Here is a 72,089-nt window from a genome sequence, read left to right on the forward strand (position 1 = left end):
GAAAAGGACTCTTCCTTGCGGGCAAAACCGACTTTGAGGAGGCTTTTTCTCCAAGTTTCGATCCTGGGGCTCAACATATAAATAGAGGGGTAGGGCTAGCACCCGTAACACATCAAGAATCACCGAGCCGTGTGTCAGCAACCTCGTGCCATCTAGTTTATCCTCCGTCATATTTTCCGTTGTGCTTGGTGAAGCCCTGCGGAGATTGTTCTTCACCACCACCATCACCACGTCGTCGTGCTTCCGGAACTCATCTACTACTTCGCCTCTCTTGCTGGATCGAGAAGGCGAGGACGTCATCGAGCTGAACGTGTGCTGAACACGGAGGTGCCTTACGTTTGATACTTGATCGAGACGGATTGTGAAGGTGTACGACTACATCAACCGCATTGATAAACGCTTCCGCTTAGCGATCTTCAAGGGTATGAAGATGCTCTCCCCTCTCGTAGCTATGCATCTCCATGGTTAGATCTTGCGTGTGCGTAGAAATTTTTTTGTTTTCCATGCAACGTTCCCCAACACAAATCACCTCAAACATAATAAAAGTGACATCGAGGTCTCCAACACTGTTTTCAGATGTGCAGCCGACGTGCCGCTATCGACGCTCCCCTATCGGAGCCAATTACCGATAGTACGGAAGTCTTCGTGGACGTGCCCCTAAGGACCAACACCCTGGAGCCGCAATTTTCGTTGTTAAATTCTTGGATAGATCTGTAGGAATTGACATCAAATCCCACCATCGCGTATGAACGACAAGAAACCCTAACCTCGCCGCCCCAAGGAGACAACGGGAATCTACAGCAGAGCTCTGTCGATTACATCTAGATGAACTAAAACCATTAACCTAAACTACTAGTTGGAGTGACGCCTAGAGGGGAGGGAAATTCATAGGCTCACTAGAGAAGTCAGGAGAGGAGAGTTTTGCCTAGCCACATAGGGAAGGGGAGAAAACTCTCAGAGAGTTTTATGTATCTATAGATATACGTTAACTTGATTAAAGTCGAACAACCAAACTAATATATGCCTCGTTGCAATGCACGAGAAATATTATTTTTCACGTGAAATCTTTGTGCTAATTATATATATTGCTTGTGCGGGATGGAAATGAAGCTAAAGATAACATTCCTGGCCTTGTATGGAAGTATCTTAAGCACATCAAATAGATATTAGTTTGTAACATATATTTTTGATCATTTATCTCTATGCACACATCCTTGAGTTCCATTTCATGTGAAGTAGATTTTAATTATTTTTTGATTGTTCCAGGCTATCTTTTCTATACATATGAAATTTGAAATGCATTGTATTTATTGGCTCTCAATGTACACATCCTCGGGTTACATTGTAGGCGAAGTGGATTTTAAGTACTTTTCGATGGTTCCAGACTATCTTTTATATAGATATGAAATTTGAAATGCTTTATAATTATAGGTGTAATGAAAAAGAATCTATATCTGCGAAATTTAATAGGCATTGTTTTCATTAGTGCACTTGTGAAAAAAATTAAAGTCCGTGGTAACGCATGGACGTTCTACTAGTTATGTTAGAGATGATCAAATAGAATTAGTATGAAGTAGTATTGCTGTGATCTATGTTTGTTTGAAATGAACTTGGCGTGTTTGAAATAATCTAGTCATTGCAATTTTGCATCATCTATTGAGCACTAGTGCCTCATTTTACATTATCTGTTGGAGTTAGACGTTTTTTATTATGCAAACAAGCACTTTTTGATGGGGTATAATTTACTCCAACCAAAATTTAGTTCCCCTGCAAAAAACAAAACCACAATTTAGTGATGTAAAATACATCGTTTGCTCCAAGAAGATTGACGTGTGTGTCAGCGCACACACCTAAGCTGAAGCTATATGTCGCCTATAGCCACGAGGAAGAAAGGCTCGCCTACACGGAATGCTAGTTAGTTCGAGGCCTGGGCTTTTTTATTCAGTTTTCAACAGACAATTGGTTTTCCTGTACGTGCGTCCATCAGTCCGTGTTAAATGGACCTGGAAAAAATCTATCTGTGATAAACCGTCTTTGTACATGTGGTCTTTTTCTGTTTCTTTTTATTTTGTTTGTTTTCTTGGCATTCTTTGTTTTCATCAGTTTTCTTTTGGTTTCCTATTTTACATATGTTTTCTTTTTTCTTTGGTTTCTTTGGATTTTTTTCTTTGGTTTTATTTTTTTATTCTCCTTCTGTGTTATTTGTCAACATGTCTAATTTTTTATGCATTTATACATTTTTCATATACATCAAGAACATATTTTTGTACATGTTTAATATTTTCAAATACATGATAAACATTTTTCGAATATATGATTAAGATTGTTTTTAATAAATATTTTGATGTCTACTTTTTTCACACATTGCACATTTTTCATATACATCTGAAATATTTCTTATACAAGTTTAATATTTTTAGATACATGATTATCTTTTTTCAAGTACTTGCTTTAAACATTTTTTTGAATACGTGTTTTACAATTTTTTGAATACACATTGGACCTTTTTTGTATGATACAAAAAATTTCTTTTCACCAGTCTCCGAGAGGAACCTTCACCCCTGATCCCCAGGTTAGGTTGGGTGGAATGGTAGATTTTTTTGCCACAAGTGTGAACTCAGTCCTTGGTAAGACACGAGGGGGAAGCAAGGTCTTCAATCATTCATTAAGTGCCTGCGGTGAGACCCACAATGAACGAAGGGGGTGGAGGGAGACCGAAGAAGAAATAACTATGCGAACATCTTTTTACACTGGATAAGCATTTTTTAAATGCCACAAATATTTTTTAACACATCAAAAAAATTCTAAATGTAACATACAATTTTCAAATGGTATGAAACATTTTATTAAGTAAACAAACATTTTTTACATTCTATAACATTCTAAAATCATCACACTTTTTATTTAAAGCCATGATCATTTTTCTAGTGTCGCGTACAATTTTTTGAATAGCACAAACATTTTCTAAATATTGAGCGAACATTTTTTTACACTCAATTTTACACACAAAAATGCAATGAATACTTTTAAGAAAAATAAAAAATATTATTTTAATAATATATGTATTTAGTATTTTAAAAATATAAAGAAAAGGGAAAAACACGTGTCCGATGTCAGCTCGACATTACCACGTGGTTCGTAAGCCGGCCCACTACCTGCTTCACTGCACCGATGCGGTCTACTGTCTTGCACGAAGCGAGACATAGACCGCAAGAGCTATGATTCGCCCGTACCGATTCCTATTAGCACAGGTCACTCACTGCCTCTCGTGTCGCCGTAGGTTCGCTCTGCTTCGGCTTTCTTCAGGGGGTTTCTGTTTTGTTTTCTTTTGTTTTTTTATCGGCTTATCTTAGGGGTTTTCCTTCGTTGTTATACTTTGTTTTTTTTATTTTGAATGATTTTCCTTGGTTTTTCTTTCTTTGTTATTCTTAGGTTTTCTTTGGTGTTCTTTGCTTTTCTTTTCGTTTTTTTGTCGATTTTATAGGGTTTTTTTAACACATGTCTACCTTTTCTCGGTACAAATGTACATTTTTAGTGCACAACACGCAAAACATTATTTGACACACGTTAGACATTTTCATATACATGATGTATATTTTTGAAAATACATATTTTAAAGACTTTTTCGAATACACGGCAGCATTTTTCCAATAGATGTTGTGCATTTTTTTAATGGCAATAAAAAGAATTGAAGTATGCAACATTTTTTACATTGCATAAACATTAATAAAAAGATCACTGGCACTTTTGGAAACATGTGAATATTTCTTTAAAATGTCATGTACAGTTACTTAATGGAAATAAACATTCTAAAACCTATGGGAAAAATTACATTGCATAAACATTTTATGAATGCCATGAACATTTGTTTTTTGAAATGATGAATCTTTGTTTAAAATATCAAGTGCATTTTTTAATGGTACGAAACATTTTGTACATTACCCACACATTTGTTTTACATTGTATACATATATTTTTTTAAAATTTTGCTTACGGTTTTTTTAAACTGCACTAACAATTTTTTATACTATCTTAAGTTTTTTGAAATTCATGGTTTTAAATTCTTAAGTAAGTTTTTGTTTTTTAATATGTGCATTAAAATGTAAATGAAAATAGAAAAAACTAAACTCAAATGTCGTCAGCATGACGTCAGACCCACGTCTCTACTGGGCTTGACGACAACCGGCTCCTTGTAGCATGCTCGCGGGCGACATAGACGTGCTGCTATTTCTTTCTTGTTGCGAGTCAGAGTGATCACTCGCTAACGCGGGTAATGAGCCAGGGCCAGCAATGTGATAATGTGCACGCATCGCCTTGATGCATTACTAGATTCCCATGCAAGGTATCCCCTTGAATGAGTGAATCCTTATGTGATCTATACTCGAATGAGGAGGTCAAAACAACTCTCTTTCAAATATTCCCATCAAAAGCTCTAGGGCCAGACAATTTTCCCGCGCGTTTTTATCAGCGTCATTGAGATATCTCTGGCGAGGAGATCACCAAAGTGGTCCTTAGAATTATGAGAAGGGAGGAAAGTGTGGAATGCATCAATGACACAGTGTTGGTTTTAATCCCCAAGGTAATAAACTCAATTCTTCTTGCTCAGTTCAGGCCAATAAGCTTAGGCAATGTGCTTTATAAGGTAGCATCAAAAGTTGTTTCTAACAAACTGAAGTTCAATTTACCTGAAATTATTTCTGAAGAGCAGTCAGCGCTTGTCCAAGGAGAGCTTATTACAGATAATATTATTTGTGCATATGAATGCTTACATTTTACGAAGAGACCAAAATCAAGTCAAATAGCTCCTGTTCACTAGAGCTCTATATTGTGAAGGCATATGACAAGCTAGAATGGCCTTACTTGAAGGCTATCATGGGCAAACTTGGCATTTTCTTTGCAGTGGATTGATACAGTAATGGGAATGGTCACTTCGGTATCCCTTTCAATGGTATTTAATGGATAGGAACTTGATCAATTCAAACCTACCAGAGGTATTCATCAGGGAGATCATGTTTCTCCTTATCTGTTTTTGATTGTGTCGGAGGCCTCTCGTGCCTTTTAAAATCTACTTCACAGTCATTGGTTGTAGGCGGTATCAAGGTGGCTCCTACAGCTCCAGTTGTGAACCATCTTTTATTTGCATATGATAGCATGTTGTTATTCAAGGCCAATGTTGAGGGAGCAAATGTGGTTTCAAACTTGATGGATACATATTGCAGTGCTTCGGGACAACTGATTAATAATAACAAGTTCTCAATCTTCTATATCCCTGAGGTTGTACGCGATAGTGTGAAGAACACCCTGAATGTTCAGAGGGAATCTTTGAGTGATAAGTACATGGGAATGTCAACAGATGTGGGCCACTCTAAGAATAGAACCTTTAGGTACCTCAGGGACCATGTCTGAGAAAAGGTTAGAGGGCAACACAAATATGCAAAATGGGTTATATATGAAGGGCTTTCTCTTGGCCCTTAGGTGGCACTTTACATGAATTTAGTATGTGATTTAGGATGTATGCAGGGAATATGGCTCCAGTCCAAGTTCATCATGTGACCCCTCTTAATAGTCTGGTCATCCTATGACAGAATATAATAGTAAAATATGCATAATTTAATTTTTCAACTTTTTTTCAATTTTATAATGGGGGGTCGCCATCCGTTTTTTCATACAACCTTTCAGACTAAACACCTCTTGGTATACTTTATAAGTAAGGTTAGTCCTCTAATAAAGTGTCATATACACCAACACCTACTTGAAAGATTAGATGTTCTTTCAACATTGCATTCACATGCTGTTTCTGGCATGCATCTTCTCTGAGATCTGAGATGAATTCGTGTAGCTCACACATATGCAAAATCTCATGTATGGACCAAAGCGCAAGCTTCCATATTTAAGTAGCTACTTGCATATTTTATTTTATTTTATTTTGAGTTTTTTTCTTAATTTCCGTTGATATATTTTATAACCAAATATACAAAGATTCAGGCTAGCTTGAAATGACTTTCTAATCTTTATGACAATAACAATAATATTACGACTGGTGGAATGTTTCGACTTTCAAGTGCATAAAGAAAAATTATAGATGGCTTACAAACTATTCACACTTGCTTGAGAAAATTGTTCCCCGTAACACAACATTTCACATTAGATTACTCAAGGCATGTGTTATTATGTCTGATTTCCTCTGGAAAACCATCCATGTTGGAACAACTGTGGAAAGTCATCTTCTTTATAAAACGAAGTCGTATTCGATATTACATATATAGAAAGGTAAATAGTAGCATGATTTTCATAATTGTGAAAACAAAGTTAACAGTATCCTTGACTTGTATCTTCTGTTCTCCTAGCGCGTTAAATACATTGTTCATTTGGGACATTCAGAACACATGACAGATGCTTCAGGTGATCTGATGAGTGTATTTTTTATGCTCATGACACATTTGTTTAAACTGATTTATCTTATAAAATCTGAGACACTCCCTCTGATATTGCTACTAATGACTAATGAATGCTTGAGACTGTGAAATCCTCTCTTTATTTTGTTTCCACGAGAAAAGAAGCCATACATGGATAAAATTCATCATTTATATGAAAAGAAGCAAAATGGAGAAAGAAGAGATCAATTGGGAGATGCACCAGAAGAAACAGAGCGGAAGACGACGTCTGGTAGGAGCACACGCACTCGTACCAGGTGTCGGCCGCACAGTGGTGTCCAACCATACAATAGCCTTGTACCAGATTCGCAAAGGAGCATCTCCAGAAAACCTCCATCTCCGAACAAGAAGCCATTCACAAACCCTATGTCGGTGTCCTTGACTAGGGGGTACTTACCATGTCGACTCCCGGTCAGGTGGCCGGGCTGAGGACCCCCTTTGTAGGTTCCGCACTGGGCCACTTTGGGCAGCCCATTACGCATACAAGGAAGACTCCACAAGACTTGATGCACAAGACAAGGACTCTTCTAAATCCTAGGCCTCTGGTACATTACATAAACTGAGGCAAGGCTAGTCGATGGATGATTAGAATCTTAGACAACAATCTTGTGGTAGATAATTGTAAATTGTACTAAACGCAAGTAGGGCATAGGATATTATCTCTTCGAGAGAACCCGAACCTAGGTAAAATCATGTGTCCTTTATTACCATCGGTCCAAGACACCTAGATTAGGTCCGTACCTCGAGAGCGGTCGGATTTGGCTCCGACACCCTAGCATGCCGCATCAATCCAACTCCAAGTAAGTCATATTTGTAATCGTGTATCGCATCCTACAAGTATCCAGGATTGATGGAACAGACTTTGAATGAACGTCGTGTATGTGTGAAATAAAATTGCATCGTAGTTGGCTCTCGTCTCTCTTGCGTTCTTCGAACCTGCATGTACCCAGGATCACGGAGTTCGAGCCACCAGGAGGTTAGGAGTAGGGAAGAAGTGGAGTGCTATTCTGAACACTAGTGGTAGAAAGGTTTAGTATGGTAGCATGAAGCCAATCCTTGGGGATACATGAGGTGTAGTCATTAAACGCCAATGCTTTTGTCTGATTTATCATAAAATTATCGAAGTAACCCCACGTGACAGATAGGGCCTACGGTTGGACAACTGACTCTTGATGCAGGGCGCGTTCTGATCAAGACATAATTTCAACACATCTCCCACTTCGAGTCGTTGCAAGCGCATCTTAACGGGTGTCTTTCAGAGCACAAAATAAGATCATGATGATCCCGATTACAAACATATGGTGGTAAGAATTAAGTCCTCATACTCATGCTTGTGTTTTATCATAAGTGTTTGAGAATCAAAGGTTGTAAGGATTCGGTCTAAAAATGAAAATTTAATTCTCTCACAAAACCTTGGTAGAAATTCTTGTCATTATTGCACGTCATGGGTTTGATAACTCAGGGTCACACTTTGGGAAAAGAGGCTGAGAACCTTTCTGCTATCCGTTGCCGGATCACTAAAGGGACTCATCATTATCTATTATTGGGTTTCTATATGTTGCTAAGTTATGGTTTTGTTGTAGTACTTTGTAATACAAATTGTGAGCTTAGCATTATAAAATTTATTTACCAACATTGTTGTTGCATTCTGATAATGAAGCCAACCATACTATTGTGAGCATGCTCTTAGTTTTTCAAAGGGTGGTATGGATGATTTAGAAGTGCCTACAACTGATGCTTTTAGAGAATGACAGGAAGAAATCGAATTTTCATCTGCCCAGTTAATAGTTGATCAAGATCATTTGTGAGTTCACTCGCGTTGCAAGTTTTCATGGCCACGATTAGTGTTCAGCCGTTGTTTAACGAGGTACTTTAGACTATCCTAAATAGCAATTCACGAATATTATTGTCTCCTCTTATTTCGTCATGGTAATATCCCCACTCCATCTTCAGGGTTAATAGCTGATCAAGATCATTTATGAGTTCACATGTGTTGCAAGTTTCGCTGACCATGATTAGTTTTCAGACGTTGTTTAAAGGTCCTTTAGACCATCCCGAATAGCAATCCATGACCCCCCCCCCCCTCTGGAGCAGTCATCGACTAGTGTTGCAAGGTATACATATTATTGAAAGAACATCAATTGAATGTTTGCTGGGAATGAAATATAACGAGTTGTGGAGATAATTGACATGTCATTTAATTTATGCAATGTTATCAGAGAGACTGTCATGAATAGCGAAGCCCAAATCCTATTGTCTCTTTTTATTTAGTCATTGTGATAAAATTTCCCCGTTTCTAATATGGACTGATCTTAAGAGCTATAGATAACCAAAACAGTATTACTTGACTTGTTTTACCAGGAATAAAATATAGCGAATAATGGAGAGGGTTGACATGTCGACTAACTTGTGCAATGTAGAGGGTTGACATATCGACTAACTTGTGCAATGTTATCAGATAAACCTCAAATCTTCACTATTGGCAAGCGAACCATGTGTCAATTCTTTAAATGTGAGCATTTAGCAGTTAATGACACTCCATTACGTCATGCATTGACAAATATTAACCATGCTTTAGAGCATCTCCAATAGCTTGTCTATATGGACGTCTATACTAGTTTTCCACAACATGAGGCCAAAACGGGCGTCCAACAGCTCGTGTAAATGGGTGTCCAAACATGCACATCCTCTAAATCCACCTTCACAATGTCCACGCCTGGACGATGTGAAGGCGTAGTTGTCGGTGTCAAAACCGGCGGATCTCGGGTAGGAGGTCCCGAACTGTGCGTCTAAGGTTGATGGTAACAGGAGGCAGGGGACATGATGTTTTACCCAGGTTCGGGCCCTCTTGATGGAGGTAATACCCTACGTCCTGCTTGATTGATATTGATGAGTATGAGGATTACAAGAGTTGATCTACCACGAGGTCGTAATGGCTAAAACCCTAGAAGTCTAGCTTGTATGATTGTGATTGCCTCTACAGACTAAACCCTCCGGTTTATATAGACACCGGAGGGGACTAGGGTTGTACAAAGCCGGTTACAGAGAAAGGAATCTTCATATCCGAACGCCAGGCTTGCCATCCATGCCAAGGAGAGTCCCGTCCGGACACAGGAGAGAGTCTTTTGTCTTGTATCTTCACAGCCCATCAGTCCAGCCCATGTCCAACAGGTCGGACACCCGAGAACCCCTTAATCCAGGACTCCCTCAGTAGCCCCTGAACCAGGCTTCAATGACGAGGTGTCCGGCACGCAGATTGTCTTCGGCATTGCAAGGCGGGTTCCTCCTCCGATCACTTCAAAGTACCCGACTTAAAGAGCTGTATTCGGCCTTCCATTTAATGTCGCTCCCATCGGCTTCTGCGCCTCCACACCTTCTGCTTCCACGTGTCGAGCGAATATGAGAGGTCGGGGTATTTTTTGCACATAATCCCCCGGCCATGCAAGATAGGCCTCTATTTAAAGGGATTGGATCTCAGATCCATTCCACACCCAGTGGAAAATCCTTAGAGTCTTGCCAGGGGAAACCATTCAACATGGCTAGCATCCGTAGTTCTTCCTCCCGCCCTCACGGCTCTGAAAAAGGTGATTGGGAGAGATGTTCTGTATCCCATAAGCAGTTGGTTAAGCTCCAAACACAGGGATTCCTTTCCCCCGCGGATCTGGTCCCTGTTCGAGCAGGATTGACCTCCTTCATAGGCGAAGTTCTGGCAGAAAATTTCCCCAATCCAACCAGGGGTGAATGGGTGTGCTTCGCATCCTACTTGTTGAGAGGCGTCGGGTTTCCAATCCACCCTTTCCTCCGTGGACTCCTGGGGTATTACGGCCTCCAACTGCACAACCTCACACCAGCCTCTATCCTGCACATCGCGGGTTTTGTTGCCCTTTGCGAGCTTTTCCTGGGCTATGAAGCCCACTTTGATTTGTGGAGGAAGCTATTCTGCCTCATCCCTCGCAACCAAGAGGGGTCAATATTCGAGGTGGGCAGCACCAAAGTATGGTGCATAGCCGGGACCGGATACCTGTCCGGTACGCCGAAGAAGGCGCCCGAAGAATGGCCCTCGGAATGGTTCTATATTGAGGACGCCGCTCTCCCCGACCTAGTTCGAATGGGTCTTCCCAAATTTTCAAATGCTCCATTGAAGAAACGGCACAGTTGGCGCCCTCGGAGCCTTGACGAGGAAGATAGCGCGGAAATCCGTCAATTGATGGGCAAGATAAGGACACTTGCCCAATCCGGATTATAAATAATCGAGGTGATGGCGACTTCCATAGTGCGGGGGGTCCAGCCACTCCAATACAGAGGGCTTCCCATGTGGCACTATAATGGGGAATATGACGTGTCACGCTGCGGTCGGAAGGGTCCGGACACCCCCGCCGCTTTGGTCAAAATATTGGCTGAACTATACAAAGGGGAGAAAGAGGAGTTCACTCGTCTTAAACGTCGAGATGGATTTTCCATCTACAATCTTCTGAGCTGGGTGAGCTCTAATCCCACCACTTTACTCAATCCTCTCCCTGAGTCACTTTTTAATGGACATTAACCCATCTATTTGTAACAGGAATGGCGGAAGGTTACCGAGGGGATCCATAGCCCCGCCCCACAGCCAAAGGATCACAACCGGGACCTTGACCCCGGATTCGAAGAGGATCCGGACATATTTGTGGAGCTTGAGGATGGAGTATTCTACCAGGCGAGCTATGACGGCACGGAAGTGGCCATCCTCACCGACTATCCCGGCCTCCTCCCTGCCTCGCATGTAAGTAATCAAGAGACACCTTCTTCGAAAGAGCTTCCCCATTACGCCTCACCCACCGCACTATTTCATGCTCCAAAGGGGAGGCGCCCGACGCCTCAACATGCACCAGAGGCATCTCCTAGGAGAGCGACGCCTGCACCGAGCAAATCTTCGAAGAGGAAGGCGAACGACAACACGGCAGAACCTTCATCAAAGAGGTATGGTTTTTTAATCATGCCCCTGGCAGTCACATCAAACTGTGATATTATCTGCCGTGTCTTATTAGGAAAAGCGTTCACCAGACTATGTCCGGGGATCCTGCCAGCCGCGCCTCCACAAGTCAGGTTCCAGACCCTGCCTGAAAGGTAAGGGCTGATATGAGAGTGATGCCAGATTGTCCTTTGGCAGAGCATTCGGATGATGTATCAGTCACAAACTCTGAAGTGGAAAGAGCCATGAATCATCGACGCCGGTGGGCCGTTCTTCGTGACCCCGACTTTACAGAAGAGGCATTCAACGCCTTCAGGTCGGCTGATGCATACATCCGAGCTGCTCGAGATGGGCTTACTAGAGCCACATACCAACATTTGAAAGATATGTGGGTAAGTACACATTTGTACAAATCTGATAATTATATACCAGTAGCCCCCGAGACTTGAAGCAGTTGATACAACTGATTTAAGGATCATTGTATAACCAGGTGCTCACAGGGAAGAACAACTTGTTGACTCAAGAGCTGGAAAAGTGTCGGACCCAACTAGTTGCTGCTACCGCCGAACTGGAGAAATTCAAGAAGGCATCGCCTGGTAATGTTCCCCTCCATCGAGAAAACATAATCATGTACCAGTAATATTAATACTTTTTGCATTCCCCATGGCAAGATCATCGGATGAACTGAAGGAGGCCTTGAAAGTCGTGCAAGCGGGTGAACAAGAAGCCAAAAGGCAACTGTCCACAGGCGAGCGTGTGCTGACACGGGTCAGGGATGATAAAAATAAGCTGCAGGATTCCAACACCCTGCTGGGCGAAGAATTAAAAGATGTGCGAGCCCGACTGGCCGACTCCATGAAGGAGAATAAGAGACTATGAGGCGGCATATTCGATATGCGTTGCAAACTTGCCTCCATATAATTCGGCGAGGACAGGAACTGACAGATTTATGTCTGCAGGTGTGCTTTCTGGCCGTCCCGAAGAGGAAATGTCCGGATCTAAAGGCGACCTGCTACAAGAGCTGTCCCAAATGCACAAGCAAGCTCGACAAGCAATGCAGAGTGTTGCCAAGACTTTATGGCCATCCGTCTCCCCTCCAGGAAGTATGGCGGAGCTTGTGGAGCTATTCAAAGGAGCACGGTGGCGTATTCGATTATGGAAGATATCAGCCTGTCGAGAAGGTCCACGGAAGGCCTGGGCCATGGTGAAGACACGGTACACCAAGCTTGACCCGAATCATATGGCCCGGGTCGGGCCTAAGGGGTCAGATGGAAAAGAAATGCCAGTTAGTTTGGTATATGACCAAGTAAAGGTAGCCGCCAAATATTCCCAACAGGATTGTAAGCTAGACAGCCTGTTAGACGGCATAGAGGAAGAATTTTTTTAGTCCAAGTGACTACGTACTTCAGTTGACATAATTGTTCCTAGTCGGATTGTAAAACGATTGTCATGGCAGACCTTTTCACTTCGACCTCTGGACCCAAAGGCGCAGAGTGTTTCTGAATACCAGAGCGGCCATATAGACCAGGGTATGTGTGGAAACCAGGCATAGGGGTCATAGTTGCTTGAACAGACAAGTTGTATCCGGCTAGCTATGTTATATTACATTGTAATTGTAAGAAACATCTTCCTGAGAGAATAGTTCCATTAAGGGTTCCTTTCCCTGGGTGAACATGTGTTTAGTGTGCATGCCCGAACTGTGATTGAAAAACTCGTAGTGTATGTGACATCTGGGGGTTCATAGTGTAATGAGTGCAACACGTCTTTAGTCCGCCGACCGAATATTCCCTTAAGAATGCTAGCTTTCGGCTTCACCCAGTCTGAGGTACACGTCCGGATGACCCGGAAGTAACAATCGCAGAGGTGCTCCCTTTATGCCTTAGCCGAACAAACGGGGACGTATGTCATAAGCACAGGAGCCAGGCAACCCAGCTTGGCCAAAACTTAAGTCATAACGATGGATATAATGGCGAAAAAAGGTACATATGAGGAAAAAGACACATGTGTGGTGAGCTTGATGCTCGAGAAATAATAATAAGCTTCTGTACAAGAAGCCCCTAGGTATTATGGGCATACATATTTAAGGATGTGTACGTCATAAGTGTGTGGTTTAGCCGCACAAGAGCTTAAAGCTAGAAAAAAGGTTAATGAGAGGGAAAAATAATGGAAACAAAGGGAGAAGAAGACGAACAAAGAGTCCGGCTCTAGGCATAGAATCTTCAGAGTCTGGTGGCAGTCCACGGGTTCGGCTCTAAGCGGTTGTCCGATGCATCACGCAGGCGGTACGCTCCTCCGGTAAGAACTTCATCTATGATGAAGGGACCCTCCCACTTGGGCTTGAGTTTGTCCCTTTTCTTCTATGGTAAGCGTAGAATGAGTTCGCCAACGTTATAAGTCTTGGCCCGCACTTCTCTACTTTGATATCTGCGAGCCTGCTATTGATAAAGTGCGGAACAGACTTTTGTGACGTCGCGCTCCTCCTCCAGGGCATCTAAGTTGTCCTGCCGATCAAGCTCGGTCTCTCTCTCTCTCTCTCTTCATACATGCGCACTCGAGGTGAGTCATGAATAATATCGTAGGGCAACATAGCCTATCCGCCGTACACCATGAAGAAGGGTGTATATCCGGTAATGCGATTGGGCATGGTCCGCAGCCCCCAGAGTACGGAGTCGAGCTCCTCAACCCAGTGCTCGTGTGATTCTTTCAAAGATCGCACTAGTCTAAGCTTAATGCCGCTCATAATAAGACCATTAGCTCATTCGACTTGACCGTTTGTTTGTAGATGATAGACGGAAGCGTAATCGAGCTTAATGCCCAGGTTAGCACACCAGGCTTTCACTTCATCGGCAGTAAAGTTGGAGCCGTTATCGGTGATGATGTTGTGTGGGATGCCATAACGGTGCACAACTCCGGATATAAAGTCTATCACCGGTCCGGCTTCGGCCGTTCTAACTGGTTTGGCCTCTATCCATTTAGTGAATTTATCTACCATGACCAATAGATATTTTTTTTCTTATGGCTTCCTCCTTTAAGGGGTCTGACCATATCAAGCCCCCAGACCGCAAAAGGCCAAGTAATGGGGATTGTTTGTAGAGCGGTGGGAGGCATATGGCTTTGGTTGGCAAAAAGTTGGCATTCGACACAATGTTGGACAAGGTCATGTGCATCTTCTCGGGCCGTTGGCCAATAGAAACCTGTACGGAAGGCCTTACTTACAAGGGCCCGAGCCACGGCATGGTGACCACCGAGACCGGCGTGAATTTTAGCCAAGAGCTGTCGTCCCTCTTCTTCGGAGATACATCTTTGAAGTACTCCGGTAGCGCTTTTTTTGTAGAGCTCTCCGTCATGGACCTTGTAGGCTTTCGAGCGCCGGACAATGCAGCGAGCCTCATTCTGATCCTTAGGGAGCTCTCGCCTATTAAGGTAGGCCAAGAAGGGTTCGGTCCATGGGGCAATTACTGCCATGATAAGAGTCGATGGTGTAATTTCGGTGGCTGAACCCCTGATGATATCGGTATTGTGTTCGAAATCTGGGGGTATAATCGGGTCTGGACTGGTGTTGCCGCTCTCCCCCTGCCACACCACAGATGGCTTGCAGACTGTTTCCAGGAATATGCTAGGCGGGACGGGGTCGCACTTGGCGCCGATGCAAGCAAGGACATCCTCCGCTTGGTTACTTTCTCGAGCCACATGATGAAACTCGAGCACCTTGAACCGAGCCAACATTTTGAGAACGGCGTTACGATAGGCCGCCATCTTCGGATCTTTGGCATCGAAATCTCCATTTATTTGGGATATTGCGAGGTTTGAATCCCCACACACCTCCAGGCGTTGTATGCCCATGGAGACAGCCATCCGAAGACCATGCAATAAGGCCTCGTATTCGGCTGCATTGTTGGAGTCTGTGTATAAGAGCATCTCCAGCCGCGCCCCCAGAAAGGCCTCCCAGGCGTTTTTTTCACGCCGACGCAAAAAAATCTGCCTAGTCACGCCCCCAGGAGCCCGATTTTCGCCGGCCTGGGCCGAATTTAGCGCCGGCGGACCCAGGCCGAACCCGGCGCGCTGGGGGCGCTCGGGGGCGCCGGGGCGAGCGGTTTTGGTGCGAAAGAGCCGCGGGCCCGCCGCGTCAGCGACACCGCGCGTCTTCTTCCCCGAACGCCTCGGTTTCCTGCGGGGAATCAATGGCAAGGCTGCCGCCGGTCAGCCTTACCAGTGATTCCTCACGGGCGGCGCACCGACGCCCCCCCTCCCTCGCACGTGTACACGCGGGGCGGCGCCGCTATATAAGCCGGTGGCCTCCCTCGCCTCTGGCCACAATAGCCACACTAGCCCTAGCCCGCCCTCTACCTCTCCCGAGCTCCGCTGCCGAGCCCTCCCTCTCCCTCCCTCCCTCTCCCGATGGCCGAGCGATTCCCCGGCGATGAGGTCGCGGCCAACAGCTTCGGCCGTCGATCGCTCCGCGAACAAGAGTCTTGACTCCTGTTCCAGGCGAACATCCCGGCGCCGTCGAACATGTGCGCCGGGCCAATGGGGTGGAGACTCAGCAATGGGGGAGTGCCCATTCCCCCGTTGCCCGATGTCGTGGAGAAACCGGGCTACTTCACCGACGAGGTCGATGTCGTGCGCGCCTCCCTCACTAACGCCCAACTCGCCCTCCCCGAGTACACTGCCGATAACATAGCAGCATGGACGGCATACTTCCAGCACCGACATCAGCAGAGGATGGCGTCCACCAACGGCGCGCCGGTGGTGGGTGGACCGAAGAACAGCGAGGGATGCCACCTGTGGTGGGGTGTCCCCGGGCGCACCCTCGAGGGCATTCTGATGTACCTCGAGGGCGGCAACGACCCGCCGTTGGCATACCCCCCTGCGAGGGCGGCCGCCACGGCCATGGCTCACCGCTGACGCGACGGGCAATGGTTGCCCAGGATGTTCGGCGCCTCCTCTTCTTCCTCCTCCTCCCGCTCTTCCTCACACTCGTCCGGCGCTCCGGCGCTGCTCGGCGTCAAGGCCGAGCCCGCGGCGGAGACGCCGCTCAGCTGGCACACTCGTAGCGCCAGCATCGTCATCAATGAGGACGGCTGGCACGCCCCCTCATCGGCTCCTCCGCGCTTCGTCAAACCCAAGACGGAGCCAGGCCTGGCACCGGTGAAGACAGAGCCGGGCCTCCCCGCGGTGAAGATGGAGCACGGCGGAGACGTCGAGCTCGACGACGACGCGACCCTAGAATGGGCGCGCGTGGACTCCCTAAAGATGGCGAGGGAGCGCCAGTGCGCTGCCGTGCAGCGATTCGCGCAGCGCCGCCGGGGCCGCGACGAGGGAGGAATCATCGTCATCGAGGACAGCGACGACGATCTCGCGCCGCCGCCACCAGCCCGCATAGGCGACGCCGGTCAGGGGTCCACCAGGGATGGCCACGTCAAGGAGGAGAAGCCGGACAACGACGATGACGGCGGCAGCGGCGATGACGGCGACTACTCCACTTTTAGCCAGTTCTTTTTTTAATTATGTATATTATGTAATAAAACCCCACTTTTTAAATGTAATATATGCCGAACTTCGCCGAACTTTGAACTTTGCTATATTTTTTAATTTTTTTGAACGCGCCTGGGGACGGCCCTAGGACCGGCGGCTGGGGACCAACTCGGCCCCAGGCCAAGTTTTTGCGCCGGCTCACCCCCAGGGGGCGATTTTAGGCGCCCCCTGGGGGGCCAATGGCTGGTGATGCTCTAATATTTGGAGTACATACTGAATTGTGTCTCCAGTGGGGGACGTTAAGACAACGCCCGCTCCTAAGCCCGCCAGCATTTGGGAGCCATCGAAGTGCATGATCCAGTTGGAGTATGTGTCGTACTCTTTAGGGAGTTCGGCATGTGTCCATTCGGCGACGAAGTCGGCCAGTACTTGGGATTTAATGGCCCGGCATGGCTTGTATGTTATGTCGAATGGAAGGAGCTCAATGGCCCACTTTGCAATCCGGCCCGTTGCATCGCGGTTGTTTATTATGTCATTGAGTGGTACTTCGGAAGCCACCGTGATTGAGCACTCTTGAAAGTAGTGTCGTAGCTTCCGGAATGCCATGAAGACCGTGTATGCTATCTTTTGGTAACGAGGGTACCGGGATTTTCATGGTGTGAGGACGGTGGATACATAGTATACCGGTTTCTGAAGTGGGAATTTGTGTCCGTCCTCCTCTTGCTCGACGACGAGCACCGCGCTCACCACCTGGTGTGTTGCCGAGATGTATAATAACATGGTTTCGCCGATGTTTGGCACGGCCAAGATTGGGTTGCTCACCAAAAGAGCCTTTATCTCTTCCAGTCCGGTCATTGTCGCATCCGTCCACTCGAAGTGGTCGGTGCGTCGGAGAAGACGATAAAGCGGCAATGCTTTTTCTCCTAGTCTGGAGATAAAGCGGCTTAAAGCTTCCACACATCCGACTAGTTTTTGGACCTATTTAAGGTCTGTTTGTGTAGCCAATTGAGACAAAGCTCGGATTTTCGCTGGATTTGCCTCGATTCTCCTATTGGAGACGATGAAGCCCAGCAGTTTTCCGGCGGGAACGCCGAAAACACACTTTTATGGATTGAGCTTGATGTCATATGTATGGAGGTTGTCGAATGTGAGACGCAGATCATCTATCAACGACTCGACGTGCCTAGTTTTGATGACGACGTCGTCCACATATGCTTCAACTGTCTTGCCGATCTGTTTCTCCAGGCATGTTTGAATCATGCGTTGGTAGGTGGCGCCGGCGGTTTTAAGTCCAAAGGGCATAGTGTTGAAGCAGAACGGCCCATATGGGGTAATGAATGCCGTTGTGGCTTGGTCGGACTCCTTCATTTTGATTTGGTGGTATCCGGAGTATTCGTCGAGGAAACATAGTGCATCGTGTCCCGCAGTAGCGTCAATAATCTGATCAATGCGGGGGAGGGGGAAGGTATCCTTAGGGCAGGCCTTGTTGAGGTCTTTGAAATCGATGCATAGGCGCCAGGATTTATCCTTCTTTGGCACCATCACCAGGTTTGCTAGCCAGTCCGGGTGTTTTATTTCTCTGATGAATCCGGCCTTCATTAACTTGGCTAACTCCTCCCCCATAGCTTGTCATTTGGGTTCGGAAAAGCACCGCAGTGTTTGCTTGACCAGTTTATATCCCTTTAATATGTTGAGGTTGTGTTCGGCCAACCTGCATGAGATTCCTGGCATATCAGAAGGGTGCCAGGCGAATATGTCCCAATTCTCGCGCAGGAACTCTCATAGTGCGGCGTCAACCGTTGGGTCCAGTTGTGCCCTGATGGATGTTGTGTTCTTGGGGTCCGTCGGGTGGACTTGAAATTTGACTATTTCATCTGCTGGTTTAAAGGAGGTGGATTTGGATCGCTTGTCCAGGAATATGTCATCCTTATCCACCGTGGAGCGCAGCGCGGTTAACTCTTCGGTCATGAGGGCTTCAGACAGTGCTTCGAGGGCCAGGTATGTAGTTTTGTTTTCGTCGTAGACTGCTATGTCTGGATCACTGGCAAGAGTGATAATACCATTGGGCCCGGGCATCTTGACCTTCATGTACCCGTAATGAGGTATAGCTTGGAAGCGTGTAAATGCATCTCGTCCCAATAGGGCGTGATATCCACTATTGAAAGGAGCCACTTGCAAGGTTATCTCTTTGAATCGATAATTCTCCAGCGTGCCGAATACCACGTCGAGCGTGATTTTTCCCGCGCATTGCGCCTCCCGACTGGGAATGATTCCTTGGAAGGTCGTGCTACTTTGCTCGATGCGGCTCCTGTCTATTTCCATTTTGTTGAGTGTGTCCTCGTAGATAAGGTTTAGTCCGCTGCCGCCGTCCATGAGCACTTTGGTGAGCCGAAAACTGTCCACAGTTGGATTGAGGACCAAGACGGCTGGTGCCCGGACTGTCCGGAATTTTGGTTCATCACTAGCATTGAAAGTTATGGCCGTGTCGTTCCAGTGGTTTATTGTTGCGACTTGGCAGACTTCCGCGAGGCCGCGGAAGGCCCTTTTGCGCCGATCGTTTGAAGCGGAAGTCTCGAAGACCTTCAATACGCTGCGGTCGCCGTCTTCCGGGGGGTGTTGCTCTGAGGTTTTTTTGGTGAGGATATCATCGCCGCTCTTGGCCACTTGCCGGAGTATCCAACATGCTCTAAGGCTGTGGGTTGGTATGGTATCCGGTGTTGTGTGTATTTTGCATGGCCTATCGAGCAATCCCTCCAGAACGGTTATGTGCCCCGTGATGGGCTTAGATTTCTTTACTATTGGGTTGGGCACCCCGCGAGGGTGCATCCTTTTTACCCGGACGAGGGGTTGAGTGGAAACCGGTGGTTCCCAGCGAGCTACCTGAGTTTTCCAGGCGCTTTCCATTGCGCATTACTTCTGTACTATGGTTGCCAAGTCAGCAAAGTGTAATACGCGATGGCACTTGATGGCGTTGAGGATTCCTTTGTCCGTGCAACTATTGCAGAATACTGAGATCGCGTCTTCGTCACGGCAATCTTTAATCTTGTCTTTGACAAGGAGGAATCTGGCCCAAAAGTGATGGGCTGTTTCCTGAGACTACTGTCGTATGTACATGAGATCACGCATATCTGGGTGGGTGGGTGGCTTTAAATCCGAACCCTGGCCCAATTTGGGATCCAGAGTTTGAGAAACTTTCGACCTTAATAGTTTGGGCTCCAGGATATCAACCGATTTTTCAGGCCCACCGCCCGATTCTAGGTTCAGAGGACAGGGCGTGTCGTTCCGAAGACGGGTATCCGGCTCTTCGAGCTCGGAAATCCGAACATAGTTCATCCTCAATATAGAGGAAGAGTTGTTGATTTGCTCCTCTACTACCGCTATCTGATGGGTGATCGGCGGAGATTTGATTTCTCTCTGATCGGGTTTAAGCCCAATCCGATCGTAGTCTGTAGCGACCCCCAAGGCGGCGATGCGATCCAGGAGTTCGTTTAGAGATGACAACTCCATCGGATCTATCCATTTGGAGTATTCGGGGTCAACATGGAGGCGATTTTCGATGACCCGAGAAGTCATCGTCGGCTTAACGGTCGGACGGGCGGTCATGGTAAAGCCGCTCAGCCGGGGGGTTTGGCCTGAGGCCAGGGCTCCTCCATAGGTGATATTGTCCTTGGTAACAAGGCGAGCCATCAATCCCGTTTTCGACATCACAGAGGAACTCTCAATGAAAGCACCAATGTCGGTGTCAAAACCGACAGATCTCGGGTAGGGGGTCTCGAACTGTGCGTCTAAGGTTGATGGTAACAGGAGGCAGGGGACACGATGTTTTACCCGGGTTCGGGCCCTCTTGATGGAGGTAATACCCTACGTCCTTCTTGATTGATATTGGTGAGTATGAGGATTACAAGAGTTGATCTACCACAAGATCGTTATGGCTAAAACCCTAGAACTCTAGCATGTATGATTGTGATTGCCTCTATGGACTAAACCCTCCGGTTTATATAGACACCGGAGGGGACTAGGGTTGTACAAAGTCGGTTACAGAGAAAGTAATCTTCATATCCGAACGCCGGTCTTGCCATCCACGCCAAGGAGAGTCCCGTCCGGACACGGGAGAGAGTCTTTTGTCTTGTATCTTCACAGCCCATCAGTCCGGCCCATGTCCAACAGGTTGGACGCCCGAGGACCCCTTAATCCAGGACTCCCTCAGTATTCCATAGCTCAACCGCAGCCCCTATACGCTGTTGCTGCTAAATATGTGTGCATGCTGAATTTTGCTGCTGATGCTATTTACCCTTTTTGTGGGTAGAAAACTTGTATTACTCAGAAACATTGAAGTTACAATCAGCGAGGGCTAGCTCTACAGAATTTGAAGGCCCTGACCCAAGCTAGGTCATAGTTCTTCCTTCAACCCTTGCAAATGACGCTAAACTTTCGCTAACCTTATTCTAAGACCGATCAACAAAAGTAATACAAGTTCTACGAAGAGTCATTAAATAGCGAATCTCTCTAATAATGGCTGAGTATAAGGATCTGCCCACATCCTAAGCTTGGATCATCTTCATGGCCACCATGGAGTCCATCTCCACAATAATTGGGAGCTCTGTTCACTGGATTGATAGAGATAGACCTTCCATGCACGCGCATAACTCTGCTTCTAGTGCTTCTCTGCATGAAAAAAGTGCTCGGCACGACGAGAAGATGATCGTGCCCCTGTCATCCCTGAGTACCATTCCCGCACCACCACAACCCTCTGTACTGAACGAACCATCGGTGTTCAACTTGACCCAGCCAACATCTGGCTTCTTCCATCGCCCGGTCAGAGCCGGCTTTATGGTGTTCACCGATGGTATAGTGAGGGAAGTTTTATCCTTGCCATAATCCACACCTAAATCAGATTTGAGTCCTAAAATGGAGTCAACATAGCTCACCAAGAATCTCTTTGATGACTCAGATGGAGGTGGGGGCTTGTGATGGACCACCTCATTCCGGACAAACCAAATACGCCATAAGGTCATCAGGAGCATTGCTTTTTTGACTTCAGGTAAAGGATCCAGAGCATGAAGTAGCCATTCTTTGCCCGTACATACTATCGTTGTGATATTTGGTAGATTCCAAACATCCACCATGGTGTGCCATAACTCCCGAGCCAGAGGGCAACGGAAGAAGGGATGGAAATTGTCTTCTACTTCAGTAGAGCAAATTGGGCATAAGTCATCAGTTTCCAATCCCCGTTTATGCTTGTTTTTCCATGTGGGCAATGAATCCACTGCCACCCTCCAAGCAAAGTTTAGGACTGAGGGAGGTATGTCACACTTCCAAATCAGTTGCCATCCCTTCCGTCGACCATCAGGAGCCGAGCTGGATCCCATCGCAGAACTCCGATAAAAATCCTCGAAAGCAAACTCATATGCGCTTTTCACCAAAAAAAAGCCCCGTGTTTGCCTGGCCCCCAAGCAATGATGTCCTCTTCCTACCTCAGAGACGCTCTAATCTTGGAGATTTCCATAAAATCTGCTGGAAGGAAGTGCTGCTGCACTAAACCATAGTTCCAAGAACCGTTTGGATTCAGTAGATCCTTCACAATCCAGATCCTACACGTGCCTTGATTTGTTATTGGTTTGAACGAGTATGGTCTAGGTATCCAATTATCACGCCAAATTATGATACTATGCCCATTTCCCACTCTCCATAAAAGCCCTTTTTCAACAGATCAAGGCCATGGCTAATCACCTGCCACAATGAAGATGCATTTCCACTAAAAATTGTATCCTCCAGCTTGCCTTCTGGGTAATATCTGGCCTTCAGAACTTGTGCACACAAGCTATGAGGTCTGGTGATAAGGCGCCAAGCCTGACAGGCCAGCAGAGCCTGGTTAAACAACCAAAAATCCCTGAACCCAGCACGCCCTTTGCTTTTTGGTTGCATCAATTTTTCCCAAGACCTCCAGTGGACCTTCCTATTCCCATTTACTGAACCCCAATAAAAACTTCTAACCATTCTTGTGAGCTCATCACACACGGAGAATGGTAGTTTGAAGACTCCCATTGTTGGGAAACGTAGTAATTCAAAAAAAATCCTACAATCACGCAAGATCTATCTAGGGGATGCATAGCAACGAGACGGAAGAGTGTGTCCATGTACCCGCGTAGACCAAAAGCGGAAGTGTTTAGTAACGCGGTTGATGTAGTCGAACGTCTTCACGATCCAACCGATCCAAGTACCGAACGTGCGACACCTCCGTGTTCAGCACACGTTCAGCTCGATGACGTCCCTTGAGCTCTTGATCCCATAGAGGGTCGAGGAAGAGTTCCGTCAGCATCACAGCGTAGTGATGGTGATGGTGATGTGATCCGCGCAGGGCTTCGCCTAAGCACTACGACACTATGACCGGAGGAGTAAACTGTGGAGGGGGGCACTGCTCATGACTAAGAGAACTATTGGTGTGCCTTTGGGGTGCCCCCTGCCCACGTATATAAAGGAGGGGGAGAGAGGCCAGCAGCCAGGAGGGGCGCACCATGGGGGAGTCCTACTTGGACTGATTCTCCCACCCCCCACCCCCCTTCCTTTCTTCCACCGGAGGGAATAGGAAGGAAAGGGAAAGGGAAAGGGAAGGGGCGCCGCCCCCTCCTCCTTGTCCTATTCAGACTACCAAGGAGGGGGCGCATGTCCACACCCCGCGGGCTTCCCTGTCTCTCCCTTAGGCCCATGCTGGCCCAATACTTCCCCGGGGGGTTTCGGTAACCCCTCGGTACTCCGAAAAAATACCCGAATCACTCGGAACCATTCCGATGTCTGAATATAACCTTTCAATATATGAATCTTTACCTCCCGACCATTTTGAGACTCCTCGTCATGTCCATGATCTCATCTGGGACTCCGAGCAAACTTCGGTCACCAAAACACATAACTCATAATACAAATCGCCATCGAACGTTAAGCGTGCGGACCCTACGGGTTCGAGAACTATGTAGACATGACCAAGACACATCTCTGGTCAATAACGAATAGCGGAACCTAGATGCTCATGTTGGCTCCTACATATTCTACATAGATCTTTATCGGTCAAACTGCATAACAACATAAGTTATTCCCTTTGTCGTCGATATGTTACTTGCCTGAGATTCGATCGTCGGTATCATCATACGTAGTTCAATCTCGTTACCGGCAAATCTATTTACTCATTTCGTAATGCATCATCCCGCAACTAACTCATTAATCACATTTCTTGCAAGGCTTATAGTGATGTGCATTACTGAGAAGGCCCGGAGATACCTCTCCGATACACGGAGTGACAAATCCTAATCTCGATCTATGCCAACTCAACAAACACCTTCGGAGACACCTGTAGAGCATCTTTATAATCACCCAGTTACGTTGTGACATTTGATAGCACACAAGGTGTTCCTCTGGTATTCGGGAGTTACATAATCTCATAGTCAGAGTAATATGTATAAGTCATGAAGAAAGCAATAACAATAAAACTAAACGATCATAATGCTAACCTAACAGATGGGTCTTGTCCATCACATCATTCTCTAATGATGTGATCTCGTTCATCAAATGACAACACATGTCTATGGTCAGGAAACTTAACCATCTTTGATTAACGAGCTAGTCAAGTAGAGGCATACTAGGGACACTCTGTTTTTCTATGTATTCACACATGTACTAATTTTCCGGTTAATACAATTCTAGGATAAATAATAAACATTTATCATGATATAAGGAAATATAAATAACAACTTTATTATTGCCTCTAGGTCATATTTCCTTCAGTCTCCCACTTGCACTAGAGTCAATAATCTAGATTACATAGTAATGATTCTAACACCCATGGAGTCTTGGTGTTGATCATGTTTTGCTCGTGAGAGAGGCTTAGTCAACCGGTCTACAACATTCAGATCCGTATGTATTTTACAAATCTCTGTGTCTCCCTCCTTGACTTGATCACGGATGGAATTGAAGCGTCTCTTGATGTGTTTGGTTCTCTTGTGAAATCTGGATTTCTTCGCCAAGGCAATTGCTCCAGTATTGTCAGAAAAGATTTTCATTGGACCCGATGCACTAGATATTACACCTAGATCGGATATGAAGTCCTTCATCCAGACTCCTTCATTTTCTGCTTCCGAAGTAGCTATGTACTCCACTTCACACGTAGATCTCAACACGACACTCTGCTTGGAACTGCACCAATTTACAGCTCCACCATTCAATATAAATACATATCCGGTTTGTGACTTAGAGTCATCCGGATCAGTGTCAAAGCTTGCATCGACGTAACCATTTACGACGAGCTCTTTGTCACCTCCATAAACGAGAAACATATCCTTAGTCCTTTTTAGGTATTTCAGGATGTTCTTGGCCGCTGTCCAGTGATCCACTCCTGGATTACTTTGGTACCTCCCTGCTAAACTAATAGCAAGGCACACATCAGGTCTGGTACACAGCATTGCATACATGATAGAACCTATGGCTGAAGCATAGGGAATGACTTTCATTTTCTCTCTATCTTTTGCAGTGGTCGGGCATTGAGTCTGACTCAACTTCACACCTTGTAACACAGGCAAGAACCCTTTATTTGCTTGATCCATTTTGAACTTCTTCAAAACTTTATCAAGGTATGTGCTTTGTGCAAGTCCAATTAAGCGTCTTGATATATCTCTATAGATCTTGATGCCCAATATATAAGCAGCTTCACCAAGGTCTTTCATTGAATTTTTTATTCAAGTATCCTTTTATGCTATTCAGAAATTTTGTATTATTTCGAATCAACAATATGCCATCCACATATAATATTAGAAATGCTACAGAGCTCCCACTCACTTTCTTGTAAATACAGGCTTCTCCAAAAGTCTGTATAAAACATATGCTTTGATCACACTATCAAAGCGTATATTCCAACTCTGAGAGGCTTGCACCAGTCCATAAATGGATTGTTGGAGCTTGCACACTTTGTTAGCACCTTTAGGATCGACAAAACCTTTTTGTTGCATCATATACAACTATCCTTTAAGATATCCATTGAGGAATGCGGTTTTTACAACCATTTGCCAAATTTCATAATCATAAAATGCGGCAATTGCTAACATGATTCGGACAGATTAAGCATCACTATGGGTGAGAAGGTCTCATCATAGTCAACTCCTCGAACTTGTCAAAAACCTTTCGCAACAAGTCGAGCTTTGTAGACAGTAACATTACCGTCAGCGTCAGTCTTCTTCTTGAAGATCCATTTATTTTCTATGGCTTGCCAATCATTGGGAAAGTCAAGCAAAGTCCACACTTTGTTATCATACATGGATCCCATCTCAGATTTCATGGCCTCAAGCCATTTCACGGAATCTGGGCTCATCATCGCTTCCTCATAGTTCGTAGGTTCATCATGGTCAAGTAACATGATCTCCAGAACAAGGTTACCGTACCATTCTGGTGCGGACCGTACTCAGGTTGACCTATGAGGTTCGGTAGTAATTTGATCTGAAGTTTCATGATCATCGTCATTAGCTTCCTCACTAATTGGTGTAGGAACCACTGGAACTGATTTCTGTGATGAACTACTTTCCAATTCAGGAGAAGGTACAATTACCTCATCAAGTTCTACTTTCCTCCCACTCACTTTTTTCGAGAGAAACTCCTTCTCTAGAAAGGATCCATTCTTAGCAATGAATAACTTGCCCTCGGATCTGTGATAGAAGGTGTACCCAACAGTCTCTTTTGGGTATCCTATGAAGACACATTTCTCTGATTTGGGTTCGAGCTTATCAGGTTGAAGCTTTTTCACATAAGCATCGCAACCCCAAACTTTAAGAAATGACACCTTAGGTTTCTTGCCAAACCACAGTTCATATAGTGTTGTCTCAACGGATTTAGATGGTGCCCTATTTAATGTGAATGCAGCCATCTCTAAAGCATGACCCCAAAACAATAGCGGTAAATCAGTAAGAGACATCATAGATCGCACCATATCTAATGAAGTATGGTTACGACGTTCGGACACACCATTACGCTGTGGTGTTCCAGGTGGCGTGAGTTGCGAAACTATTCCACACTGTTTCAAATGAAGACCAAACTCATAACTCAAATATTCACCTCCACGATCAGATCGTAGAAACTTTATTTTCTTGTTACGATGATTTTCCACTTCACTCTGAAATTCTTTGAACTTTTCAAATGTTTCAGACTTATGTTTCATTACGTAGATATACCCATATCTGCTCAAATCATCTGTGAAGGTTAGAAAATAATGATACCCGCCGCGAGCCTCAACACTCATCAGACCGCATACATTAATATGCATTATTTCCAATAAGTCAGTTGCTCGCTCCATTGTTCCGGAGAACGGAGTCTTAGTCATCTTGCCCATGAGGCATGGTTCACAAGCATCAAGTGATTCATAATCAAGTGATTCCAAAAGCCCAACAGCATGGAGTTTCTTCATGCGCTTTACACCAGTATGACCTAAACGGCAGTGCCAAAAATAGGTTGCAATGTCATTACTAACTTGCTGGGGAACGTTGCAGAAAACAAAAAAAATTCCTACGTATTCACCAAGATCCATCTATGAGTTCATCTAGCAACGAGTGATCGGATGCATCTACATACCTTTGTAGATCGCGAGCGGAAGCGTTCAAAGAACGGGGATGAGGGAGTCGTACTCGTCGTGATCCAAATCACCGGAGATCCTAGCACCGAACAGACGGCACCTCCGCGTTCAACACACGTACGGTCAGCGTGACGTCTCCTCCTTCTTGATCCAGCAAGGGGGAAGGAGAGGTTGATGAAGATCCAGCAGCACGACGGCGTGGTGGTGGATGCAGCAGTCACCGCAGCAGGGCTTCGCTGTTCTACTGCGAGAGGGAGAGGTGTAGCAGGGGAGAGGGAGGCGCCAATACTTCAGGGTGCGGCTGCCCTCCCTTCCCCCCCCCCTTTATATAGGCCCCCTAGGGGGTGCGCCGGCCCTAGGAGATGGGATCTCCTAGGGGGGCGGCGGCCAAGGGGGAGGAGTGCCCCCCAAGGCAAGTGGAGGCGCCCCCTCCCCTAGGGTTCCCAACCCTAGGCGCATGGGGGGCCCAAGGGGGGGCGCACCAGCCCACTATGGGCTGGTTCCCTCCCCACTTCATCCCATGGGGCCCTCCGGGATGGGTGGCCCCTCCCGATGGACCCCCGGGACCCTTCCGGTGGTCCCGGTACAATACCGTTGACCCCCGAAACTCTCCCGATGGCCGAAATTGCATTTCCTATATATAATTCTTCACCTCCGGACCATTCCGGAACTCTTCGTGACATCAGGGATCTCATCCGGGACTCCGAACAACTGCATACTCATATCCATACAACCCTAGTGTCACTGAACCTTAAGTGTGTAGACCCTACGGGTTCGGGAGACATGTAGACATGACCGAGACGACTCTCCGGTCAATAACCAACAGTGGGATCTGGATACCCATGTTGGCTCCCACATGCTCCTCGATGATCTCATCGGATGAACCACGATGTCGAGGATTCAAGCAACCCCGTATACAATTCCCTTTATCAATTGGTATGTTACTTGCCCGAGATTCGATCGTCGGTATCCCAATACCTCGTTCAATGTCGTTACCGGCAAGTCACTTTACTCATACCGTAATGCATGATCCCGTGACTAGACACTTGGTCACTTTGAGCTCATTATGATGATGCATTACCGAGTGGGCCCAGAGATACCTCTCCGTCATACGGAGTGACAAATCCCAGTCTTGATCCGTGTCAACCCAACAGACACTTTCGGAGATACCTGTAGTATACCTTTATAGTCACCCAGTTACGTTGTGACGTTTGGTACACCCAAAGCACTCCTACGGTATCCGGGAGTTACACGATCTCATGGTCTAAGGAAAAGATACTTGACATTGGAAAAACTCTAGCAAACGAACTATACGATCTTGTGCTATGTTTAGGATTGGGTCTTGTCCATCACATCATTCTCCTAATGATGTGATCTCGTTATCAATGACATCCAATGTCCATAGTCAGGAAACCATGACTATCTGTTGATCAACGAGCTAGTCAACTAGAGGCTTACTAGGGACATGTTGGTGTCTATGTATTCACACATGTATTACGATTTCCGGATAACACAATTATAGCATGAATAAAAGACAATTATCATGAACAAGGAAATATAATAATAATCCTTTTATTATTGCCTCTAGGGCATATTTCCAACAGTCTCCCACTTGCACTAGAGTCAATAATCTAGTTACATTGTGATGAATCGAACACCCATGGAATTCTGGTGTTGATCATGTTTTGCTCTAGGGAGAGGTTTAGTCAACGGATCTGCTACATTCAGGTTCGTATGTACTTTACAAATATCTATGTCTCCATCTTGAACATTTTCACGAATGGAGTTGAAGCGACGCTTGATGTGCCTGGTCTTCTTGTGAAACCTAGGCTCCTTGGCAAGTGCAATAGCTCCAGTGTTGTCACAGAAGAGTTTGATCGGCCCCGACGCATTGGGTATGTCTCCTAGGTCGGTGATGAACTCCTTCACCCAAATTGCTTCATGCGCTGCCTTCGAGGCTGCCATGTACTCCGCTTCACATGTAGATCCCGCCACGACGCTTTGCTTGCAACTGCACCAGCTTACTACCCCACCATTCAAAATATACACGTATCCGGTTTGTGGCTTAGAGTCATCCAGATCTGTGTCGAAGCTAGCGTCGATGTAACCCTTTACGACGAGCTCTTCGTCACCTTCATAAACGAGAAACATTTCCTTAGTCCTTTTCAGGTACTTCAGGATATTCTTGACCGCTGTCCAGTGTTCCTTGCCGGGATTACTTTGGTACCTACCTACCAAACTTACGGCAAGGTTTACATCAGGTCTGGTATACAGCATGGCATACATAATAGAACCTATAGCTGAGGCATAGGGGATGACACTCATCTCTTCTATATCTTCTGTCGTGGTCGGACATTGAGCTGAGCTCAATTTCACACCTTGCAACACAGGCAAGAACCCCTTCTTAGACTGATCCATATTGAACTTCTTCAATATCTTATCAAGGTATGTGCTTTGTGAAAGACCTATGAGGCGTCTTGATCTATCTCTATAGATCTTGATGCCTAATATATAAGCAGCTTCTCCAAGGTCCTTCATTCAAAAACTCTTATTCAAGTAGGCCTTAATGTTGTCCAAAAGCTCTATATCATTTCCCATCAAAAGTATGTCATCTACATATAATATGAGAAATGCTACAGAGCTCCCACTCACTTTCTTGTAAACACATGCTTCTCCATAAGTCTGCATAAACCCAAACGCTTTGATCATCTCATCAAAGCGAATGTTCCAACTCCGAGATGCTTGCACCAGCCCATAAATCGAGCGTTGGAGCTTGCACACCTTGTCAGCATTCTTAGGATCGACAAAACCTTCTGGCTGCATCATATACAATTCTTCCTTAAGGAAACCATTAAGGAATGCCATTTTGACGTCCATTTGCCATATCTCATAATCATAGAATGCGGCAATTGCTAACATGATTTGGACGGACTTCAGCTTCGCTACAGGTGAGAAAGTCTCATCGTAGTCAACCCCTTGAACTTGTCAATAACCCTTAGCGACAAGCCGAGCTTTGTAGATGGTCACATTACCATCCGCGTCTATCTTCTTCTTAAAGATCCATTTATTTTCTATGGCTCACCGCTCAACGGGCGAGTCAGTCAAAGTCCATACTTTGTTTTCATACATGGATCCTATCTCGGATTTCATGGCTTCCAGCCATTTGTCGGAATTCGGGCCCGCCATCGCTTCTTCATAGTTCGAAGGTTCACCGTTGTCTAACAACATGATTTCCAAGACAGGGTTGCCGTACCACTCTGGTGCGGAACGTGTCCTTGTGGACCTTCGAATTTCAGTAGGAGCTTGATCAGAAGTATCTTGATCATCATCATTAACTTCCTCTCTAATTGGTGCAGGCACCACAGGAACATTTTCCTGAGTTGCGCCACTTTCTGTTTCAAGAGGTAATACTTCATCAAGTTCTACTTTCCTCCCACTTACTTCTTTCGAGAGAAACTCTTTCTCTAGAAAGGATCCATTCTTGGCAACAAAGATCTTGCCTTCGGATCTGAGGTAGAAGGTATACCCAATAGTTTCTTTAGGGTATCCTATGAAGACGCATTTTTCCGACTTGGGTTCGAGCTTTTCAGGTTGAAGTTTCTTGACATAAGCATCGCATCCCCAAACTTTTAGAAACGGCAGCTTAGGTTTCTTCCCAAACCATAATTCATACGGTGTCGTCTCAACGGATTTCGACGGAGCCCTATTTAAAGTGAATGCGGCAGTCTCTAAAGCATAGCCCCAAAATGATAGCGATAAATCGGTAAGAGACATCATAGATCGCACCATATCTAATAGAGTGCGATTACGACGTTCGGACACACCATTATGCTGAGGTGTTCCAGGCGGCGTGAGTTGTGAAACTATTCCACATTTTCTTAAGTGTGTGCCAAATTCGTGACTCAAGTATTCTCCCCCACGATCTGATCGCAAGAACTTGATTTTCCTGTCACGTTGATTCTCAACCTCACTCTGAAATTCCTTGAACTTTTCAAAGGTCTCAGACTTGTGTTTCATTAAATAGACATACCCATTTCTACTCAAGTCATCAGTGAGGGTGAGAACATAACGATAGCCACCGCGAGCCTCAACACTCATTGGACCACATACATCAGTATGTATGATTTCCAATAAGTTGGTTGCTCGCTCCATTGTTCCTGAGAACGGAGTCTTGGTCATTTTACCCATGAGGCATGGTTCGCACGTGTCAAATGATTCGTAATCAAGAGACTCTAAAAGTCCATCTGCATGGAGCTTCTTCATGCGTTTGACACCTATGTGACCAAGGCGGCAGTGCCACAAGTATGTGGGACTATCATTATCAACCTTACATCTTTTGGTATTCACACTATGAATATGTGTAGCATTACGCTCGAGATTCATTAAGAATAAACCATTCACCATCGGAGCATCACCATAAAACATATCTCTCATATAAATAGAACAACCATTATTCTCGGATTTAAATGAGTAGCCATCTCGAATTAAACGAGATCCTGATACAATGTTCATGCTCAAAGCTGGCACTAAATAACAATTATTGAGGTTTAAAACTAATCCCGTAGCTAAATGTAGAGGTAGCATGCCGACGGCGATCACATCGACCTTGGAACCATTCCCGACGCGCATCGTCACCTCGTCCTTCGCCAGTCTCCGCTTATTCTGCAGCTCCTGCTTTGAGTTACAAATGTGAGCAACCGCACCGGTATCAAATACCCAGGAGCTACTACGAGTATTGGTAAGGTACACATCAATTACATGTATATCACATATACCTTTCGTGATGCCGGCCTTCTTGTCCGCTAAGTATTTGGGGCAGTTCTGCTTCCAGTGACCACTTCCCTTGCAATAAAAGCACTTAGTCTCGGGCTTGGGTCCATTCTTTGGCTTCTTCCCGGCACCTTGCTTACCGGGCGCGGCAACTCCCTTGCCGTCCTTCTTGAAGTTCTTCTTACCCTTGCCTTTATTGAACTTAGTGGTTTTATTCACCATCAACACTTGATGTTCCTTTTTGACTTCTACCTCTGCTGATTTCAGCATTGCAAATACTTCAGGAATGGTCTTTTCCATCCCCTGCATATTAAAGTTCATCACAAAGCTCTTGTAGCTCGGTGGAAGCGACTGAAGGATTCTGTCAATGACCGCATCATCCGGGAGATTAACTCCCACCTGAGTCAAGCGATTATGTAACCCAGACATAGTGAGTATGTGCTCACTGACAGAACTGTTTTCCTCCATCTTACAGCGGAAGAACTTGTCGGGGACTTCATATCTCTCGACCCGGGCATGAGCTTGAAAAACCATTTTCAGCTCTTCGAACATCTCATATGCTCCGTGTCTCCAAAACGCTTTTGGAGCCCCAGCTCTAAGCTGTAAAGCATGCCGCACTGAACGAGGGAGTAGTCATCGGTACGTGTCTGCCAAGCATTCATAACGTCTTGTTCTGCAGGGAGAGCAGGTGCTTCACCTAGCGGTGCTTGTAGGACATAATCTTTCTTGGCAGCTATGAGGATGATCCTCAGGTTCCGGACCTAGTCCGTATAGTTGCTGCCATCGTCTTTCAGCTTGGTTTTCTCTAGGAACGCGTTGAAGTTGAGGACAACGTTGGCCATTTGATCTACAATACATGTTGTAAAGATTTTAGACTAAGTTCATGATAATTAAGTTCATCTAATCAAATTATTCAATGAACTCCCACTCAGATAGACATCCCTCCAGTCATCTAAGTATAACATGAACCGAGTTAACTAGGCCGTGTCCGATCATCACGTGAGATGGACTAGTCAACATCAGTGAACATCTTCATGTTGATCGTATCTTCTATACGACTCATGCTCGACCTTTCGGTCTTCTGTGTTCCGAGGCCATGTCTATACATGCTAGGCTCGTCAAGTCAACCTAAGTGTTTGCATGTGTAAATCTGTCTTACACCCGTTGTATGTGAACGTTGGAATCTATCACACCCGATCATCACGTGGTGCTTCGAAACAATGAACTGTCGCAACGGTGCACAGTTAGGGGGGACACTTTCTTGAAATTATTATGAGGGATCATCTTATTTACTACCGTCGTTCTAAGTAAACAAGATGCAAAAACATGATAAACATCTCATGCAATCAAATATAGTGACATGATATGGCCAATATCATATAGCTCCTGTGATCTCCCTCTTGGGGCTCCATGATCATCTTGTCACCGGTATGACACCATGATCTCCATCATCATGATCTCCATCATCGTGTCTCCATGAAGTTGCTCGCCAACTATTACTTCTACTACTATGGCTAACACGTTTAGCAATAAAGTAAAGTAATTTACATGGCGTTTCTCAATGACACACAGGTCATACAAAAAATAAAGACAACTCCTATGGCTCCTGCCAGTTGTCATACTCATCGACATGCAAGTCGTGATTCCTATTACAAGAACATGATCTCATACATCACATATGTCATTCATCATTCATCACAACTTTGGCCATATCACATCACAAAACACTTGCTGCAAAAACAAGTTAGACGTCCTCTAATTGTTGTTGCAAGTTTTACGTGGCTGCAAGAGGGTTCTAGCAAGAACGTTTTCTTACCTACGTTAAAGCCACAACGTGATTTGTCAACTTCTATTTACCCTTCATAGGGACCCTTTTCATCAAATCCGCTCCAACTAAAGTGGGAGAGACAGACACCCGCCAGCCACCTTATGCAACTAGTGCATGTCAGTCGGTGGAACGGGTCTCACATAAGCGTACGTGTAAGGTTGGTCCGGGCCGCTTCATCCCACAATACTGCTGAAGCAAAATAAGATTAGTAGCGGCAAGAAAGTTGACAACATCTACGCCCACAACAAATTGTGTTCTACTCGTGCAAAGAGAACTACGCATAGACCTAGCTCATGATGCCACTGCTGGGGAACGTTGCAGAAAACAAAAAAAAATTCCTACGTATTCGCCAAGATCCATCTATCAGTTCATCCAGCAACGAGTGATCGGATGCATCTACATACCTTTGTAGATCGCGAGAGAAAGCGTTCAAAGAACGGGGATGAGGGAGTCATACTCGTCGTGATCCAAATCACCGGAGATCCTAGCGCCGAACGGACGGCACCTCTGCGTTCAACACACGTACGGTCAGCGTGACGTCTCCTCCTTTTTGATCCAGCAAGGGGGAAGGAGAGGTTGATGAAGATCCAGCAGCACGACGGCGTGGTGGTGGATGCAGCAGTCACCGCAGCAGGGCTTCGTCGTTCTACTGTGAGAGGGAGAGGTGTAGCAGGGGAGAGGGAGGCGCCAAGACTTTAGGGTGCGGCTGCCCTCCCTCCCCCCGTTTATATAGGCCCCCTAGGGGGTGCGCCGGCCCTAGGAGATGGGATCTCCCAGGGGGCGGCGGCCAAGGGGGAGGAGTGCCCCCCAAGGCAAGTGGAGGCGCCCCCTCCCCTAGGGTTCCCAACCCTAGGCGCATGGGGGCCCAAGGGGGGGCGCACCAGCCCACTATGGGCTGGTTCCCTCCCCACTTCAGCCCATGGGGCCCTCCGGTATGGGTGGCCCCACCCGGTGGACCCCCGGGACCCTTCCGGTGGTCCCGGTACAATACCGTTGACCCCCGAAACTCTCCCGATGGCCGAAACTGCACTTCCTATATATAACTCTTCACCTTCGGACCATTCCAGAACTCTTCGTGATGTCCAGGATCTCATCCGGGACTCCGAACAACTGCATACTCATATCCATACAACCCTAGCGTCACCGAACCTTAAGTGTGTAGACCCTACGGGTTCGGAAGACATGTAGACATGACCGAGACGACTCTCCGGTCAATAACCAACAGCGGGATCTGGATACCCATGTTGGCTCCAACATGCTCCTCGATGATCTCATCGGATGAACCACGATGTCGAGGATTCAAGCAACCCCGTATACAATTCCCTTTATCAATCGGTATGTTACTTGCCCGAGATTCGATCATCGGAATCCCAATACCTCGTTCAATCTCGTTACCGGCAAGTCACTTTACTCATACCGTAATGCATGATCCCGTGACTAGACACTTGGTCACTTTGAGCTCATTATGATGATGCATTACCGAGTGGGCCCAGAGATACCTCTCCGTCATACGGAGTGACAAATCCCAGTCTTGATCCATGTCAACCCAACAGACACTTTCGGAGATACCCGTACTATACCTTTATAGTCACCCAGTTACGTTGTGACGTTTGGTACACCCAAAGCACTCCTACGGTATCCGGGAGTTACACGATCTCATGGTCTAAGGAAAAGATACTTGACATTGGAAAAACTCTAGCAAACGAACTATACGATCTTGTGCTATGTTTAGGATTGGGTCTTGTCCATCACATCATTCTCCTAATGATGTGATCTCGTTATCAATGACATCCAATGTCCATAGTTAGGAAACCATGACTATCTATTGATCAACGAGCTAGTCAACTAGAGGCTTACTAGGGACATGTTGGTGTCTATGTATTCACACATGTATTACGATTTCCGGATAACACAATTATAGCATGAATAAAAGACAATTATCATGAACAAGGAAATATAATAATAATCCTTTTATTATTGCCTCTAGGGCATATTTCCAACATAACTTTGCATCTTTTGGCTTCAATATTATGAATATGTGTATCACTACAATCGAGATTCAAAAATAGACCACTCATCAAGGGTGCATGACCATAAAAGATATTATTCATATAAATAGAACAACCATTATTCTCTGATTTAAATGAAAAATGTCTTGCGTCAAACAAGATGCATATATAATGTCCATGCTCAACGCTAGCACCAAATAACAATTATTTAGGTCTAAAACTAATCCCAACGATAGATGTAGAGGTAGCGTGCCGACGGCGATCACATCGACTTTGGAACCATTTCCCACGTGCATCGTCACCTCGTCCTTAGCCAATCTTCGTTTAATCCGTAGCCCCTATTTCGAGTTCCAAATATGAGCAACAAAACCAGTATCAAATACTTAGGCGCTACCATGAGCATTAGTAAGGTACACATCAATAACATGTATATCGAATATACCTTTCACTTTGCCATCCTTCTTATCCGCCAAATACTTGGGGCAGTCCCGCTTCCACTGACCAGTCCCTTTGTAGTAGAAGCACTCAGTTTCAGGATTAGGTCCAGACTTGGCCTTCTTCCCTTGAGCAGCAACTGGCTTGCTGTTCTTCTTGAAGTTCCCCTTCTTCCCTTTACCCTTTTTCTTGAAACTAGTGGTCTTGTTCACCATCAACACTTGATGCTCCTTCTTGATTTCTACCTTCGCAGCCTTTAGCATCGCGAAGAGCTCAAGAATTGTATTTTCCATCCCTTGCATATTATAGTTCATCACGAAGCCTTTATAGCTTGGTGGCAGTGATTGAAGAACTCTGTCAATGACACTATCATCAGGAAGATTAACTCCCAGCCGAGTCAAGTGGTTATGGTACCCAGACATTCTGAGTATGTATTCACTGACAGAACTATTCTCCTCCATTTTGTAGCTGTAGAACTTGTTGGAGACTTCATATCTATCAACTCGGGCATTTTCTTGAAATATTAACTTCAACTCCTGGAACATCTCATATGCTCCATGACGTTCAAAACGTCTTTGAAGTCCCGATTCTAAGCCGTAAAGCATGGCACACTTAACTATCGAGTAGTCATCAGCTTTGCTCTGCCAGACGTTCATAACATCCGGAGTTGCTCCTGCGGCGGGTCATGCACCTAGCGGTGCTTTCAGGATGTAATTCTTCTGTGCAGCAATGAGTATATTCCTCAAGTTACGGACCCAGTCCGTGTAGTTGCTACCATCATGTTTCAACTTAGCTTTCTCTAGGAACGCATTAAAATTCAAGGGAACGGTAGCATGGGACATTGATCTACTACAACATAGATATGCAAAAAACTATCAGGTACTAAGTTCATGATAAATTAGCGTTCAATTAATCATATTACTTAAGAACTCCCACTTAGATAGACATCTCTCTAGTCATCTAAATGATCACGTGATCCATATCAACTAAACCATGTCCGATCATCACGTGAGATGGAGTAGTTTTCAATGGTGAACATCTCTATGTTGATCATATCTACTATATGATTCACATTCGACCTTTTGGTCTCAGTTAACCCGAGTATTCTGCACGTGCAAAACTGGCTTGCACCCGTTGTATGTGAACATAGAGCTTATCACACCCGATCATCATGTAGTGTCTGGGCACGACGAACTGTGGCAACGGTGCATACTCAAGGAAAACACTTATACCTTGAAATTTAGTGAGAGAAAATTTTATAATGCTACCGCCGTACTAAGCAAAATAAGATGCATAAAGGATAAACATCACATGCAATCAAAATATGTGACATGATATGGCCATCATCATCTTGTGCCTTTGATCTCCATCTCCAAAGCACCATCATGATCTCCATCGTCACCGGCTTCACACCTTGATCTCCATCGTAGCATCATTGTCGTCTCGCCAACTATTGCTTCTACGACTATCGCTACCGCTTAGTAATAAAGTAAAGCAATTACATGGCAATTGCATTTCATACAATAAAGCGACAACCATAAGGCTCCTGCCAGTTGCCGATAACTTTTACAAAATATGATCATCTCATACAACAATTTATATCTCATCACGTCTTGACCATATCACATCACAACATGCCCTGCAAAAACAAGTTAGACGTCCTCTACTTTGTTGTTGCAAGTCTTACGTGGATGCTACGGGCTTCCAGCAAGAATTGTTCTTACCTACACATCAAAACCACAATGATTTTTCGTCAAGTGTGTTGTTTTAACCTTCAACAAGGATCGGCCGTAGTTAAACTCGATTCAACTAAAGTTGGAGAAACATACACCCGCTAGCCACCTGTGTGCGAAGCACGTCGGTAGAACCAGTCTCATGAACGCAGTCATGTAATGTCGGTCTGGGCCGCTTCATCCAACAATACTGCTGAATCAAAGTAAGAGTTGCTGGTAAGCAGTATGAATATTATCGCCCACAACTCATTCTGTTCTACTCGTGCATATATCATCTACGCATAGACCTGGCTCGCATGCCACTGTTGGGAAACGTAGTAATTCAAAAAAATCCTACGAACATGCAACATCTATCTAGGAGATGCATAGCAATGAGACAGAAGTGTTTACACGTACCCTCGCAGACCGAAAGCGGAAGCGTTTAGTAACGTGGTTGATGTAGTCAAACATCTTCACGATCCAACCGATCCAAGTACCGAACGTACGGCACCTCCGTGTTCAGCACACGTTCAGCTTGATGACGTCCCTCGAGCTCTTGATCCGGTAGAGGGTCGAGGGAGACTTCCGTCAGCATGACGGCGTGGCAACGGTGATGGTGATGTGATCCGCGCAGGGCTTCGCCTAAGCACTACGACGCTATGACCGGAGGAGTAAACTGTGGAGGGGGCACCGCAAACGGCTAAGAGAACTATTGGTGTTCCTTTGGGGTGCCCCTGCCCACGTATATAAAGGAGGGGGGAGAGAGGCTGGCGGCCAGGAGGGGCGCGCCATGGGGGAGTCCTACTTGGACTCCTAGTCCAAGTAGGGTTCGCCCCCCCCCCCTTCCTTTCTTCCACCACAGGGAATAGGAAGGAGAGGGAGAGGGAAAGGGAAGGGGGGCGCCGCCCCCTCCTCCTTGTCCTATTCGGGCTCCCAAGGAGGGGGCGTGTAGCCACCCCACACGGGCTTCCCTCTCTCTCCCTTAGGCCCGTGTCGGCCCAATACTTCCCTGGGGTGTTCCGGTAACCCCTCGGTACTCCAAAAAATACCCGAATCACTCGGAACCATTCCGATGTCCGAATATAACCTTCCAATATATGAATCTTTACCTCTTCGCCATTTCGAGACTCCTCGTCATGTCCGTGATCTCATACGGGACTCCGAACAAACTTCAGTCACCAAAACACATAACTCATAATACAAATCGCCATCGAATGTTAAGCGTGCGGACCCTACGGATTCGAGAACTATGTAGACATGACCGAGACACATCTCCGGTCAATAACCAATAGCGGAACCTGGATTCTCGTATTGGCTCCTACATATTCTATGAAGATCTTTATCGGTCAAACCGCATAACAACATACGTTATTCCCTTTGTCATCGGTATGTTACTTGCCCGAGATTCGATCGTCAGTATCATCATACCTAGTTCAATCTCGTTACCGGCAAGTCTCTTTACTCGTTCCGTAATGCATCATCCCGCAGCTAACTCATTAGTCACATTGCTTGCAAGGCTTATAGTGATGTGCATTACCGAGAAGGCCCAGAGATACCTCTCCGATACACTAAGTGACAAATCCTAATCTCGATCTATGCCAACTCAACAAACACCTTCGGAGACACCTGTAGAGCATCTTTATAATCACCCAGTTACGTTGTGACATTTAATAGCACACAAGGTGTTCCTCCGGTATTCGGGAGTTGCATAACCTCATAGTCAGAGGAATATGTATAAGTCATGAAGAAAGCAATAGCAATAAAATTAAACGATCATAATGCTAAGCTTACGGATGGGTCTTGTCCATCACATCATTCTCTAATGATGTGATCCCGTTTATCAAATGACAACACATGTCTATGGTTAGGAAACTTAACCATCTTTGACTAACGAGCTAGTCAAGTAGAGGCATACTAGGGACACTCTGTTTGTTTATGTATTCACACATGTACTAAGTTTCCGGTGAATACAATTCTAGCATGAATAATAAACATTTATCATGATATAAGGAAATATAAATAACAATTTTATTATTGCCTCTAGGGCATATTTCCTTCACCCATTATATATGTGGGTAGGGCTTTTGCAACCGATTTGATAAGCACCTCCCTGCTTGGCTGTGCCAAACACCCATCTCCCCACTACATTAGTCGTTTCGTCGGGCTCATTTGAAGATTTTGGAACCGACCTTTTGACATGCGGCCATCTGGTGTTGTGAGCCCTAAATACTTCTCTTCGAAAACCATATTAGACACATTCAAGACACCACGCACTTCCTCCTGTTTTAACTCCGGGCATGATTTACCAAATAATATAGAGCGCTTGTCATAATTTAGAGTTTGTCTAGTTGCTTCACTATATAACTCAAGGAGAGTTTTCACCTTCTCTGCTTGTTCCTTTGAAGCTTCAAAGAACAACATGGTATCATCTGCGAACAGTAAATGTGACATGTCGGGTGCCCGCCTGCACACTTTAATAGGGGTAATCTCGCCAGCACCCACCTTATGCTTTAGGATAGAAGACAAAGCGTCGGCCACAAATAAGAACAAAAAGGGTGAGAGAGGATTGCCTTGCCGAAGCCCATGTGACGGTGCGAATGAATCCAAGAGGGTTCCATTTAATCTACCAGAGTATCTCACAAAGGTGGCACATGACATTATCCAGTCCACCCATCTGTGAGAGAAGCCCAACTTTTGCATCACCCGCTTCAAGAACGACCAATCAACACGACCATATGCTTTGGCGAGATCCAGCTTATCAGCGCAAAAACTTTTTGTGGGATCCTTCTCCTGCTTTATATGATGGATACATTCAAAAGCCACAAGGGCCTTATCTGTGATGAGCCTACCCAGAATAAAAGCACTTTGCTCAACTGATATAATATTATCCAACAAAGGTCTCAACCGATTAACCAAGCATTTAGATATGACCTTGTAAATAACATTGCACAAACTTATGGGCCTATAATGTGTGAGCATAGTAGGGTTAGGGATTTTGGGTATAAGAACAATAGCGGTTGAATTTACCCCTTCCAACATGATCCCCATCATAAAGAATTCCCTGACCGCTGCCACCACACTATTATTTAGCATGCTCCAATGCCGCTGATAAAACCTTGCTGGAAAACCATCTGGGCTGGTGCCTTTAATGGGCCAATCTGAAACAACGCATCTTCAATCTCCTTCTCACTAAACGGGGCACACAGACACTCGTTATCCTCTTCCGACACCTTTGTCTCCAACAAGTCCAAGACCTCTGATGCCATCAGATTGTGATCAGCCGAAAAATTCCCCCAAAATACTCATTGGCCATACCGGCCATTTCAGTGAAATATGTATGGACACCTCCTATACTATCAGTTAGGCTGCGTATTTTATTCTTCCTCGCACGCCATACCGCTTTACTTTGGAAATATTTGTTGTTACGATCGCCTTCTTTGAGCCATGATATTCGAGACCTTTGCATCCAAAACATCTCTTCCTGATAGATAAGTTCATTCAATTTGTCCATTATATTCCTTATGTCTTGCCTATCTGCATTCATATGCATAAGTTCCTCTAGTTGTGTTGGTGATTTTGCCAACTCCCTCACCACATTGCCGAACCACTTGTTACTCCAAGCTCCAAGGGTGGCCATGGTTTTCTTTAGCGCAATCTACAGTTTTTCTAGGTTATCAACAGCCCCCACCGAGTCCCAAGCTTCCTTGATTACTATCGGTAAGCCCACATCACGTTCCCAAAAAAACTTTGTATCTCCTTGTCTTCGGTCCTAACTAACCCAACTCCGGGTCCCCTCTCAGAACTAAGGCAGTGTGACTGGAGCATGGGGACACCACATGCTTTACTGAATAGAACGGGAATAGATTCCGCCAATCGTTCGTCGCAGTTGCTCTGTCTAACTGAACCTGAACATTATTGTTCCCGCTTCGCTTGTTATCATATGTGAAGGGAATTCCTGTAAACCCCAAGTCCACGAGATTGCACGCCTCCAGTGTGTCTTTGAATGCCACCATTTGAATCTTGTTGAACGATCAGATGATGCAGCTGGCGGAGCTTCACAGGATGTCCGGTCTGGCCATGAAGGACATCATTTTCCGGTTATGGCCGGCCGAACCTATTCCTGGCAGCTAATTCGGTCTGGTCAAGCGGATCGCCGACGCCCTTCCCCGAATTGAAGCTGCGAAGCGATCTTCGTGCATTGAGGGTGCTTAGATGGCCTTTGCCCGTGTCAAGATGCGTTGGGCGAAGATGAAGGCCGCTGTCATGGGAGTTGAGGGCCCCCTGAAGGCAAGGACTATCGCAAGCCAAAGCGATATTTCAAAGACGTCCTAGAGGGTGCTCCTTTAATAGAGGGTCAGTGCTCAAAAGATATTATATTTGAATGAATGTATCCGATCTGCCCAGACTTTGTATTATGAAGCAAGGCCTTTGTAATATACTTGTGCTTTTTATCTGCAATTATTTTCCTCCTGTGCGGACGTATTTGTTTCTGAAAATTTACCAGTCGTCGGCTTCAGCCCCCACATAGATACTACGAGGGTGTTCGGAGTAGCACATGAGCACACTTGACCCAACGTCTTGGTCCGTAAAGGAGGTGTTAGTGCAACGAACCAGGAAATCAGACTATGCGGCTTTATCACTCTCACTTAGCCATAGGAGTTTGACAATGGGACTATAGGTTAGCCACTGGTGTTTGTTTGGCTATCCAAACTTGGATGCTTTTAGGCACGTGACTGGTTAGAGGCCAGTCGTTCGTATAATAGAGAAAAAAATGCAAAAGATTTGGCAAGTCATGACAGTCAGTTTTCGGCTCTCGCTATATCATGACAGTCAGTTTTCGGCTTTCTCTACTAAGGTGTTTAACTGGATGATCCAGAAACACAATCGCAGTAGTTCTCCCTTTACTATCTTAGCCGAACGAGCAGAATGTAAGGTGGCAAACACAGGAGCCGGGCAAACCAACTATTGACCAAAGACATGATTCGGAGCCGATGCATATAATGCGGTATTCAGGACGCCGAAGTATACTATAAAAGTCTTTAGACTTTTGTTTTTGAAAAATATATGTGGCTGAATAGAGCCCCTGGCAATTTATGTCGAGGTGTATATGTCAATCTGTCGTAAAGACGGAATACAGATTATGAAATAAGCCAAAACTGAATAAGGTTGGACCGAACTGTTTCCGCTATGGTCTGATTGATATGTCAAAACGTGTTTTTACATAGAATGCCATATTCGGCAAGGCTATTTGACATGCCAAGAATTTGAGGACAAGGGAAAGCTATATACAGGTCCTGGAAAGAAATGTGGTCTTTGAAGATCCTTTCGACACCCTGTCGCACGTCTGCGCTACTTTTCGCCTTAATGTAGGATCCTTTGAGAGGATCAACGATTGAGTAGACAAACGGGGCCTGGGGAAGGGCCCTTTGTACCATCGAAAAGTGACTTGGGTTTTAAAGAACCTAGAAAAAAAGGAGAAGAGAAAAGAGAGAAAAAAGGCAAGAATATTAAGGTCTGAATAGGGTCGAGCCGTATTGCGGACTTCGTCCTTAGTGTGCCTCCGTTCTTGCCCATGGTATTTTTAGGGCGTAGTTATGTACACGTGGTACGTATGCCGCGATTAGGTGGGGTTTGTGACGGAGGCCAAATTTCTTAATCGAGTTCTGGATGAACCGAACTATCATTCTGCAGGGTAGACCGGGATCGTTTTACAGTGTCCGGGACTTGATGGCCGATGAAGTAATCGGCTTGATAAGGCCACCCTGTATCTCGGTTGTGAGGGCCGAAGTGTGCTCCTCAGTATGGAGGGAGCACTCCATGTTTCCATTGATTGTTATGACGCCGCGTGGTCCGGGCATCTTAAGCTTTAGATAGGCATAGTACGGGAATGCAATGAAATCGGCGAAGGCGGTTCATCCGAGCAGTGCATGATAACCACTGCAGAAGGGGACGATGTCGAAGATCAAATCTTCGCTTCGGAAGTTGTCCGGTGAGCCGAAGACTACCTCCAACATTATTGACCCTGTGCAGCAGGCCTCTACGCCGGGTATTACTCCTTTGAAGTTGGTTTTAGTGGGCTTGATTCTTGATGGATCGATACCCATTTTACGGACAGTGTCCTCATAAAGCAGGTTAAGACTGATGCCGCCGTCCATGAGGACTCGCGTGAGATGGAATCCGTTGATGATAGGATTGAGGACCAATTGTGCCGAACCTCCATGACGGATACTGGTCGGATGGTATCTACGGTCAAAAGTGATCGGACAGGCCGACCATGGGTTAAATTTTGGGGCGACTGGCTCTATGGCGTAAACGTCCCTTAGTGCGCGCTTGCGCTCTCGCTTGGGGATATGAGTACGTAGATCATGTTCACTGTTTTTACCTTGGGGGGATTTCTTTTGCCCCCCTGTGTTTGTTGGGCGAGGCTTATCATCATCCTCGCTAGGCGGCCCTTTCCCCTTGTGTTCGGTATTTAGCTTACTGGCCTATTTAAAGACCCAAAAATTTCTGTTGGTATGATTGGCAGGCTTGTCCAGGGTGCCATGGATCTGGCAAGACCGATCGAGTATTCTGTCCAAACTGGATGGGCCATCTTTGTTTCCTTTGGATGGCTTCTTCCGCTGACCAGGTTTAGAGCCACTGAATCCGGCATTGACCGTCGTGTCTTTGGTATCTTCATTGTTGCTTCGATGCTTGTGTTTGTTGCGTCATGGCCTGCCGTTGCCATCTCTGGCTTCGGAGGTGTCAGGGTCGTTGGTGCTGTTGCTTCTACGAGCTAGCCAACTATCTTCTCCCGCGCAAAAGCGGGTCATGAGTGCGGTGAGAACTGCCATGGACTTCGACTTTTTTTGGCCGAGGTGTCAGGTGAGCCACTCGTCACGAACGTTGTGCTTAAAGGCCGCAAGGGCTTCAGCGTCCGGACAATCGATGATTTGGTTCTTTTTAATTAAGAACCTAGTCCAGAGTTTACGGGCTGACTCTCCGGGTTGCTGGACTATGTGACTGAGCTCATCGGAATCCGGAGGCCAGACATAGGTACCTTGGAAGTTATCTCTAAAGGCATCCTCCAAATATTCCCAGCTACCAATAGAGTTCTTCGGGAGGCTATTTAGCCAGTGTCGTGATGGTACTTTCAGTTTACAGGGGAGGTATTTGATGGCGTGGAGATCGTCACCGCGGGCCATGTGGATATGGAGAAGGAAGTCTTCAATCCATACCACGGGATCTGTCGTGCCATCATATGATTCGATGTTTACGGGTTTAAACCCTTCTGGGAACTGGTGTTGCATTACCTCATCGGTAAAGCATAGGGGATGTGCGGCGCCTCTGTATCGGGTGACGTCGCGACAGAGTTCGGATGACATCCGTATGTGGTTTTCTGCCCTGGTGAGGTTATGCCCATCGTGCCAGGCTTGACGTTCGTCTTCTCGCGTTGGGGCACACCCCCTTGATCCGCACATTGATCTGGCTTGGCCTGCTCTATTGCTCAGCTCCTGTTGTAGGTCGTAGGTGTATCCTGGAGCCGCTGTCTCTCCGCCCCTACAGCGAGGTGGTGCGGGTTGGTGTTCGACATTGGTAGTCGCTTTATCTCGCCCACGTGGTGGCCGGTCTGGTTCATCAGCGCGGTCATGTTTTGATGGTATTGGCTCAAAGGCCTCGTCGTCGAATTGTGCTAGTAGCCGACGCTTCGGATAACTTTTTATTGGGCGTTGAAGGCCATATTCTTCGGCAGCTAGGACCTAGGTCCATCTTTCATTGGGTGTATCCTATTCGGCTTGGAGTCGTTGATGCTGCTTTTTTAGGCTTCTTGCAGTGGCGATTAGTTGGCGCTTAAAGCGCTCCTGCTCGAGGGGTTCCTCTGGCACAATGAAATCTTCGTTGCCGAGGCTGACATCATCCTCGGAGAGCGGTAGATAGTTGCTATCTTCTGAATCCTCGTTCCCGACCGGATCGTCAGGGTTAACTTGCCCCTCCTCCACATCATCCTGTTCGGATGTGGGCTCGGCGGGGGCTTCGGGGTCCTCAGCGTTCTCTAGAGTGTTATTGTCTCCGGTGCCGGTATTACTGTCTTTATCACGACGCGATTTTGAACGGCGTCGCTGGCGTCGACGCTTCGGTGGTGCCTCAGCAGGTTTGTCCTCAACCGGATCCTTCCTGCCTTCGTTGTCATCCTCTTTGTGTGTGTCTACCATGTACATGTCGTATGTGGAGGTAACCGTCCAACGTCCGGTAAACGGTGGGCCTTGGCCTTGTGCGTCTCCGGCATTGTCGTCCATGCCGTCGATGTCTTCGGAGGTGTAATCCAGCATGTCGGTTAAGTCCTCGATGGTGGCTATGAAGTGGGTGGTGGGTGGGACATAAAATTCCCTACTCTCAGCCCCTAGTCCGGGCTGGGCATAGTTCAGAGGCGATCCCTTTGTAATGACGAGGGACCGCATCAGGTCTAGAGCCTCGTTTAAGAGCTAGGGTTGGATGGGGAAATGAGAGTCTGTGGGGCTGGCCAGGGCAAAGGCCTCGTGGCCACGCTTCCTGGGCACGGGCTTCGAGAGTTTGGGGGCGAGTTCGAAGCTAGAGTCCGGGGGCGAGTCCGGCCTTTCCATGATAGGGGGAACCCAGCCTGACTCCGGGCTAACCGAAGACAAAATCGCCTCTGGATCCTTGATTGTGAGTTTCGTAGCTGAGAGTCCAGCGGGCTTCAAACTCCCATCTTTGGACCCAGCAGTTTGCTCCAGATCTAAGGCCAGAGCGGTGGTCAGGGTCGCGAGCCCTTCGAAGATCAAGTCTCCTCGGATATCGGTGACATAATTTAGGTTCCCGAAACTGATCTGATGACCAGGGGTGTAGTTGTCGATCTGTTCGAGGTGGCCAATCGAGTTGACACGCAAAACGAAGCCAACAAACACAAAAATCTGGCTGGGGAGGAAAGTTTCCCCGGAAACGGCATCATTGTTGATGATCGAACGAGCCACCGGACCTTCTGTCGACGGCACAGTGGAACTCTCAATGAAAGCACCAATGTCGGTGACAAAACCGGCCGATCTCGGGTAGGGGGTCCCAAACTGTGCGTTTGAGGATCGAAGGTAACACGAGACAAGGGAGACACGATGTTTACCCAGGTTCGGGCCCTCTTAATGGAGGTAAAATCCTACGTCCTGCTTGATTGTATTTGATGAGTATAGGGGTTACAAGAGTTGATCTACCTCGAGATCGTAATGGCTAAACCCTATATGTCTAGCCTATATGATTTTTCTTAGTCTCTACGGACTAAACCCTCTGGTTTATATAGACAATGGAGGGGCCTAGGGTTGTATAGAGTCGGTTTATAGAGAAAGGAAATTATACATGTGGACGCTAGGCTTGCTATCCACACAAAGGAGAGTCTCATCCGAACATGGGGGGAGGTCTTCTGCCTTGTATCTTCACGGCCCATCAGTCCGGCCCATACTAGATAGCCCGGACACCCAAGGACCCTTTAGTCCAGGACTCCCTCACCCCCCCCCCTCCCCGGCAGTTCCAACTAATGAGATTCATTGGGCTTGGTGGACCTCCAAGCCGGAGCCCGCCGTAGTTGTCAAAACACTGTCACCGTCATCCACTCCATCGCACTGCTTCCTTCTCTTCACAATAGGAGCTTTCCTAGGGGTAGAATTTGGAAGAGCTGCTCCACCACTGTTTGTTGTATCATTCACATTCTCCAACAATAGTAATGTGTTAGAAACTTTCCCCGCTATGTGCGGCAGGCTTTTCCCTCTTACAGTTACTGGCCCATCCGCACTAATCAGCCTCTTCCCGGCACTCTTGCCATCGTCCTCCTATCTTACTTCATGACCGAACTCCATACTAGCTTCCCCTAAGACTTCTCCTCTCCCTCTACCTCCTGCCATCCAAGCTCTCCCTCCTCTATCACCTCTACCTCATGCATTACTTCATCTCCCTTCCCTATTATCTCCCCCACGGCCGGCCCCTCTACCTGCTGCATTCGTCCACGCTCCACCCCTTCCTCCTCTACCCTCACTTCCACCACTAGGTTCATTGTTCCAATGCAGCCAGTCTTCCCACTCGCAATCCCCCGGATCATGGATGTCGTCCCCGCACTCCTCCACAACATGACCCATGCATCCACAAAAGTAGCAGAAATCCGACAGTTTCTCATAGTTGACCGGGTACTTTCTTAATTCCTTCAAGGTGATGCGGACAACCCTAACCAGCGGTTTGTTGACATCCACAAAAACCCTTACTCTGAGAAAGTTTGAGGGGTTTATCTTCCCTTGATTAACCACTACTGTAAACGGGGGCTCACCCACCTTCTTTGCAACCTTCTCCGCTAATTCTTTCTTTCTAGTAAGGCCATCTGGTAGACCTTTGATTCTCGCCCACAATGGATACATGTTCAATGTGTATTCTGCAACGTTGGTAAATCCATCATACTCCACTAACACAACCGGATCCCAGCGAAACTGCCATGGTCCTCCTTCCATCACCCGCTTCCAATCACCCAAGCAATGACATTGAGCAAGGAACAGATTAGGTCCTTTAATATTGAAGGTGACTCCTTGTGCACATGTCCAAGCGTTCCTCATGGAGTTCAACAATGTTGCGTGGCTAAACGGACGCAGGGTATGAACCCTAAACAATGCCAGCCACCGCACCTCACTAATCAGTTCATCCACCTCTTCTGACAGATCTAACTCCTATTCCTCCTCGCCCTGCAGCTTCAATCCTTCAAAGGCATCTCCCAAATCTGGGTACGGGCCATATTGATCCCAATCTACCTCTTCTTCCTCCTCTCTACCTATATCATCTACCCCCTTCATCGGATCCCCCTCCATCTTCTCGTCGTCCGGTATGGCCGACCAACCTCTTTGAGCCTCCTCGCCCGTGCGTTTACCAGCACGGCTTCCTCCCACATGATCTCCCTTTGAACCCCCTCCTCCATCTTCCAAGGATTCGTAGTCTTCCATGCCGCCCTAGATCGTAGGGCGGACCTGGGGCGATGATCGCCGGCCCGATACGACGAGATCTCGGTGCTAACCTCGATGACTTGGCGGTGGCGCCACACGAACGGGTGGACCCTAGAAAACCCTAGGGGAAAAGCGATATTGTTGATGATTTTGTTGATATTGGTGCTGCTACTTAGGTGATGTACCGTCATATGACATTTCTGCCATTTTTTTGCATATGCAATAAGTAAATTGTTGAATCACTGTTAAAATGGTAGTTACAAAATAATATTAAAATATAAAAGACAGAATATAGACATTCTGCCGTAAAACTATATGTGTATATGAGGAAATCTTTTTAGACCATTGTCTATATGGATATATAAACATCCAAATATACACATGCTATTGGAGATGCTCTTAATGCATCAAATATACATCTGATTCTAAGATACCGGCAACTTATATCCCTACTACACAAACCAAGTGACAAAGAGCGGAGTTCTATCAGTCGGTGCTCTTGGAAGTGGAGCAACCAATTGCATCAATAGATACAGCAAACGGAACCCCACCGCACAATGGCACGAATTTGAGCTTTGATTATTTGATGAAACCATCATGCTGCACGTCATTTCTTTTTGTAGAACCTTTTAAAATTGAAATTTTGGTTTTGCTACACTAGAAAGTAAAAAGTAGAAAAAGAAGTGCAATGTGACAGTTTAGAATTTGGGGTATCTTCGTTGTCGAGGAAATAGAGGCAAGGAAAGGCCAATGAACCATCAGTAGACAGGGAATAAATTGTTAAGCTTGCAACTAAAAGAACACCTTCAAAATAAAAGAACAAATGGTTTAAGATGCATTTGTGTCTTTCAAAAATGCACTAGATAAAGCACCTACACAGATAAAATGCAACAAGCTAGTATTAAAAGACACAACCAGGTCTCATAACATCCAGGTTTCACCGAAGCTTACATTAGGACACAGTATGTAAAAGGCACAAGACAGACGACCACCAAGGGCACGATATGCAGCGCTAACAGCTGAACAGCTAAAATATACCAGTACGAACAATGCCCTTAACAAAACTCAGCCAATACTAAAAACTGCTTGGTGTCTGAACAGTGATTTGGATATCAATGTCGAATTACTTCTTCTTGATGGCAGCCTTGGTCACCTTGGCCCCGGTTGGGTCCTTCTTCTCGACGCCCTTGATGACACCAACAGCCACAGTCTGCCTCATGTCACGGACAGCAAAACGACCAAGAGGAGGATAAGTGGCAAAGGTCTCCACAACCATGGGCTTGGTGGGAATCATCTTCACTATGCCAGCATCACCATTCTTGAGGAACTTGGGCGCGGCCTCTATCTCCTTACCAGATCGCCTGTCAATCTTGGTCACCAGCTCAGCAAACTTGACAGCAATGTGCGAGGTGTGGCAGTCCAGCACTGGGGCGTAGCCGTTGCCAATCTGACCAGGGTGGTTCATGATGATGACCTGGGAGGTGAAGTTGGCTGCCTCCTTGGCAGGGTCATCCTTGGAGTTGGATGCAACAAAACCACGCTTCAGATCCTTCACGGCAACGTTCTTGACGTTGAAGCCGACGTTGTCACCAGGAAGCGCCTCCAGGAGAGACTCGTGGTGCATCTCAACAGACTTGACCTCAGTTGTCAGACCAGTGGGACCAAAGGTAACAACCATACCAGGCTTGATGACACCAGTCTCAACACGGCCAACAGGCACAGTTCCAATGCCACCAATCTTGTAAACGTCCTGGAGGGGAAGACGGAGGGGCTTGTCTGAGGGCCTCTTGGGCTCATTGATCTGGTCAAGCGCCTCAAGCAGGGTTGGGCCCTTGTACCAGTCAAGGTTGGTGGACCTCTCAATCATGTTGTCACCCTCGAACCCAGAGATGGGGACGAAGGGAACCTTTTCAGGGTTGTAGCCGACCTTCTTCAGGTAGGAAGAGACCTCCTTCACAATTTCTTCGTAACGCGCCTTTGAGTACTTGGGAGTGGTGGCGTCCATCTAAGAAATAACAGTAGAACAGTTAAATGATACTCAGCCAAGATGGAACTGTAAGATATTACGAACAGGTAACAGCAAAAAACTTGATTATACTATCATAACTAGCATAAACAAGCAGAACAATCAACTAGCACAGCATGACCAAGCACAGAGTGAGAATTAAACATTAGAACAGCAGAACAATCAACTAGTTACAGGAAAAACTGCAGGGATGGGAGTACAGGATAACAATAGACAAATATTAATACATTGTGGATAGTTCTTATCTAGATGATGAAAAGTCACATCCAACTCCTACACCATTTAATATTACATGAAGATTCATACATGTAGAAGCTGGTATATCCAAATGTACTACAAATCAAACATACAATTAAACCACTATAATCAAAATATGTGTGCAGCAATATGAATAGCAATTGATTCAGAACATGTTTACATGTTAGTTAAAATCAAGAACTTGGATCATATAGCAACCTCAAATAAGTCTACCACACAAGTAGCAACATCTATACACAGTATATGGCCTTTCAGGGATGAAGTGTTTTGACAAGTTATACCTTGTTGCAGCAGCAGATCATCTGCTTCACTCCAAGAGTGAAAGCAAGGAGAGCGTGCTCACGTGTCTGGCCATCCTTGGAGATACCAGCCTCAAAACCACCAGTGGTGGAGTCGATGATGAGAACAGCACAGTCAGCCTGGGAGGTACCGGTGATCATGTTCTTGATGAAGTCACGGTGACCAGGGGCATCAATGACGGTGCAGTAGTACTTGGTGGTCTCGAACTTCCAGAGGGCAATATCGATGGTGATACCCCTCTCACGCTCGGCCTTGAGCTTGTCAAGCACCCAGGCGTACTTGAAAGACCTCTTGTTCATTTCAGCGGCTTCCTTCTCGAACCTCTCGATCACACGCTTGTCAATGCCTCCAAGCTTATAGATCAGGTGGCCAGTGGTCGTCGACTTGCCAGAGTCGACGTGGCCAATGACCACGATGTTGATGTGAGTCTTCTCCTTACCCATGGCTGAAGCTCTGCACAATCAATCAGAAAAAGTTAGACAAAAATGGACCAGAACGAAGAACTGGCATGAACTGGAACACTAATATGAGCAGAAGGCTATCGGACTGCAGGCCTAGATCTAGAAACACGACACGAAGACGATTTACAAACTGATCGGGCTAGATCTATAGCAGATAGTTTGCAATCACTAGTTATACTACGAAATCAGTCTACGAAATTGAGATACTAGTCCATCTACCGACAGATTCAGCAAAGTATCGAAACGATTCGGTAATACTTCGCGCTTGCGGCTGCTCTAGCAATTTCGTAGTGAATCTACAGATCGAGGCAACAGTACGAACATGGAGAAAATCCTTCTCGACGCTATACAAACAAACGATGCATCCGCGAAAAAAGTGCCTAAAACTCGACCGGCTGGATTGGAGGCTACCAAGATGAGCGTGGAACACGGGAGCTTCGCTCCATCGATGAAGATCTAAGCGCACTGGAGATGGCTCGGGAGACTGACCTCGAAGGAAGGAGAGGGAACCGAGAGGAGGAGGCGGCGGCGGCGGCGGCGGTCGGGGGGAAGAAAGGGGACTGAGGAGGGTTCGGGCGAGCGGAATGGCTCCCCTATTTATACTGGCAGCGGAGGGCTCTAGGGTTCCTTCCTGGCCGCCTGATCCATGTCTGGTGCTTGTCGCTGTGATTTACATTATCCGTTCGATTCGTACGAACTGTATTATTTTACAGGTTGATGAATGGGTTTTTAGACATTTCGCAGGCCGCAAGTTCGGCATCCTGGATTTACGTAGGGTGCACGTTCCCTGTGGGATACTGGAGCAGGAGGCCGGCAGAGCACTTGCTTTTAAAAAATGTTTTACCCTTCCCTTCTTATTTCGACTACTTTGCCAGAAGCGTCAAAAAAAAAGTACTACTTTGCTAACTTTCAGTTTATTTCATTTTTTTGAAAAAAAAATCTATAAAAGTTCATCATAAGACAAAGCACCTCGACATAATAAAAATTCTCGCGGCTGCCTTTCAGAGTCAGCTTTGACCTTGTCGTTTTTTTCCTTTTTTTAACATGATACACACGTAGACGCTCGTATATACTCACATACACTCATCCCGAACGTCTCCCACAGAACACACATCGCCGGAAGGCCGGAAAAAAATCCAGTAAAATGCGACCACCAATGTCAAGTATAAGACTTGAACCCTGATGGGCTGAACATAGCACTGTCCTCCTAACCATCCAACCACAAGTTGGTTCGCCAGCTTGACTTTGTTGATGACAGCGAGAAAGTGTTCGTGCACGTGCCCATAAGGACCAGCACCCTGTAGTCGCAATCATCACCATTGAAACCTTGAATATATTTGAAATAACTCACACCAAATCTCGTTATCGTGCACACACTATGAGAAACCCTAACATCGCCGCCCCAATGAGACGGCAAGAATCTACACCGGAGCTTTGTCGACTATGTCCAGATGAGCGAAATCGAGGAGGATCGAAGCCTAGAAGACAAACTTGAGGAAGAAGCATCGTCATCCTCCCAAGCGTCGCATCTACGAGGACTAAAAAATTCGAACATAAACTACTAGCCAGAACGAAGGCACTGGATTCCTCTCCCGCCACCGGCTGCCAGAGCGACAAGGAGAGGGGAAACGAATCCAGAGGCTCGTCTATGATGTCTAGAGGGGAGAGTTTTCCCTATCCATAGAGCGGAAGGGGGAAACGTGTGGAGTGCTAATTTTTTATTTATGGGTTAATATATTGGAAGTTGTTTCAAACATATTATTTTGATAAAGTTTCCATGCCATCTTGGATCCGAAATTTGACTTATTTAAGTAATGTTGATAGTAAATAGTAATTGTGTACGTGTAATGCACGTTAGTATTATGCAGTGTATTAATTATATTATAAATTTATAGTAGACAATATATAAATTGCATGTTAATATTAGGTAGCATATAAATACTTTGTTTATGCTAACATTGATATCATACATGGTATTAATTAGTGGAGAGTGACAAATGTGTTTAGTGCTAAACATGAAAAAAACAAGAGAAAAAGAGAGAGGGGGCACACTACTATCTTTTTACCACACATGTCCCTCAAAGTAGCACCATGTATTGCATATATAAAGTCTCCACGATTTTCGTTTTCATATACTAGTGGGATTTTTACATTATAGAACTTGACTTGCATATTCCGATGACGAGCTTCCTCAAAACGCTCGAGGTCTTCATGAGCAAGTAAGTTGGATGCAAACCCACTTAGTTTCATATAGAGAACTTTCATACATTTATAGCTCGAGTGCATCTGTTGCATGACAATCCCTACTACTCATGCTCGAGTATTTTGTGAGAGTTGAAAAAGCTAAAGCAAGAAAAAGTATGATTTAGTTGCTTGGTTTGGCATCGAGATTGTTCATGATTTGATATCTTTGTGTTAGGAAGACTGAGCATGTCATGCGTTTCATGATTAAGTGTGTAGGGATCACATTCTTTAGCGTTTTTATTTTGAAAGGCAATGAATGTTTACTAGTATGTTTATGTATTATTATTTCAATGTCAAGTTGATAGACTTTTGCCTTGAATGACTCGTATCCCAATATTCATACCATGATTATATCATTTGATCAAGAACATGTTAGGCAGCATTTAACATAAAAAATTCTTTTCTTATCATTTACCTACTCATGGACGAGTAAGAATTAAGCTTATGGATATTGATACATCTCAAACGTATCTATAATTTTTTTATTGTTAAATATTATTATATTATCACTTTTGTATGTTTTATATATCATTTTATATAATTTTTCTAGACTAATTATTAATTTAGTGCCTGGTGCCAGTTCCTATTTTTGCATGTTTTTGGTTTTCCAGAAGATACATACCTACGGAAGTCCAAACACGACAAAACTTTTTGACGATTTTTTCTGGACAATAAGAGAACCTAGAAACGTCGGGGAAAGACCAGAAGACCTCGAGGGCCCCACAAGGCAGGGGGCGTGCCCTGGAGGTACGACGTGCCACACTAGCTTGTGGTCCCCTTGTAGCTCCGTTTGCCCTAATTCTTGGCCTATAAAGTCCCAAATATTCAAAAACCCTCAAAGAGAGACCTGATACAATTTTCTCACCAACGTGAGCCTCTGATGTGAAGCGATCCTGTCTGGAGCCTTTTTCCGGCACTTTGCTGGAGGGGGTCATTGGGGAGGCAATCTTCATCAACCTTGTGAAGGAAATATGCCCTAGAGGCAATAATAAAGTTGTTATTTATATTTCCTTATATCATGATAAATGTTTATTATGCATGCTAGAATTGTATTAACCGGAAACTTAATACATGTGTGAATACATAGACAAACAGAGTGTCACTAGTAGGCCTCTACTAGACTAGCTCATTGAATCAATGATGGTTATGTTTCCTAACCATAGACATGAGTTGTCATTTGATTAACGGGATCACATCATTAGAGAATGATGTGATTGACTTGACCCATCCGTTAGCTTAGCACGATGATCGTTTAGTTTGTTGCTATTGCTTTATCCATAACTTATACATGTTCCTATGACTATGAAATCATGCAACTCCCGAATACTGGAGGAACACTTAGTGTGATATCAAACGTCACAACGTAACTGGGTGACTATAAAGATGCTCTACAGGTGTCTCCCATGGTGTTTGTTTAGTTGGCATATATCGAGATTAGGATTTGTCACTCCGAGTATCGGAGAGGTATCTATGGGCCCTCTCGGTAATGCACATCACTATAAGCCTAGCAAGCAATGTGACTAATGAGTTAGTTACGGGCTGATGCATTATGGAATGAGTAAAGAGACTTGCCGGTAACGATATTGAACTAGGTATTGAGATACCGACGATCGAATCTCGGGCAAGTAACATACTGATGACAAAGGGAACTACATACATCGTTATACGGTTTGACCGATAAAGATCTTCGTAGAATATGTGGGAGCCAATACATCCAGGTTCCGCTATTGGTTATTGACCAGAGACGTGTCTAGGTCATGTCTACATAGTTCTCGAACCCGTAGGGTCCGCACGCTTAACATTCGGTGACGATCGGTATTATGAGTTTATGTGTTTTGATGTACCGAAGATAGTTCGGAGTCCCGGATATGATCACGGAAATGAAGAGGAGTCTCGAAATGGTCGAGACATAAAGATTGATATATTGGATGACTATAGTTGGACACCGGATGAGTTCCGGGGGTCACCAGATAATTATTGGAGTGTCGGGGGGTTATCGGAACCCCCGGGGAAACTATTGGGCCACATGGGCCTTCGTGGAGAGAGAGAGGGCCGGCCAAGGCAGGGCCACGCGCCCCTCCCCTCTAGTCTAAATTGGACTAGGGAAGGGGGCGGCGCCCCCCTTTCATTCTCTTCTCTCCCTCTCCTTCCTTCCCCCTTCCTCCTCTTAGTAGGACTAGGAAAGGGGAGTCCTAGTCCTACTAGGAGGAGGACTCCTCCTCTCCTAGTGCGCCCCCAAGGGCCGGCCGACCTCCCCCTTGCTCCTTTATATACGGGGGCAGGGGGCACCCTAGAACACACAAGTTGATCATTGATCCCTTAGCCGTGTGCGGTGCCCCCCTCCACCATAACCCACCTCGGTCATATCGTCGTAGTGCTTAGGCGAAGCCCTGCGCCGGTAGCTTCATCATCACCGTCATCACACCATCCTGCTGACGAAGCTCTCCCTCGACACTCAGCTGGATCGAGAGTTTGTGGGACGTCACCGAGCCGAATGTGTGCAGATCGCGGAGGTGATGTACTTTCGGTACTAGGATCGGTCGGATCGTGAAGACGTACGAATACATCAACCGCATTGTCATAATGCTTCCGCTTACGGTCTATGAGGGTACGTGGATAACACTCTTCCCCTCTCATTGCTATGCATCACCATTATAGATCTTGCGTGTGCGTAGGAATTTTTTTGAAATTACTGCATTCCCAAACGGTGGCATCCGAGCCAGGTTTATGCATAGATGGTCTATGCACGAGTAGAACACAAAGGAGTTGTGGGCGTGGGTATATACATATTGTTTGCCGTCACTAGTTGATTCTTGATTCAGCGGTATTGCTGGATGAAGCGGCCCAGACCGACATTACGCTTACGCTTACGCGAGACTGGTTCTACCGACGTGCTTCGCACACAGGTGGCTGGTGGGTGTCAGTTTCTCCAACTTTAGTTGAATCGGGTTCAATGAACAGGGTTCTTTCTGAAGATCAAAAATCAATCACTATACCGCGTTATGGTTTTTGATGCGTAGGTAAGAACGGTTCTTGCTCAGCCCGTAGCAGCCACGTAAAACTTGCAACAACAAAGTAGAGGACGTGTAACTTGTTTTTGCAGGGCATGTTGTGATGTGATATGGTCAAGACATGATGCTAAATTTTATTGTATGAGATGATCATATTTTGTAACACAGTTATCGGCAACTGGCAGGAGCCATATGGTTATCGCTTTATTGTATGAAATGCAATTGCCATGTAATTGCTTTACTTTATCACTAAGCGGGAGCGATAGTCGTAGTAGCAATAGTTGGCGAGACGACAATGATGCTTCGATGGAGATCAAGGTGTCAAGCCGATGATGATGGCGATCATGACGGTGCTTTGGAGATGGAGATCAAAGGCACAAGATGATGATGGCCATATCATATCACTTATATTGATTGCATGTGATGTTTATCATTTATGCATCTTATTTTGCTTAGTTTGGCGGTAGCATTATAAGATGATTGATAACCCACAAGTATAGGGGATCGCAACAGCTTTCAAGGGTAGAGTATTCAACCCAAATTTATTGATTCGACACAAGGGGAGCCAAAGAATATTCTCAAGTATTAGCAGCTGAGTTGTCAATTCAACCACACCTGGAAACTTACTATCTGCAGCAAAGTGTTTAGTAGCAAAGTAATATGATAGTGGTGGTAGTGGCAACAAAAGTAAGGACAACAAAAGTAATGTTTTTGGTATTTTGTAGTGATTGTAACAATAGCAGCGGAAAAGTAAATAAGCGAGAACCAGTATATGGAAAACTCGTAGGCACCGGATCAATGATGGATAATTATGCCGGATGCGGTTCATCATGTAACAGTCATAACATAGGGTGACACAGAACTAGCTCCAATTCATCAATGTAATGTAGGCATGTATTCCGTATATAGTCATACGTGCTTATGGAAAAGAACTTGCATGACATCTTTTGTCCTACCCTCCCGTGGCAGCGGGGTCCTATTGGAAACTAAGGGATATTAAGGCCTCCTTTTAATAGAGAACCGGAACAAAGCATTAGCACATAGTGAATACATGAACTCCTCAAACTATGGTCATCACCGGGAGTGGTCCCGATTATTGTCACTTCGGGGTTGCCGGATCATAACACATAGTGGGTGACTATAGACTTGCAAGATAGGATCAAGAACTCACAATATATTCATGAGAACATAATAGGTTCAGATCTGAAATCATGGCACTCGGGCCCTAGTGACAAGCATTAAGCATAGCAAAGTCATAGCAACATCAATCTCAGAACATAATGGATACTAGGGATCAAACCCTAACAAAACTAACTCGATTGCATGATAAATCTCATCCAACCCATCACCGTCCAGCAAGCCTACGATGGAATTACTCAAGCACGGCGGTGAGCATCATGAAATTTGTGATGGAAGATGGTTGATGATGATGACGACGACGAATCCCCCTCTCTGGAGCCCCGAACGGACTCCAGATCAGCCCTCCCGAGAGGTTTTAGGGCTTGGCGGCGGCTCCGTATCGTAAAATGCGATGATTTCTTCTCTTTGATTTTTTTCTCTCCGAAAGCAAATATATAGAGTTGGAGTTGGTGTCGGAGGGCATCCAGGGGGCCCACGAGGTAGGGGGGCGCCCTAGGGGGGGGCGCCCCCCACCCTCGTGAGAAGGGTGTGGGCCCCTGGTCTTCATCTTTGGCGAGGATTTTTTATTGTTTTTTATAAGATGTTCCGTGGAGTTTCAGGTCATTCCGAGAATATTTGTTTTATGCACATAAAACAACACCATGGCAATTCTGCTGAAAACAGCGTCAGTCCGGGTTAGTTCCATTCAAATCATACAAGTTAGAGTCCAAAACAAGGGCAAAAGTGTTTGGAAAAGTAGATACGACAGAGATGTATCAATGATCTCTCACTAAATTTCAAGGTATAAGTGTTCTCCTTGAGTATGAACCGTTGCTACAGTTTGTCATGCCGAGACACCACGTGATGATCGGGTGTGATAAGCTCTATGTTCACATACAACGGGTGCAAGCCAGTTTTGCACGTGCGGAATACTCGGGTTAAACTTGACGAGCCTAGCATATGAAGATATGGCCTCGGAACACTAAGACCGAAAGGTCGAGCGTGAATCATATAGTAGATATGATCAACATATTGATGTTCACCATTGAAAACTACTCCATCTCACGTGATGATTGGACATGGTTTAGTTGATATGGATCACATGATCACTTAGATGAATAGAGGGATGTCTATCTAAGTGGGAGTTCTTAAGTAATTTGATTAATTGAACTTTAATTTATCATGAACTTAGTACCTGATAGTATTTTGCATGTCTATGTTGTTGTAGATAGATGGCCCGTGCTATTGTTCCATTGAATTTTAATGCGTTCCTAGAGAAAGCTAAGTTGAAAGATGATGGTAGCAACTACACAGACTGGGTCCGTAACTTGAGGATTATCCTCATTGCTGCATAGAAGAATTACGTCCTGGAAGCACCGCTAGGTGACAAACCCGCTGCAGGAGCAACACCAGATGTTGTGAACACATGGCAGAGCAAAGCTGATGACTACTCGATAGTTTAGTGTGCCATGCTTTACGGCTTAGAACCGGGACTTCAACGACATTTTGAACATCATGGAGCATATGAGATGTTCCAGGAGTTGAAGTTAATATTTCAAGCAAATGCTCGGATTGAGAGGTATGAAGTCTCCAATAAGTTCTACAGCTGCAAAATGGAGGAGAATAGTTCTGTCAGTGAACATATACTCAGAATGTCTGGGTACCACAATCACTTGACTCAGTTGGGAGTTAATCTTCCTGATGATAGTGTCATTGACAGAGTTCTTCAATCACTGCCACCAAGCTACAAGAGCTTCGTGATGAACTATAATATATAAGGGGTGGATAAGACGATTCTCGAACTCTTCGCAATGCTAAAGGCTGCGGAGGTAGAAATCAAGAAGGAGCATCAAGTGTTGATAGTCAACAAGACCACCAGTTTCAAGAAAAAGAGTAAAGGGAAGAAGGGGAACTTCAAGAAGAACAGCTAGCCAGTTGCTGCTCAAGTGAAGAAACCCAAATCTGGACCTAAGCCTGAGACTGAGTGCTTCTACTGCAAAGGGACTGGTCACTGGAAGCGGAACTGCCCCAAGTATTTGGCGGAGAAGAAGGATGGCAAAATGAAAGGTATATTTGATATACATGTTACTGATGTGTACCTTACTAATGCTCGCAGTAGTGCCTGGGTATTTGATACTGGTTCAGTTGCTAACATTTGCAACTCGAAACAGGGGCTACGGATTAAGCGAAGATTGGCTAAGGACGAGGTGACGATGCGCGTGGGAAATGGTTCCAAAGTCGATGTGATCACCGTCGGCACACTACCTCTACATCTACGTTCGGGATTAGTTTTAGACCTAAATAATTGTTATTTGGTGCCAGCATTGAGCATGAACATTATATCTGGATCTTGTTTGATGCGATACGATTATTCATTTAAATCAGAGAATAATGGTTGTTCTATTTATATGAGTAATATCTTTTATGGTCATGCACCCTTGATGAGTGGTCTATTTTTACTAAATCTTGATAGTAGTGATACACATATTCATAGTATTGAAGCCAAAAGATGCAAAGTTGATAATGATAGTGCAACTTATTTGTGGCACTGTCGTTTGGGTCATATTGGTGTAAAGCGCATGAAGAAACTCCATTCCGATGGACTTCTGGAATCACTTGATTATGAATCACTTGGTACTTGCAAACCATGCCTCATGGGCAAGATGACTAAAACTCCGTTCTCCGGAACAATGGAGCGAGCAACAGAGTTATTGGAAATCATACATACTGATGTATGTGGTCCAATGAACATTGAGGCTTGCGACGAGTATCGTTATTTTCTCACCTTCACAGATGATTTGAGAAGATATGGGTATATCTACTTGATGAAACATAAGTCTGAAACATTTGAAAAGTTCAAAGAATTTCCGAGTGAAGTGGAAAATCACCGTAACAAGAAAATAAAGTTTCTACGATCTGATCATGGAGGAGAATATTTGAGTTACGAGTTTGGTCTTCATTTGAAACAATGCGGAATAGTTTCGCAACTCACGCCACCCGGAACACCACAGCGTAATGGTGTGTCCGAACGTCGTAATTGTACTTTACTAGATATGGTGCGATCTATGATGTCTCTCATGAATTTACCGCTATCATTTTGGGGTTATGCTTTAGAGACAGATGCATTCACGTTAAATAGGGCACCATCTAAATCCGTTGAGAGGACACTTTATGAACTGTGGTTTGGCAAGAAACCCAAATTGTCGTTTCTTAAAGTTTGGGGCTGCGATGCTTATGTGAAAAAGCTTCAATCTGATAAGCTCGAACCCAAATCGGAGAAATGTGTCTTCATATGATACCCAAAGGAGACTGTTGGGTATACCTTCTATCACAGATCCAAAGGCAAGATATTCGTTGCTAAGAATGGATCCTTTCTAGAGAATGAGTTTCTCTCGAAAGAAGTGAGTGGGAGGAAAGTAGAACTTGATGAGGTAATTGTACCTGCTCCCTTACTGGAAAGTAGTTCATCACTGAAATCGGTTCCAGTGATTCCTACACCAGTAAGTGAGGAAGCGAATGATGATGATCATGAAACTTCTGATCAAGTTACTACCGAACCTCGTAGGTCAACCAAAGTAAGATCCGACCAGAGTGGTATGGTAATCCTGTTCTGGAGGTCATGTTACTTGACCATGACGAACCTACGAACTATGAGGAAGCAACGATGAGTCCAGATTCCACAAAATGTCTTGAGGCCATGAAATCTAAGATGGGATCCATGTATGAGAACAAAGTGTGGACTTTGGTTGACTTGCCCGATGATCGGCAGGCCATAGAGAATAAATGGATCTTCAAGAAAAAGACTGACGCTGACGGTAATGTTACTGTCTACAAAGTTCGACTTGTTGCAAAAGGTTTTTGACAAGTTCAATGAGTTGACTATGATGAGACCTTCTCACCTGTAGCGATGCTTAAGTCCGTCCGAATCAATTTAGCAATTGTTGCATTTTATGATTATGAAATTTGCCAAATGGATGTCAAAACCGCATTTCTTAATGGATATCTTAGAGAAGAGTTGTATATGATGCAACCAGAAGGTTTTGTCAATCCAAAAGGTGCTAACAAAGTGTGCAAGCTCCAGTGATCCATTCATGGACTGGTGCAAGCCTCTCGGAGTTGGAATATACGCTTTGATAGTGTGATCAAAGCATATGGTTTTATACAGACTTTTGGAGAAGCCTGTATTTACAAGAAAGTGAGTGAGAGCTCTGTAGCATTTCTGATATTATATGTAGATGACATATTATTGATCGGAAATGATACTGAATTTCTGAATAGCATAAAAGGACACTTGAATAAGAATTTTTCAATGAAAGACCTCGGTGAAGCTGCTTATATATTGGGCATCAAGATCTATAGAGAGAGATCAAGACGCTTAATTGGACTTTCACAAAGCACATACCTTGATAAAGTTTTGAAGAAGTTCAAAATGGAGTAGGCAAAGAAAGGGTTCTTGCCTGTGTTACAAGGTGTGAAGTTGAGTCAGACTCAATACTCGACCACTACAGAAGATAGAGAGAAAATTAAAGTCATTCCCTATGCTTCAGCCATAGGTTCTATCATGTATGCAATGTTGTGTACCCGACCTGATGTGTGCCTTGCTATTAGTTCAGCAGGGAGGTACCAAAGTAATCTAGGAGTGGATTACTGGACAATGGTCAAGAACATCCTGAAATACCTAAAAAGGACTAAGGATATGTTTCTCGCTTATGGAGGTGACAAAGAGCTCGTCGTAAACGGTTACGTCAATGCAAGCTTTAACACTGATCCGGATGACTCTAAGTCACAAACCGGATACATATTTTTATTAAATGGTGGAGCTGTCAATTGGTGCAGTTCGAAGCTGAGCGTCATGGCGGGGTCTACATGTGAAGCTGAGTACATAGCTGCTTCGGAAACAGCAAATGAAGGAGTTTGGATGAAGGAGTTCATATCCGATCTAGGTGTCATACCTAGTGCATCTGGTCCAATGAAAATCTTTTGTGACAACACTGGTGCAATTGCCTTGGGAAAGGAATCTAGATTTCACAAGAGAACCAAGCACATCAATAGACGCTTCAATTCCATCCGCGATCAAGTCAAGGAGGGAGACATAGAGATTTGCAAGATACATACGGATCTGAATGTTGCAGACCCATTGACTAAGCCTCTCTCACGAGCAAAACATGATCAGCACCAAGACTCCATGGGTGTTAGAATCATTACAATGTAATCTAGATTATTGACTCTAGTGCAAGTGGGAGACTGAAGGAAATATGACCTAGAGGCAATAATGAAGTTGTTATTTATATTTCCTTATATCATGATGAATGTTTATTATTCATGCTAGAATTGTATTAACCGGAAACTTAATGCATGTGTGAATACATAGACAAACAGAGTGTCACTAGTATACCTCTACTAGACTAGCTCGTTGAATCAATGATGGTTATGTTTCCTAACCATAGACATGAGTTGTCATTTGATTAACGGGATCACATCATTAGAGAATGATGTGATTGACTTAACCCATTCGTTAGCTTAGCACGATGATCATTTAGTTTGTTGCTATTGCTTTCTCCATAACTTATACATGTTCCTATGACTATGAGATCATGCAACTCCCGAATACCGGAAGAACACTTAGTGTGCTATCAAACGTCACAACATAACTGGGTGACTATAAAGATGCTCTACAGGTGTCTCCGATGGTGTTTGTTGAGTTGGCATATGTCAAGATTAGGATTTGTCACTTCGAGTATCGGAGAGGTATCTCTGGGCCCTCTCGGTAATGCACATCACTATAAGCCTTGTAAGCAATGTGACTATTGAGTTACTTACGGGATGATGCATTACGGAAAAAGTAAAGAGACTTGTCGGTAACGAGATTGAACTAGGTATTAAGATACCAATGATCAAATCTCGGGTAAGTAACATACCGATGACAAAGGGAACAACGTATATCGTTATACGGTTTGACCGATAAAGATCTTCGTAGAATATGTGGGAGCCAATATGAACATCCAGGTTCCACTATTGGTTATTGACCAGAGACGTGTCTAGGTCATGTCTACATAGTTCTCGAACCCGTAGGGTCCGCACAGTTAACATTCGGTGACGATCGGTATTATGAGTTTATGTGTTTTGATGCACCGAAGATAGTTCGGAGTCTCAGATATGATCACGGACATGACGAAGAGTCTCGAAATGGTTGACACATAAAGATTGATATATTGGATGACTATATTCGGACACCATATGAGTTCCGGAGGTCACCGGATAATTATCGGGGTGCCGGGGGGTTATCGGAACCCCCGGGGAACTATTGGGCCACATGGGCCTTAGTGGAGAGAGAGGGCCGGCTAAGGCAGGGCCGCACGCCCCCTCCCCTCTAGTCTGAATTGGACAAGGGAAGGGGGGCCCTTTCCTTCTCTTCTCCTCCTCTCCTTCCTTTCCCCTTCCTCCTCCTAGTAGGACTAGAAAAGGGGAGTCCTACTCCTACTAGGAGGATGACTCCTCTCCCGGCGCGCCCCCAAGGGCCGGCTGACCTCCCCCCTTGCTCCTTTATATATGGGGGCAGGGGGCACCCTAGAACACACAAGTTGATCATTGATCCCTTAGCCGTGTGCGGTGCCCCCTCCACCATAAACCACCTCGGTCATATCGTCGTAGTGCTTAGGAGAAGCCCTGCGCCGGAAGCTTCATCATCACCGTCATCACGCCGTCGTGCTGACGAAGCTCTCCCTTAACACTCAGCTGGATCGAGAGTTTGTGGGACGTCACCGAGCCAAACGTGTGCAGATCGCGGAGGTGCCGTACTTTTGGTACTAGGATCTGTCGGATCGTGAAGAGGTACGACTACATCAACCGCGTTGTCATAACGCTTCCGCTTACGGTCTTTGAAGGTACGTGGACAACACTCTTACCCTCTCGTTGCTATGCATCACCATGATAGATCTTGCGTGTGCATAGGATTTTTTTTGAAATTACTGTGTTCCCCAACACCTTGCTGCCTCCATGATGATGTGTGAGTAGTTCCTTTAGGACCTACGGGTCCATAGTAGTAGCTAATTGGTTCTCTCTCTCTCTCTCTTGATCTTCAATACCATGATTTTCTCTAAGATCCATCTGACGTAGTCTTTTGCGGTGTGTCTGTTGGGATCCAATGAATTGTGGGTTTATAATCATATTATTCATTGAATTTATATGAATCCCTTGAAGTTTCTTTGCTACATAATTTTATAGTGTTGAATTTCTCTCCAATCTATCCATCTACTTTGGCCAAATTTGATTGATTTATCTTCAGCAGGAGAGGTGCTTTGTAGTAGGTTCAATCTTGCAGTGATATCGCATAGTGACAAAAAGGGCAAAGGCATGTATTGTATTGTTACTACTAAGGATAAAATGATGGGGTTTGGTCATATTGATTGATCTTATTTTGTCTACATTATGTTATCTTGCTTAAAGCGTTACTCTGTTTGTCATGAACTTGACACTTTGAGATGCATGTTGGATAGCGGTCTTGGGGTGGGTTAATAGTAGTAGATGCAGCTGGATTACCGGTCTACTTGTAACGGACATAATGCCTATGTATTAATTATGCCATGAATGATCATAATTATAACTATGCTAAACTCTATCAATTGCCCATAGTAATTTGTCTACCACACAGTTACTCTACTTTCGAGAGAGATGCCACTAGTGAACCCATCGCCCCCGGGGTTTATTTTCCATTAATACAAAAGTCTCCACAATTGCTCTTTTATTCTTTCTTTTAGTTTCTATCGCTTTGCATATCAATATCTGCTTTTAACCTTGTGGCTAGCAAGAACAAAGGGGAGTGACGACCCCCTTTCCTTTGTTGGGTGCAAGCAATTGTTTTGTTTATGTGTAGGTGTTGTTAAAGTTGTTCGCGTTGTGCCTCATATTGGTTCGCTAAACCTTGGTTCTGAGCTAAGGGCAATACTATTTGCTACTATACTGCTTCACCCTTCCTCTTCGGTGAAACCCAATGACTCCGTCATGAGTAGTAATGTTGGGCGATAATTTCATTGTTTCCCACACAACGTGCATTATGTGCGCGCGTGAGTCAAGGGATTTTGTTAATGATGCCACCAAAAATCCGAAACACGATCCCTTTATTGATGGGATGTGCCAATGGCAACGGCCTTGGGCCACGAGAAACTCGGTGTGATGGCCATTGATGGGACCTTACAGTTCTACAATACGTGGTGGCGGTTCATTTTCCAGTCAAAAGTTGTCAGAACACGACCTCATCGACCCACTACGCTAGCACTGCAGAACTTTGCCATTAATCTATCGAGGCGTGGATAGTGTCTTTGGATGTACTGAAAATAAAAGCACTCCTCAAAGAGCTAAGTTGATGTTCCTCAGATTTCTGAGGTATATCATTGATACGTCTCCAACGTATCTATAATTTTTTATTGTTACATGTTATTATATTATCAATCTTGGATGTTTTATATGCATTTATATGCTATTTTATATCATTTTTTGGGACTAGCCTATTAACCTAGTGCCCAACGCTAGTTGTTATTTTTTGCTATTTTTAGCTTTTCAAAAAATCAACATCTAACGAAGTCCAAACAGAAAATAAATATTTGGATTAATTTTTTCTGGACCAGAAGGGACCCAAGAAGCTTTGGGAGGAGACCACGCGAGATAGGCGAGAGCCACAAGCTCGAGGGACGCGCCCTTGGGGGGTAGGCACGCCCCCTAAGCTTGTGAACCCCACGCAGATCCATTTGACCTAATTCCACTTCTATAAATTCAGAAATATTCCCAAACCAACAGAGAGCCACCTGAAACACTTTTTCGCCGCCGCAAGCTTCTGTTCTTCTGTGATTCCATCCGGAGGCCTTTTCCGGTACTCTGCCAAAAGGGGAATTGATCATGGAGGGCTTCTGCATCATCCTTGCTGCCTTCCAGTGATGCGTGAGTAGTTCACCACAGACCTATGGTTCCATATCTAGTAGCTAGATGGCTTCTCTCTCTCTCTCTCTCTCTTTGATCTTCAATACAATGTTCTCCTCGATATTCTTGGAGTTTTATCCGATGTAATCTTCTTTTGTGGTGTGTTTGTTGGGATCCGATGGATTGTGGGTTTATGATCTGAATATTCATGAGAGGTAATTGAGTCTTTTCTGAACTTTATTATGCATGATTGTTATAGCTTTGTATTTTTCTTTGATCTATCCGCTTGGTTTGGCCTGCTAGATTGATTTATCTTCAGTGGGAGAGGTGCTTTGTGATGGGTTCAATCTTGCGGTGCTCTATATCCTAGTGACAGAAGGGGACAAGACACATATTGTATTGTTGTCATTAAGGGTAAAACGATGGGGTTTATTGATATTGATTGGGTTTACTTTGTGTACATCATGTCATCTTGCTTAAGGCGTTACTCTGTTTTTCATGAGCTTAATACCATACATGCATGCTGGGTAGTGGTCGATTGGTGGACTAATAGTTGTAGATTGATACATCTCCAATGTATCTATAATTTATGAAGTATTCATGCCATGTTTACAACAATTTTATATGGTTTTGGTATGATTTGATTAGAACTAACCCGGACCGACGCTGTTTTCAGCACAACTACCATGGTGTTATTTTTTGTGCAAAAAATAAAAGTTCTCGAAATGGGTTGAAAAATTACAAATTTTTTGTGGACCAAAAGAGACCCTGATAACCCACAAGTACAGGGGATCACAACAGATTTCGAGGGTAGAGTATTTAACCCAAATTTATTGATTGGACACAAGGGGGGCCAAAGAATATTTGCAAGTATTAGCAGTTGAGTTGTCAAGTCAACCACACCTAGAGAACTAAATATCTGTAGTAGAGTGATCATTAGCACAATAATATGATAGTTTGATAGAAGTGGTAACAACAATAGTAATGGTAATAGAAGTACCAGTAGTTTTGTAGCAATTGTGACAGCAACAGCAATAGTTGTAACTTAGCAAAGATCAATATGTGAAAAGCTCGTAGGCATTGGATTGGTGATGGATAATTATGTTGGATAACATTCATCATGTAACAGTTATAACCTAGGGCAAAACAAAACTAGCTCCAATTCATCAATGTAATGTAGTCATGCATTACGTATATAGTCATACATGCTTGCGATAAGAACTTGCATGCCATCTTTTGTCCTACTCTCCCGTGGCAGCAGGGTCCATAAGGAAACTAAGGGATGTTAAGGCCTCCTCTTAATAGATAATTAGAACAAAGCATTACCACATAGTGAATACATGAACTCTTCAAACTACGGTAATCACTGGAAAGAATCACAATTATTGTCACCTTGGGGAATGAGGATCATAACACATAATAGGTGTGTATAACTTGCAACATAGGATCAAGAACACAAATGTATTCATGAAAACATAAAGGGTAATGATCTGAAATCATGGCACTCGGGCCCTAGTGACAAGCATTAAGCATAGCAGAGTCATAGCAACATCAATCTCATAACATAGCGGATGCTAGGAATCAAGCCCTAACAAAACTAACTCGATTGCATCATAAATATCATCCAACCCATCACCATCCAGCAAGCCTACGAAGGAATTACTCACTGCCAATGGTGAGCATCATGAAATTGGTGATGGAGGAAGGTTCATGATGATGACGACGTCAAATCCCCCCTCCGGAGCCCAAAATGGACTGCAGATCAGCCCTCCCGATGAAGAATAGGAGGTGGCGGAGGATCCATATCATAATGAAGGAAATATGTCCTAGAGGCAATAATAAAGTTGTTATTTTATATTTCCTTATTCATGATAAAGTTTTATTATTCATGCTAGAATTGTATTGATCGGAAACCTTAATACATGTGTGAATACATAGACAAACACTGTGTCCCTAGTGAGCCTCTACTAGACTAGCTCGTTGATCAAAGATGGTTAAGGTTTCCTAACCATAGACATGAGTTGTCATTTGATAACGGGATCACGTCATTAGGAGAATGATGTGATGGACAAGAACCATTTGTTAGCTTAACATTATGACCGTTCAGTTTTATTGCCATTGCTTTCTTCATGTCAAATACATATTCCTTCGTCTATGAGATTATGCAACTCCTGGATACCGGAGGAATGCCTTGTGTGATATCAAACATCACAGCGTAACTGGGTGATTATAAAGATACTCAATAGGTATGTCCGAAGGTGTTTGTTGAGTTGGCATAGATTAAGATTAGGATTTGTCACTCCGGGTATCGGAGAGGTATCTCTGGGCCCTCTTGATAATACATGTCATAAGCTTGCAAGCAAACGACTAAGGAGTTAGTCACAAGGTGATGTATTGTAGAAGGAGTAAAGAGACTTGTCGGTAACGAGATTGAACTAGGTATAAAGATACCGACGATCGAATCTCGGGCAAGTAACATACCGATTGACAAAGGGAATTATGTATGTTGTCATAACGGTTCGACCAATAAAGATCTTTGTAGAATATGTAGGAGCCAATATGGGCATACAGGTTCCGCTATTGGTTATTAACCGGAGAGGTGTCTCGGTCATGTCTACATAGTTCTTGAACCCGTAGGGTCCGCACGTCTAACATTCGATGATGATATAATATTATACGAGTTATGTGATTTGGTGACCTAATGTTGTTCGGAGTCCCGGATGAGATCACAGACATGATGAGAAGTCTCAAAATGGTCAATAGGTAAAGATTGATATATAGGACGATGGTATTCGGACACTTGGAAGTGTTTCGCGGGTTACTGGGTACTTATCGGGTCACGGGAAGGGGTTTTAGGCACCGCCGGCAAAAGATATCGGCCTTATGGGCCAAGAGGGGAAATGCACCAGCCACAAGGGGCTAGTGCGCCCCCATATGGTCCGAACCAGGAGGAGAAGGAAAGAGGGGAAGGGAAAGGAAGGGGGGGGTTGGCCTCCCCGTTCCTTCCCTCCTCCCTCCTCTTTCCTTCCTCCTCCGACAAATATGGCAGGGGGCGCAGGGAGACCCCAAGTAGGATTCGGTCTACTTGGGCGACTCATGGCAGCCTCCCCTCTCCCTCCCACCTATATATATGTGTGGGGGGGGGCGCCCTAACACACACCGGAAAATTGTTTAGCCGTGTGCGTCCCCCCCCCCCGCACCCTTTACTCCCCCGGTCATATTTTCGTAGTGCTTACGCGAAGCCCTACGAGGATCACTTCACCATCACCGTCACCACCCCATCATGCTGACAGAACTCATCTACTACCTCGACGTCTTGCTGGATCAAGAAGGCGAGGGACGTCACCGAGTTGAACGTGTGCAGAACGTGGAGGTGCCGTGCGTTCGGTACTTGATCGATTCAAGCGCGAAGAAGTTCGACTACATCAACCGTGTTGAGAAACGCTTCCGCTTACGGTCTACGAGGGTACGTAGACACACTCTCCCCTCATTGCTATGCATCTCCATGGATAGATCATTGCGTGTGCGTACAATTTTTTTGTTTTCCATGCAACGTTTCCCAACAGTGGCATCATGAGCCAGGTCTACGCGTAGATGATATGCACGACTAGAACACAAAGAGTTGTGGGTGGTGATAGTCATACTGCTTACCACCAATGTCTTATTTTGATTTGGCGGTATTGTGGAATGAAGTAGCCCGGACCAACCTTACATGTCCACGCACATGAGACCAGTTCCACCGACTAACATGCAACTAGTTTTGCATAAAGGTGGCTGGCGGGTCTCTGTTTCTCCTACTTTAGTTGAATCGAATTTGACTATGGCCGGTCCTTGAAGAAGGTGAAAACAGCAAACTTGACGAAGCACCATTGTGGTTTTATGCGTAGGTAATAACGGTTCTTGCTAGAAGCCTGTAGCAGCCACGTAAAAACTTGCAATAACAAAGTAGAGGACGTCTAACTTGTTTTTGCAGGGCATGTTGTGATGTGATATGGTCAAGACATGATGTGATAAACGTTATTGTATGATATGATCATGTTTTGTAAGATATCTGACAACCGACAAGAGCCTAATGGTTGTCTCTTTATTGTATGAAATGCAAACACCATGTAATTGCTTTACTTTATCACCATGCGTTAGCGATAGTTGTAGAAGCAATAGTTGGCGAGACGACCACGACACTGCGATGGAGATCAAGGTGTTGAGCCGGTGATGATGGTTTGGAGATGGAGATCAAAAGCACAAGATGATGATGGCCATATCACATCACATATTTTGATTGCTTGTGATGTTTATCCTTTATGCAACTTATTTTGCTTAGTACGACGGTAGCATTATAAGATGATCCCTTCACCGAATTTCAAGGTAAACATGTTCTCCCTAAGTATGCACCGTTGCTACAGTTCGTCGTTTCGAGACACCAGGTGATTATCGGGTGTGATAGAATCTACATTCACATACAACGGGTGCAAGATAGTTTTGCACATGCAGAATACTTGAGTTAAACTTGACGAGCCTAGCATGTATAGACATGACCTCAGAACACTAGAGACCAAAAGGTCGAATGTGAATCATATAGTAG

At 45.1% G+C, this 72,089-nt stretch overlaps 1 protein-coding gene across 2 annotated transcripts; it reads right to left on the bottom strand.

Moving 5' to 3' along the window:
- Positions 1–50,054: 50,054 nt before the first annotated feature.
- LOC119285374 (elongation factor 1-alpha-like) lies at positions 50,055–52,863 on the bottom strand. Of its 2 annotated transcripts, none has more exons than XM_037564625.1 (3): positions 52,710–52,863; positions 51,741–52,212; positions 50,055–51,180 (listed from the first exon to the last, which is right to left on the bottom strand). In XM_037564625.1, exons 2-3 carry the CDS (start codon positions 52,200–52,202, stop codon positions 50,299–50,301), a joined length of 1,344 nt encoding a protein of 447 aa, XP_037420522.1. In that variant the 5' UTR covers positions 52,203–52,212; positions 52,710–52,863; the 3' UTR covers positions 50,055–50,298. The 2 variants fall into 2 exon arrangements, with proteins under 2 accessions (XP_037420522.1, XP_037420524.1); XM_037564627.1 differs by lacking the exon at positions 52,710–52,863 and adding an exon at positions 52,632–52,649.
- Between the last annotated feature and the right edge of the window lie 19,226 nt (positions 52,864–72,089).

Source organism: Triticum dicoccoides, chromosome 4A, assembly GCF_002162155.2.
Source record: "Triticum dicoccoides isolate Atlit2015 ecotype Zavitan chromosome 4A, WEW_v2.0, whole genome shotgun sequence".
NCBI classification, from domain to species: Eukaryota; Viridiplantae; Streptophyta; class Magnoliopsida; order Poales; family Poaceae; genus Triticum; species Triticum dicoccoides.

Coding starts and splice junctions, on each gene's coding strand:
- LOC119285374 (XM_037564625.1), bottom strand. CDS start 52,202: ATGGGTAAGGAGAAGACTCACATCAACATCGTGGTCATTGGCCACGTC. Junction 51,181..51,740: donor TGATCTGCTGCTGCAACAAG/GTATAACTTGTC, acceptor GTTATTTCTTAG/ATGGACGCCACCACTCCCAA.